This window comes from Ornithodoros turicata, unplaced genomic scaffold (assembly GCF_037126465.1).
Source record: "Ornithodoros turicata isolate Travis unplaced genomic scaffold, ASM3712646v1 ctg00000858.1, whole genome shotgun sequence".
Classification (NCBI taxonomy): Eukaryota; Metazoa; Arthropoda; class Arachnida; order Ixodida; family Argasidae; genus Ornithodoros; species Ornithodoros turicata.
This window is the reverse complement of record NW_026999407.1, coordinates 291,315-352,938: the sequence shown is the minus strand read 5'-3', so window position 1 is coordinate 352,938 and position 61,624 is coordinate 291,315. Positions and strand designations below refer to the sequence as shown.

The 61,624-nt window shown below is 45.6% G+C and overlaps 2 protein-coding genes and 1 long non-coding RNA gene across 5 annotated transcripts in view; 2 read left to right on the top strand and 1 right to left on the bottom strand.

Annotated features, from left to right (window-relative positions):
* The window catches only part of LOC135375400 (zinc finger protein 239-like), a 7,973-nt gene extending 1,843 nt beyond the window's left edge, over positions 1 to 6,130 (bottom strand). Inside the window, exons 1-2 of the mRNA XM_064608121.1 lie at positions 5,922 to 6,130; positions 2,803 to 2,952 (exon numbers count right to left, since the gene is read on the bottom strand). Coding sequence (XP_064464191.1) covers positions 2,803 to 2,952; positions 5,922 to 6,078 — 307 coding nt within the window. The 5' untranslated portion in view covers positions 6,079 to 6,130. The remainder of the gene's footprint in view (positions 1 to 2,802; positions 2,953 to 5,921) is intronic.
* Positions 6,131 to 11,660: 5,530 nt separating this feature from the next.
* On the top strand, positions 11,661 to 43,715 carry LOC135375395 (zinc finger protein 431-like). 3 transcript variants are annotated; one of them, XM_064608115.1, is made up of 3 exons: positions 11,661 to 11,887; positions 15,626 to 15,781; positions 41,884 to 43,715. In XM_064608115.1, the coding sequence occupies exons 1-3, from the start codon at positions 11,731 to 11,733 to the stop codon at positions 42,954 to 42,956; spliced, it is 1,386 nt and encodes a 461-aa protein (XP_064464185.1). In that variant the 5' UTR covers positions 11,661 to 11,730; the 3' UTR covers positions 42,957 to 43,715. The 3 variants fall into 3 exon arrangements, with proteins under 3 accessions (XP_064464185.1, XP_064464187.1, XP_064464186.1); XM_064608117.1 differs by lacking the exon at positions 41,884 to 43,715 and adding an exon at positions 39,838 to 40,731; XM_064608116.1 differs by lacking the exon at positions 41,884 to 43,715 and adding an exon at positions 30,631 to 32,005.
* A 15,056-nt stretch (positions 43,716 to 58,771) lies between these two features.
* The window catches only part of LOC135375385 (uncharacterized), a 15,058-nt gene continuing 12,205 nt past the window's right edge, over positions 58,772 to 61,624 (top strand). The window contains exon 1 of the long non-coding RNA XR_010417234.1: positions 58,772 to 58,882. This is a non-coding gene — a long non-coding RNA (uncharacterized LOC135375385). The remainder of the gene's footprint in view (positions 58,883 to 61,624) is intronic.

The window sequence follows — 61,624 nt, the reverse complement described above, 5'->3', positions numbered from 1 at the left end:
TAGCTTCAGATTTAGATTAAGAACTGAAACCTGAGGGGTTTGAGATACAGCCAGAGTAATTTTCAGACACCTTCCCATTAAGAGCATCAGCATCAGGCTGACAAGAGCATACGGTGTCGCTCGGAGCTTCTCCGTCAGGACACCTGGCTATCCGCTGCAACATCTGCAGGTGCGAACCATGTTTTCAGCAGACTTCTCTTCTTGGGGGTTCCTCAGCAAAAGCATTAATGCCTATCAATGTTGAAGCATGTCGAATAGTAGGGACAGGGGAGGAAGCGAGTGTATAAGTCACCCTTCTATTGCTCTTCTGGGAAAAGAAATTGAATTCCCGAGAACGTCAGCTAGTCCGTGGCCCGCTGATGCGGCCCTGATGAGATGTACATTGATAACAAAATAATTAAGGACCCTGGTTTTCTGCTGTGGCAAATTAAAAATTCTGCAGCACTGACTGTAAAAAATTCCGTGATTTTCCGCGGCAAGCAGTCAACGGCGGCTTGAAATGGGAACACTTTACTTTCGTTGATAATGCGCAAACAAAAATCTTTATAATTTATTTATAATTTAATAATTTATTAATTTATAATTTATTTATAAAAAAATTATAAAATTACAGATTGAAAGCACCGTTTTTTACATTACGTACATAATAGCCTGTGTTCTCCTCTGACAAAGGTCTGTCACCTGCAATCATTTTATACCTGCTGAGAGACTTTTCAGCATCTGCGGAGTTTATAGGAACTTTATAGGGAGATTATAGGAAGGAGCTTACGATACATGCACGTGCAAGTTACGGAACACCCTTTTCTTGTTTCTGGAGCTTTAGGCATTATTTAATAGTCTTTAAATGCAAACTCCCACATACGAAATCAAAATTCCCCATCGCCACCGCTCAACCGTACACAGGAGAGGCACTGCCCCATCCTCAGGCAAAGTATGTGCAGCAAACTTGGGCTAACGTTACCTGAACCCAAACTAGAATCTCCCTGTGCTGGCACTGCACCATGGGCAATTTCGTAAAGCAGGCTTCACCTCATACGGGGAAGCTTCAGGTGAAGTCGACTTTTGGGACCTGTCACTTGTACTTGGCGAATACTAGTAGGATATCTGGAAATCCAAATATTGCGTATATCTAGGGTTCCGGGTTTTCGGGGTTTATAACTTTGGAGACCTTTGGAAATGTGGCAAATATGAACACAAAAACAAGTTACAGTCATATAACATTGAACGGGCTTGTAATATTATGAAATAATGGGTTCTCAGTGGGTAAAAAGTTCTGTTTGTCAGCTACACCTGCCACATTTCGGGAGGTCTCAAAACTTATAAACGAAAAAAAACCCGGAGCCCTGGGTATATCTGACTCGCGAATGAAATACCTCGAGCGATGGATATACTATGATTCGAGTTAGAGAACTTGAATATCTGCATGCCTCTAAAAATAAAGGATTCCATCGAATTCTGTGCCAAACGAAGGACTCCGTGATACACGTTATGCGAAAACCTGGGTGCCCAGAAATAATTAGCCACCTCACTGATAGTGGCCACTGAGAGTGTGCAGTGTTTATGGTGAGCTTACGTTTCTTGTGTGTTAGGCTTGCTGGGTGTGTGCACTTGGAGCAATTAGATTCTTGGAAAGCGTTCTTTACCCTTATTCATTAAAAGTTGCGAGTAGCGCTTGGTTGTCCTGTCTCGTTCTGCTGTCTATGTTCTCGTGGCAATTTGCAGTGATGGCCAGTAGTTAACTACATGTAGTTAAACTACCTGATTGTGGTTAAAAAGTAGTTACCAGCTATTTGCAGAAATGTAGTGTGCAACTACTAGTAAAACTACTATTTCGAACAGTTAACTGCAGTAGTTAGGTCACTGCAGATGCCAACTACTGACGATTTTGTCGCAAGCGTATGCGCCTTCGACTTTTACCTTGAGCTACTTGTTTGATGAGAACGGAGGTGCAGAGCAATTGTGCCGTGCATGTGTACTAAACCTTCACTTTGATCATTGCTTGTGATTCATACTTAGGTGTCCAAGAACACTATGGAATGGGATTGTGTTGACGGACAACGTTAAGTAGCTATAAATGTAGTTAAAATACGTTGCAGTAATTAAAGAAATAGTTTTAACTACCTCCCCTGAAAAGTAGTTGAACTACTAGTTAAACTACTCCATCGCAAACTAGTTAGTAGTTATAGCTAAACTACTGCAGAACTAGTTAGTGGCCATCACTGGCAGTTTGTTACCTTCCATTATGTTCTGTTGCAACCAGGTCCCCCAAACTCACCTCGGAAAAGCGTGGAACGAACAAGGCCGCCACTAGATACCCCACTGTTGCCGTTCCGGATCACTTCAGCGCGCTAAGTTTAGCGGCAAAATGTTTTTGTTGCTTCTGCGAATGAATCTAGTCTTTATATGTCCAAATAAAACGCATATAACAACTTTCTGTGTCGTGTTTCACTTTTTGGTCCCGTTTTTAAACGTGTTGAGCGATCGGAAGGATCTAGTGCACGGCTGCGTGCATCACATAGCGTACCTGTCGTACCAGGCGCCGCAGGCGCTGCAGCCGTCCATTTCTCCTTCAGTGACTTGGCCTAGCTTGGATTGTGCTTCAACTGGATCTTTAGCGCGCTACAATCCCCGCAAGCCAACGTCTGGTAACAATGGGGTATCTAAGGGCGGCCTCCGGTATTGCACGCATCGGGATAGGAACAAATACATGGGAAAATGGCGACCTTGGGGGACCTGGTTGCAACCCTTTCTCTGTGCACACTTTTTTTGTGTGACTTAATGAATGGACCATTTTGTATTTACCTTGAGACGTTGAGTCATGCCTGTGTCCCATTTCGTCCTGTACCACCAAAAGTGCAGTGTTGTACGGTTCCGTTTTCGACTGTATGATCCCACGTTCGTTTGAAGAGTTGTCCAGAGAATCTTTGATGTGGCACGTGCCAACTGTCTCCCCTGAAGTAAAACAAACGAGGGAGCATTATATCATTATTAGGGCCCGGAAATTTGGGCACTAAAAACTATGGAAATAGGCGGACATTTAGGCCCTTAAAAATACAAAATAGCCAATAAAATGCCAAAATAGGCACGTTATTCTGGTGCACTCCTTGGCTCTGTTGGTGTTTCAGAATGCTCCACCAACGAAAACTTGCTCGTTTAAAGGCTGGGGTACCATACAAGCTTTGACGTCTAACACCCCTGTCAGATGGGCGCACTTAAGGCCTTAACGGTTACGGCCTTAAGTACATACTGTCATTATCTTCCTGCCAGACGGCCACCAATACGGCCTTTGCGACAAAACTGAGGTAGAAGGGCAACGGCATTCCATCGAAACTGCCCAAGCCTCGTCACCAAGCACACCGTAAACATCATTTAGCACGTTTGATTCGATTCGAAATAAAATGCTTTTTACGCGACGTAATGTTGCCATCTTTTCTTTCTTCGTGTTTTTCTGGCGTTTCTGCACTTTGCTTTGCTGTTTATCTCATCTGTATCTCGCGGCATCACACCGTGTCGTCTGCATCCAAAAACTTGGACGCCACTCAAAAAAATATCCAAAGAACTTAAAAGCAAATATCGTTTGCTGTTGTATTTTGAAAATACCAAAAAAATAACGTTGTTTTCGTGTACTTTCAGTAAGAAAAAGCGTGATTTCGTTACGTTACATTTGAACTTTCACAGACTTGTTTATCGACGTGGACGTCATTGACAAAATGCCTTCACAGATACCGTCTGGCAGCTCCCCCAGAGCTTAAGGCCGTATGTAACTTACGGCCATTTCTTAGTGACTTAACTTTAAGGGCCGTATATGTGCTTGTCTGACAGAGGTATAATACACGAATGCTGAGGTGGTCTGGAACCATGCCATATTGAATTATACTTTTAGTTCTCCGCCCTTGAAGATCTTGAAAGGCTCAGAGAAATCACACCTTTTGATCAAATGTACATGAACACCTTCTAGCAAACCAGGGTACTGAAGGAAACCAAACGCAAAAGAGGAACGAAAGGTGCAAACACGCAGAAACAGAAAGCAAAGCGCTGCACTCAGCACGAGCCCAAAAGGCGCACTCGCACTTACACCTCTAAAAAAGGCTGTTATGACGTCTAAAAATGCTTAAAAAGACGACAATTCAACAGAGTCGATAAAAAGGCAGGCAACCCAGAAAATGTCGCATTTAGGCATTTATAGGCAAATGCCAAAAAAAATCCGGGCCCTAATCATTATATTTAGACGATACTGTTGGTCATCAGCGTCATCGCGTGAATAAAGATTGGTTTGGATTGGATGGTTCAATAATGGCACAGCATGCCATATATGAACCACATTTAAGACCTTTTGGTGTTTCATTGAGTTGTCCTACTTCCTTGTTTATGGTAACTTAAAAGAAGCTGAGGGACACTATTACATTAACCTCATAAGTGGCAATTTGAATGCTGTGTGGAAAACCTGAACAAGCTTCTAAACAGAAATATTACGCTGCCTAACAAAATCCATCTAAACAGAAAAGTACTACAAGGAGTTGATTCCAAAGGTTCCTGCGTTGCACGCGTCATGTGTCATAATCACCCGGGATGTTCTTATACAGGGTGTTTTTTCTTTTTTTTACACAGATTTTTCATTAAAAAAAAACTATAAGGGCCGTGGACATGCTGTTTTCACTTCTATCATCTCTGGGCCGGCAGACGTTCTTGGCCATAGGTTGCTCAACCATCAAATGACTATTTACCTAAAAATCGTTAATGAACTTTTTAATTATAAAAGCTACGAAGTTCTTCCAATGAGAACATCTGTTCATTTCGATGACCTGATATCGTAGCCGTTGTCAGAACAAAAATTCGTTTTGTAGATTGTCCTAAAAAATTTCGTGAAGGAACACAGTTTTTTTTCTTTATTGTATTCATTGCGCATCTTCGGAGATGCGTATTTCTTTCACCCCTAATGTGAGAGGGTGACGGAGCCTCACACGTCGAAGATGAGCTTTAACTTGCGGAAACAAAACAAAGACACGTGCATCGGGTGACACTATCGGAACTGCTCTTACCTTGGGTTGCATTTTCTGTTTTCTTTTAATCTTTGTCCAGGACGCAAGAGGCGACAGTGTGCTCTTTCACCCTCTCACGTTGGGGGTGAAGGGAAGATGGGTCTCCGAAGATGCGCAATGAACAAAATAAAGTAAAAAAATGGTGTTCCTTCACAAATTTTTTTGCGGACGATCTATCGAACGGATCTTTGTTCCGAAAACGGCTACGATATCGGGTGACCGAAAGCAATAGATGTTCTAATTGGGACAACTTCGTAGCTCTTAAAATTAAAAAGTTAATTAACGATTTTTAGGTAATTAGTCATTTGACGGTTGAGCACCATATGGCCAAGAACGTCCGCCGGCCCAGAGATCATAGAAGTGAAAACAGCATGTCCCTAGCCCTTAATGTTTTTTTTAAATAAAAAATCTGTCAAAAAAACAAAACAAAAACTGTGTTTCAGTTTGTCGCTGCTGTGTGAGGTGTGTCAAGCGAATTACGTCCACACGGCAAAATATGAACAATAGGGCTGTTGAAGAAAAGTTTGCACGGAGCCATTTCAGGCCCAAGACTTCTATCTTCTTCTACTATCACATGTTCCCCAGGAACATTCCCTAAACTGTTCACCGTCTTACTACACAGTTTGCTGAGATGTTATCACGACACATTCCTCTTGAGCAATCTGGAGAACATTTACCATCTTACGACGTCACGTTTCTGAGGAAATTGAAGCATTTGTTGCCTCGAGCACACGGTTTACAGAAATCTTACTAGGACACGTTCCGCAAGATCATCTCCGTCCGCGTAGGACATGGCATACTGAAATCTCGCTACGACACATTCCTTGGGAACGTTCCGTGAAATGTTCGCGACCTGATTACGGTAATTTATAAAAATCTTACCGCAACCATTTCCTCTTGATGGAGATTCAACACGGTACTGTTCCTGTATCTGTCCCTGTTCGTGTAGACAGGCAGCATCAGGGGGTTCCAATTTTATTCTTAAGAGCCGACCCCCGAATTTGGGGGACAGGCACATTTCTTGCAGCTCTGGATCCATATGGATGGGACACGACAACTCCAATGTTCTTTAATGAGAAGTAAACACCCTTTTGTCCCTGAAATAACAAAAAAAAAAAAAAAAGAAGATTCAAGTGGGTGACGGAATAAAAATATAACCACAGGGCGTCTCGCCCAATGCGATAAAAAAATCGCATTAAAAATCTACTTGTCAGAACTCTACGGCGTCAGCGCTTTACTTATCTCGGGGAAGATTTTGCCATTGCTTCTGACCACTTTCATAGAACTTGATTTCAGTGGAATTGAATTTGCCAAGTCAGCATCATGCTTTGTTTCCCCCTTCATAAACGGAGGTCGCGTGCAGGATTTACCCCATTCAATCACAAAATGCATTCACTATTATAATGGTAATAGCAAAAAAAAAAAAAAAAAAGCGTCGCGGCAGAGAGTCACGCATGAGCCAGGCAGTTGCGTGGGCGTCAAGTTTCAGGGACCAGAAGGGTCTCGTCATCAAGCTGAGCGCTGGAGAGAACTTCAGAGGAGAAGTGCATGAGACAGGGTGGATCTAAAGGCAGAGGGGGATGTAGTTAGGGGGAGAGGACAGAAGAAAATCCAACATATAAACTGATGTTTTAAAGGGGGGGTCGGAAGGCCCCCTCAATCGACCACTGGTGCGAGAGCGGTGATGCGCCTTGGGCACCACGACGACATGCAGGCGACAGTAGCGCGTAAAAGTCGATCCAGAGGACTATATGTCATATTTGGCAACCCTCTATGAGGAGCCCTCAGGTTCAGGTTCAGGTTCAGGTTCAGGTTCAGGTTCAGGGGTGCCTAAACCCTTCCGCACAATCCGCTACTCATCGGCACACAAGATCTGCATCACGATTGGCTGATGGAAATTTGAATTCTGAACGCGCAGAAGCGTACGTACGACTACCGTAGCAGACGACAGCAACAGCTCCTACGAAAACGCATTAGAATTATGATGATAATAAACTTTAGAAAGAAGCATCTCTCGTTGAACATCTACAGCGCCAACAAAAATACTAAGGTAAGTTGAAGTGCAGAGTATTGTAGAAGTTGAGGAAGCAATAACTGGGACGATCAGTAGCGCCACCGCTACCTTCCAAAAATGTGGCGCTACGACGGGGTGCCTATGACATGGTCGTGATCCGGGGAGGCTACCGTCGGGTAGGCGACCCGTCTTAGAAACACGGGTTGTAACGTAATCGCGATGATTCTGGAACGAAATGGGTAGACAACCTCAACTCGGGGTGCGTTTTTTGCAAAGCAGCCAATAACTAAGGTGAATTCTGCTGGCTAGTGCTATACGGATGGACGTAACTACGTAACTTACTGATTTCGGATGATGAGTCCTCGTTTTTCTCAATTTACTTGAGCATGGCGTTCCCCTCTTGCTCCTTGTGCTTCTGTTCTGGGACCTTCTCCAGATTGTTTTTCGTTCCGGGCGATCCTGGAGCACTGAGAGAGAGCGCGGAACAAAGGGATATGTCATCGAAATAAAAGCTCCTCCGTTGACGGAGAATCGCATTTACATTTTTAGTACCTCCAAGTGAAAGGTAAGGACAGTAACGGTGCTTCTAAGTAACACTTGCAACTACTTTGCCATTACCAGGAGCTTCACAGTTGTGTGGTTTCTACGCTCTAGTTTGTATCTAGCGAAACTGAAAGTTTGTTACTTGATTACCGCCATGGAGGAAAAAGTGGTGGCGATGTCGTTTGCATGGCGCTAAGTGTAAACAGGGGAATAAGATAATGGGATAAGAACAATAAGATCATGACGTATAATATATAAAACGTATTTTGAATAATTTAATTCTTTATATAACGGAACGACGTTAATTTCCACGTGCGCAACAGATGAAAAAACGTGATGATGGCATAGTTTGCGTCGTCTGCTTTTCAACGCCAATGCAGTCAAAGTTCAACAGATATAATAGTACAATAGGCACTGATTAGGTACAGACGCGGAGACAGAGCAGTAATGACCTGCAATGACCCACGCAACGCCTGAAACGATATTGAGATAGCCGAAGCACCCTGGAGGGGTGGTGGGAGGTACAATATCCGGAAATCAAATAAGAAGTCGGTTGGGTGGAGTTGCTTTAAGCTTTCTATGTACCGTTTAGGTATTTATGTGCAATTCATTACCATTGTGTCTTCAAGCTTGCAATACTACATCTATTGAAACTTGAGGTAGGAAATGAAACTTGAAGTAGCTGGACGCCAGCAGACGCCAGTCCTTGCAGACGACGGTCGCAAATATGGTTAGAATTTTATTAGTCTAACTTGGATACTAAATTTTTGGCTTACATTCTTCACAATACGTTCGAGACGTCGCGATATTATTGTTCTTAGACATGTGATTGTGTTGTACTGTTACATTCTGTTCTTTTTACACTTAGCGCCATGCAGCTGCAACGACATCGGCACCATTTTTTTCATTTCCTGCCTTCCTTGTTTCCTTTCGTCCATGGCCGTAAGTAAACAACAGTAACAATATAGTAACAATAGTGAACATGTTCGGCACACAAACAGCTTCTAGCACGCTCCTAGTAATGACGGTAATGACACAGTAGCTTCAAGTATCCTCACTTAGAAACAGCCTTTACTCTTCACTTCGAGGCAAGATAAATGTGCTCTGCCAATAGACACGATATTGGAATCATCACCGTTTTGATAACGTCGCTACAAACTGACTGACATTACGTGTAAATATACTCGCAGTTGTTATTATTATTGTTGTTATTGATAACAGCCTTTGTTCCGTGCTATCTTAGTGTTCCAAGACTGCCCAGGACGATACGCAATTGGAGAAGCACCCAGAACGATACCTCAAGAAGCACGACACAGTCCTCATGCTCGAGTGGGCATTGTGAAAAAAGAGGCTTCATTTCCAGAAAGCAGTAAGTTCTGTCCAGTCTGCAGGACGCACATTGTGTATAATTAGATGTTGTAATATGTGACACCAAAGGAGGGCTCTGAAGTTTTTGCTCATTTTCAAAAATACAGTGTAGTCTGAATGTACAGGGTGGGTGCAGATAAAGTAGCCCCACATTTTCCCTGCATACCGTACCAACTTCCGGCGGCGCAGGACGGTGCATTTATGCGATACAAATCGAGAAAAAAAAATCGTGGTAACCAACTTCTGCGCAATAAAATCGTTAGCAACGTGAACTTGGCTCCGTGTATTGCCAATGGGACATTGCAGTTTAGCACAGTTGCATCGCCCTACCGCTAGGGGTGCCACCTACACAGAAACAAAACGAGACCTGGTACACCTGGTGGGAGCTAGACGCAACTGTGCCATATGGAAATCGGGATGCACGAAGAGGAACGTTTGCGTGGGTAAATTTTTTGTTACATGGAGTTGGGTTACTACGATTTTTTTTTTGCATTTGTACCGGATAAATACAGTGAACCCTCGTTAATATGACCCCCGATAATCTGACATACGCCCTTTATGATCATACTCTTGGAGGACAATGCTGTGGAACCTCTGCATATCTCCTCCGTTAATATGACATTTCCGCATTATGACCAAAATTTTCGGGAACGACCATGGTCATAATAACGAGGGTTCACTGTACGTCATCTCGTGCTGCCAGAAGTTCATGAGGTAAGCGGGGAACGCCACACGTGCAAAAATGTGGGGCTACTTTATCTTCACACACCCTCTATGAAGCCTCCAAAGGGGAATCATAAGGACTAGTTTTCTTTTGAAGGGGAAAAGCACTTTAAGGTGAAAGGATCACTAATCAGGTACACAAGATGCACTTTTCGTTAATGCATTGTCCTACGTTCCCAGTGGTGAACGTTTTCCAAAAATTGTTGTAAAAGTAAGTAAAACAAAAAAAAAGTAAATAATGGTTCTAAGCCGACACAATATTCGATGCACTCTTTCTAGCTCACTACAAGCTAGACTTTTACAAGCTAGCCCACTACAAATGTTCGCTACAAGCCAAGGAACCACGTGTTTGGATAATGTGAACGACGTTCTTTCATGGAGCGTCGTAATTGGGAAATGGTCGGTGAGCTGTTTGGTGCCCCTTTAAAAAGTCTTCTCCGATGTAAAAGATGTGCCTGGTAATGTTGTTCATTCCATCCCTGGATGGATGCATAGATGTATACATCTAGATAGATGTATACAGGGTGTCCCAGAAAACGTGTCATTGAATTATAATAAAAAAACTACGCCACCTAGAATCATGCGGTCAACAGCATTTGTTCTTATTAGGTTTTTGCCACCTCCTAATGTGAATGTCATGTACTCCAAGTTTAATTATGTAAATATTTGCGAACTGAACTTGGAAATTTGCCAAGTAAAGGTCACGTTTTTAGCCCACCAATATGAAGAGCGTGCCAAATTCACTCAAATTCATGATAATTCACAGTGATATTCACGAGCTATCCCATCGGAAAAAATAGCCGAATATCATGCTTTTCGGAGCACCGGACCATAACGCGCGATGACTTTTTGAGCGCAATCGCTTTCAGTGCGACGAAAGGAGGTTCCGCAGCCAGCCCACAGAGTGATAGTAGAAAAAGTAACACTTTTTAAAATTGGGAGAGGGAAAGCATTATCCCAGCGAAAGTCGGACGTGATAAGCTGTGCCTGTTTTATCTCTTTCTGCGATGCCGGGGAGGGCTGGGTTTCCAACCTCCTTTCGTCGGACTGACAAAGATTGCGCTGAAAAATTCATCGTGCGCTATTCTGCGCGACCTCCGTAGACCATGATGTTCGGCTATTTTTTCCGATGGGATAGCTCCTGAATATCCCTGTCAATTATCATTAATTTGACTAAATTAGACACGCTCTTCACATTGGTGGGGTGAAAAAGTGACCTTTACTAGGCAAATTTCCAACTTCAGCTCGCAAAAATTTACATAATTAAACTTACGCTACACGCCATTCACATGAGGAGGTGGCAAGAACCCAATAAAAACAAATGCCATTGACCGCATGACCCTAGGTGGTGTAGTTTTTTTATTATAATTCAATGACACGTTTTCTGGGACACCCTGTATATCTATATACGTCGTATATATCGAATCGTATCGTATCGTCGTATATATACGTGTATATATCTATATATGTCGTTCTGCATACTCTGCAAAGTCCGCCCAATGCAAAGGGTAAGCCATGATGATGATGGTGGCGATGATGATGATGCACATCATGGATGGAGCCTGAAGTTTTCGGGAAATTTTTTAAATATTAATTTGTAGGTAAAAATCGGGTGAATAAACATGCGCAATAAATTCGTGCAAATTCGGGTGAAAGAAACTGCCAGTGTGCTAAATTTAGGGAGAAGTCTGGCTCAGTTACTCAAACTAACTGTAGTGGTTTGGTGCAAATGGTGATGTGACTGAATTTGCTGCCAAACAAGTAAGTTCGTTCATTCTCGCAGACATCCCAGTGAGAGGAATTTGGCGGGTAAAAATCGGGTTTTACCGTAAAGAGTCAACCTTCGATTCGGGGTGCAAATTCGGGGAAGAATCGATTAAAACGCTAAAACCTTACTCTTTAATTATGGAGTGTTGTACACTATTATTTATTCTGTCACCCACTTGTGTCTTTTTGTTTCATTTCAGGGACAAAGGGTGTTAACTTCTCATCAAAGAAGAGCCAAGAGATACCTGCGCGCTTGAGTTGCCGAGTTCCCTCCATATGGATCCGCAGCTGCAAGAAATGCGCCTGTCCCCACAGTTCAGTGTTCAGCTTTCGAGAGTAAAAGTGGAACCTCCTGATGCTGCGTATCTACACGAACAGGGCCAGATACAGGAACAGTGCTGCAGCGAGTCTTCATCGAGAGCCAGTAGTTGCGGTAATATTCCTAGTACACTATGTAATCAGGAGGGATGTGCAGTATTTAACTACTTGTACTTAAGCTACTGCATTATAGTTAAAAAGTAGTTAGCAACTACTTGCAAAAGTGGTACTTGGAACTACTAGTTAAATTTTCTTTTTAGTTCACTAGAGCAGAATCAACAATAACAAAGACGGTTAAGAGCATCAGCTGTTTACTATACACATTAAAAACAAGACTTTCGTGCAGTAGGCTGCACTTCTTCAGGTTTGAGGACCTGTTACAAGTGGTGAAGCATATATCAAAAAACCAAGTCACATGGTACAAGAGAAAAGGGTAAGGGTGAAGAGAACTACAAACGCGATACAAATATCAACAAAAATGAAAATGAAAAACAAAACGCAATCAGTAGGAGGTGGCTCGACAAGGTCAGACAGATATACAGACGAGTCGGAGTTGTACGTGGAGGAAACCAGTGAACAGCACATGAATAGGCACAGCAGCCAGTTGGCACAAAAGGCTTTAGAATGCGTACGGGGAATTAGGGCTCAAGGGCGAAGGATTGAGGACACACAGCACCTTGATGGCTAAGAGCTTCCAGACTCTGGGAAAGTAACGCGGAGTTGGTGTCTTACTGATTGTGTATCATCGTGTATGATGTGAAAAATGGCAGACAAGTGATAATACAATAAATAGACTCATAGAGTAAAGGACTGTAATAGAGCAGTTAGGTTACAGCGGGCTACAACTACTTTCACTTAGCCTTTCTGTGTGCTCGACGGCCTTCCTTCTTTGTGCTTATTTGCGACAATTCTGATAATTTTTTCACCCTGCGTTATCACGTGCATTCCCAAAATATCAGCACTGAGCATTTGACACAGGCAGCAAAGGCTTATTTAGCGTTGTTATTCAGGGAGAGAATTGCATAACACACTGCAGTGCTCAACGCAGGTGCACAGAGGCGCACGCTTTGCCTGGTGCAAGAGCGAAGAAGCATGTGAGGCAAAAAGGGGTTTCAGTGGGGAGTCGGTACAGTGCTGCAACGGGACTGTCGGATATTGGAGCATTGGTCAAACAGGTTGACTTGTTAGAGTAGTCATAGCACAGAACACACTGGCATCATTTTCTGTTTGAAATGCACATGAGCAGAAAGTACAGTGTTAATCGGGGTACATCGTAACACTGTAACAATTCCGTCCTAGTAGTTGCAAAGTAGTCTTAACTTAGTGCGACGGTGATGTAGTTACACTAGCAGCTAAACTACAATTTGATGCAGTAGAAACTACTAAAGAAGTAGTTACAGCACATCTCTGCGTGCCATCACCAGGCTTCAGTAAGCTATGTTCCACTTGCACAGTAAAGATTTAGGAAATGATCTTGTGGAGCTTGTCATAATGAAGTACATGCAGTAAACAGTTGAAATCTTCACTACGTGTACTTCATGGTGCTTGTGCATCTTCGACACTTACTACCTCTTGGATGTACCTCTGCTGGGAACATGTCATAGTAAGATCTCGGTCCACTGTGTACACAGGCTGACAAATATTTTATGGAATTTCCTCAGAAACATGCCATGGTACATGCTCAGATGTAAGAACTGATGTTCTGAGGCTGGAACAACATAGAAGGGACAAATACATACAAAGCCTCAATTTGCCTAAGAAATTAACGATGAAAGATGAAAGTCACTGCTGGCTAACCTTTTCAGTGACTTTCATCTTACATGCTCAGATGGTAAATGTTCCGCAAAATGCTCTAAAGGAATGAGTCGTAGTAACATTTCAGTAAACTGTGTAGTCAGACAGCAAGTATTCCAGGAAATGTTCCTGAGGAAGACACCACAATAAAGTCACATCAACCATTTACAGGGTGTCCCAGAAAACGTGTCATTGAATTATAATAAAAAAACTACGCCACCTAGAATCATGCGGTCAACGGCATTTGTTCTTATTACGTTTTTGCCGCCTTGTAAAGTTAATGTCATGTACCCCAGGTTTAATTATGCAAATATTTGGGAACTGAACTCAGAAATTTGCCAAGGGAAGGTCACTTTTTTACCCCACCAATATGAAGAGCGTGCCGAATTCACTCAAATTCATGATAATTGGCAGTGATATTCACGAGCTATCCCATCGGAAAAATAGCCGAATATCATGCTTTTCGGAGCACCGGACCATAACGCGCGATGTCTTTCTGAGCGCAATCGCTCGCAGTCCGACGAAAGGAGGTTCCGAAGCCAGCCCACAGAGTGATAGTAGAAAAAGTAACAGTTCCTAAAATTGGGAGAGGGAAAGCATTATCCCAGCGAAAGTCGGACGTGATAAGCCGTGCCTGCGTTATCTCTTTCTGCGATGCCGGGGTGGGCTGGGTTTCCAACCTCCTTTCGTCGGACTGACACAGATTGCGCTGAAAAATTCATCGTGCGCTATTCTGTGCGACCTCCGTAGAGCATGATGTTCGGCTATTTTTTCCGATGGGATAGCTCCTGAATATCCCTGTCAATTATCATTAATTTGAGTAAATTAGACACGCTCTTCACATTGGTGGGGTAAAAAAGTGACCTTTACTAGGCAAATTTCCGACTTAAGCTCGCAAAAAATTACATAATTAAACTTACGTCACACGACATTCACACGAGGAGGTGGCAAAAACCCAGTAAGAACAAATACCGTTGACCACATGACTCTAGGTGGTGTAGTTTTTTTATTATAATTCAATGACACGTTTTCTGGGACACCCTGTATAAGGCGCTTTGTTTTCAGGATTCAAGTTTTCCGAAAATTGGGGTCGGGTAAAAGGGGTGAAACGTTTCAATGTTTTTGTTCACAAAGATTCTTGACCTGATGTTCCTGCATGCAATATGTACAGGTAAGTCGCAATAGCATATAACTGGATTCAAAAAGGGGGTCTAGCTGAAAGTTCAGATGACTGTCACTCAGGGATGGGCAGTATTTAAATACATTGTAATTAAAATACTATTTAAAATGTAGATACATGTATTTATATTTTGTATTTAAATACAGATTCGAAAAATGTATTTATAATTATATTTAAATAACAATTTTCGGGTATTTATTCTTGTAAATACTTTATAAATACTCCTAAATACAGTATATACTGCTTCATATCTTAAAGTCGCTTTGCATTTGACCTTTTGGGAAGAAGGGCGAATTTGGGGCGCAGTTATGCCGTGTTTGAGTCAGCATGCGCATGCGACAAACCATTTTAGATGGCAAGTTCTTCACTGTTGTTGCGGACAACGGTCGCGACTACCCGACTACCTTGTTGTACGGATCATCTTTGTCAAATTTAATTCAAGCATTTGTTCATCGGCCCCTGTAGAGATGCTGTTCGCCTTTACGAATCTGATTGTACGGCCGAACAGAAGATGCCTAAGAGATGCAGTCTTCGAGAAACTTCTAATATTAAAATCGCCATGATAATCTAACAAATAAATGCTATTGTTCGTTGCTGATTTGTTGTTATGATCATCATTATTTCCGTAATTCCAAAGGACATTTTCCTCACAGTATTTATGGTAGTAGTACGGTATTTAAATACTGTATTTATATTTTGTATTTAAATACTCATGTTGAAAAGTATTTATGAAGAGTATTTAAATATCCCTTTCAACAAAGTATTTTGTATTTATATTTAAATACTCAAAAAATGTATTAATGCCCATCCCTGCTGTCACTTCACTTGAAGCTTCACAGTGTGACAAGTTTTACTTCTTCCACGTTTCTTTTACAACAGGTGCGACGGCTGAAATGTGTGACATTAAAGAAGAACCTCGAGAGGACTCTTCAAGCGAACGTCCGATTACACAAGTGAAAACGGAGCCTTACAATGTTGCAATCTCGACAGAACAGGACCAGATGGGACACAACAACTGTGATTCGTCATCAGAAGGTAAATACAAAATGGTCAACTGATTTAGCCACGAAAAGTCTGAGGACAGAAAGGGATGCAGCAGAGATGTTTTTCAGTTTTCCGTTAGGCACGTGTCGGTTTTCGAGCCGTGGTCTCTTCTGTTGGAGAACCTCACGGTAGACAAAATCTTTCTTTCTACAACGTTGCACGATCTCAACTTTCTGCCAGTAACTAATGTTTCTAATTGAGAAGATGTGGAATAGCAGTGATGGCCAGTAGTTAACTACATGTAGTTAAACTACTAGTTAAACTACCTGATTGTAGTTAAAAAGTAGTCACCAACTACTTGCAGAAATGTAGTGACAACTACTAGTTAAACTACTATTTTAAGTAGTTAACTACAGTAGTTAGGTTAGTGAAGGCGCCAACTACGTCCGATTTTGCCGCAAGCTTTACGGGACGATTGTGCTTCCAGCTTTTACCTTGAGCTACTTGTTTGATGAGAACGGAGGTGCGGAGCAATTGTGTCGTGCATGTATACGAAATCTTCACTTGTAATGCTGGTCTAGTAAAGCCTCATTTGCTGTGAAATCTCGCCGCAAGCTTTGTATTTGGCGATCATAGCAATGGCTTGAGCCAAACTTTATCATTGGTTGTGATCCATATTTAGGTGTCCAAGAACACTATAAGGAATTGGTGTTGATGAACATTGAACAACGTTAAGCAGTTATAGATGTAGTTAAACTACATTGCAGTAGTTAAAGAAGTAGTTTTAACTACTCCCCTGAAAAGTAGTTAAACTACTAGTTAAACTACTCAATCTCAAAGTAGTTAGTAGTTATAGTTAAACTACTGTAGAAGTAGTTAGTGGCCATCACTGTGGAATAGAGTCATGGCAGTCTTGTATGGTTCCGGAAAACACGAGTTCAACCCTCTGCCCTTGGAGAAGAAAATTCTTTTAAAGAACTCATTTTGGTATTGAATTGCTGTGTCGCTGGGATACCATGTTACGAAGCACTTCGCAACACCCTGAAGATAACTGTAGTCGTAGAACTGCCTTCGGCGAACGTGAATGGATAAAGCGTCACTTCCTGTCAACGTCTCCCTGCACGGTTCGGTGCCTTCATCAGTGGTGGCTCGAAAGAAAGAAAATGCGTTTTTAAAAGTTCAAGAGCAGTTCAAGAGCTGTCCAAATGAGGAACGTGGAATTTTGCGTACCAAATCTGTGGACTGCACCGTATGAAACGGTCCCATGCGTATAGCGGGTTGCATATGGTGTCTCAGCTCCTTCAACATCAGGACCATGATTGATAAACTGCAACGTATGGATATACGAAGGGAAATGTCTCGGGGTGATATTTTGAACTAGTATTATCCTGGCTGGTTCACTGAATTTTCTACCCTTCTGCGATATATGAATAGGGCCTGACTTTTTCGGGTTTTATTTTTGGCCAAATTCGGGGGGTAAATATCGGGTGATATTTTTCATTGGAAAATTCGGGTGTATTCGGGTTAAATCCCGTAATGGCGTATTCTGTCGTCAGGAATTCGGGTGTATTCGGGTGATTTTTTTTTGTTTAATAAAAACTTGTCTTAACATGGAACTAATGTTTAGCAATGTTATCAAACTTTATTTTAATGCACGCTTACGAGTGCGCCACGCGACCCGGATGTCTTCGGGTGGATTCGGGTTGAACCCGAATTTTCCGGATTTCGTTCGGGGGGTAAATATCGGGCGGATACGGGTTTAACCCTAAAAAGTCAGGCCCTATATATGAATGCTGTTTATTATGTTATGACCCTGACATAGTCTCCACTCCAATGGAAACCTGGGAAGGTATGTTACACATTGGGAAACCGATTCTTGAAAAAGCCTTCCGATCTATTTATTGGTATTTTTATGGCGCCCACGAACAGCAGGAAGGATTGTTTTTCTTTCTTGGGAACGATAGCGGAGAAGTGACTTTCATAACAGCGAATACTTTCATAACAGCGAATATGTTCCAATGGAGACCCCTGACATTGAGGGTGTCGTCTGCAACCTTACTATCTACAGTACTACTGGTTTATTGCAATCCCATTACAGTTTAAACTCTATATAACAAAATTCGAACTGACCGCACTTTAACTCGTCAAATAAAATCGCTCAATAGACGGCACATTATGTTCAGAAAAAATAGCCCAAACACCAACCCACGTGGCCCATTCTTCGCTGCGCTGTCAACAGACTGCCGTAAAACACGGAATGCACGCTTATTATTGAATGTCACCAATTTTCAATGAGTACAAACATCATGAGCTGCTTGCTGTTCAGGAGTGTCCGAAGAAGTGAAGTTTTGGATGGACCGTACTTTCCACCGTGGCGAGTGCAGGATGTTTGTATGTCGTGCATAGGATAGCCATTTTCCTTTTCAGCCATGGACACAACATTGATTATCGTAAGTTCTTCAACGACCGGCAAAACCTTTGCTTTGTGGACTGCACTAGTCATAAATAGACCCTGATGTTTTAGGGTTAAACCCTATTTTTCCCCGAATTTGCACCCCGAATTGAGGTTCATCTATCTAGGGTTAAACCCGATTTCTACCTGCAAAACTGCACCTAGGCTAGGCGCCTCAAGGCATCGACATACTAGTTTCTCACAAGATATGCGACTGCCCCTTACTTCTGGCACTCCGGATAAACGGTAGAGTGAACGTTTATTCCACAATAATGCCCAATTTCTCCCCGAACTTAGTCTGATGGTAATTTTTCTGCCCGAATTTGCGTGAATTTTCGACATCAATTTATTGACCCGATTTCTGCCCCCCGAATTTGGGAAAATATAAAACCCGAAAACTTGAGGGTCTAGTCATAAAGCCTCACTAGGAAATGAATTAGTAACAGGGGAGGGATTTCTCAGTTCCGGCTGCGAAAGCACGTGGCAAAAGTGATGAACGCTTGATTCCCTAATTACGTCATTTCATGTGACATTGTCACATTGTTATTCCTGCCCTCACCTATGGGCTGGACTCATCATACCCCTCTCTCACCTCTCCCCCGGACATAGGGAGAGGCGCGTGCGACGGTGCAAATCGAGAGTTCCTTGTGTTTGCTGCCTACAGGCTTCGTTCAAGAGAATGTGTCTAACAAAACCACTTCGTTTAATCGAGTGCTGAAGTGCATTGTCGTCTGTGGGGGAATGTACGTGCAACACAAATAATACGTCCAATACGGCTGATACAGATGATTTCTCTAAGCCGGCGTTCACACGGGGCAACTTTTCCCAGCAACTCGAAGCAACTCAAACCAACGTCTTTTGAGCAATTTCGAGTCCGCGTTCACACGCAGCAACTCTGTAGCTCCACCCACAAGCAACCTTATGGCGACCGGACAATGTGGGTTCGAATCGAACTGGTGGAATCTTTTCTTTAGCTGCTGTTTATCAACTTTCAGTCAGTTTTATTGCTCCAATAGATCATTATTGCCGTCCAGAAGTGGCAACTGATATGTTTCCGTGAAGTTCGTAAAAAAGAAAAAGTTATTTTTTAGCTGCACCTCCAGGATTTGAACCTATGAACCCACGAACGAAGTCCACAACGCCATCGGGAGTCACGTGGCAATGCTTCCCTCTCTGATTGGCCGATGCACGAGCAACTTCTCAAGTTTTCGGTCCGGGAGCGATTCGCAGCAACTCAGAGCAACTCGAGTTGCTGGAGGTTGCCGGCTGACAGCAACTCCAAAGTTGCTCATAGTTGCTGCAAAAAGTTGCCTCGTGTGAACGCTGCCTAAATCGACGTTTGTTTGTTAACTCAACTGCATTACACTCTCAGATCCAACCTTCATCGTGGATGATATATCGTTCTCTTTTATGATTCGCTTCACAGATCTGCAGTTTGAGAGTAAGAAATAGAACTCTACTCGAGCAACGTCATCATCACGTTGGTATACAGACTGAAACTGAAACTGAAACAAGTCAAAAGGGGAGGCCTGGTTTCCACGAACGAGCACTTGTTCGCTGCCTCCCATTGAAAGAAGAGTAGGACAAAATGTCGCGTCCATTTCAGGGACCATTATAATTAGAGCCTGAAGTTTTCGGGTAATATTTTTTTCAAAATTCGGGTTGTAAAAATCGGGTAAATAAACACGTGCACTAAATTCGTGGGAATTCGGGCGAAAAAACTTCCAGTATGCTAAACTCAGGGAGAAATCGGGCTCAGTTACTCAAACTGACCGTACAGGTTTGGTACAAACGGTGATGTAACTGAATTTTTCTGTCAAACAAGTAAGTTAGCGCATTCCTACAGACATCCCAGTGAGGGCAATTTGCCGGGTAAAAATCGGGTTTCACCCTAAAGAGGCAACCTTCCATTCGGGGCGCAAATTCGGGGAACAATCGGGTAAAACCCTAAAACTTCAGGCTCTAATTGTAATCCCCTCAAGGTCGTGGCATTCGCGTGCGACCTTGTTCGCCCCCTAGCTTCCGCCGTAGTTCAACTCTACCGCATCGGTGGCACCGTTGAACGCTGTGACTTCATTTGTTTACAAACCGGGAGAGTTCTATACAGTGGCGTTGCGAGCAAAGATGCGGGTGTTCCTGCACTGGCGTCTGCGGCAGAGCCATTTATAGGGAGAGTTTGGCCATTCTCTGATCTTTTGCCGCCTCGTGGGTGGAGCCTATTTTGACGTCAGAGTCATCGTTGCACCGCCCAAAAAGACTGAATCCAAGCAGAATCCGCTTATCAGCCATCTGATGCGCGCCACATTGATGCTGTCCGTCAGCGTTGTTGTCGCAATGAATGCAATGTACAGGAATAACCGGCTTATGACCCACAGCCGCCTCTGACAAGGGGGGTTTTGTTACCAAACTGAAAGAGTTCAAGGACGAAGCGCTTTCGAAGGACAATGTACGCACGTGCCTTCCCTCCTTGCGTCGTAAACAACGATCAGCATCAATATGGCGTCGGCGACCGGCTGACAACAATAGAGCACGACGAGGGAGGTGGCTTAGCCGTGACGTCGCATGACGCGCTTCAAGTTAGGCTCCTCCTAATGGCCAAACTCTCCCTATAAACGGCTCTGGTCTGCGGTTGGTGCAAGCGCACCCGCATCCCGCGTCTCGGGTGTAATTGCGGGTGCAGTTACGAATTTACTTACCCGGACTCGGCTGTATTTACGGGCAGGCGAGCACTTCGGGGGGTAGGACGTAATGTGCCAGACGGGTCTTCATCCGTTTCTTCGGTCATGACCTGGTTGTCTGCGATGATGAGTTTGGCAGCATCGCAAGCGCCAGTATCGCCATCCCAAGTGGAGAATATATCTGCTCTCCATCGTGCCTCTTTGTTGGCCGTGCTGTCTCAATCCTCGTAAGACAGTGAGCCTCGCCTACCTTGCAGACCATGAGGAAGCAGAGCGTTCTACACGTTCGCGCACACCGTTGTAGTGACGCGTTTCTTGTTCCTGTGGCGCAAGTACATCTTTTAGAAGTAACGGTTGTATAGCAATGTTATGTAAGCTGAACGCTTAAGGGGGTACGCTGGGATCAGCTCGCAAAAAAAAAAGAAGATAGAAAGCGAAAAACGAAAAAGAAACGAAAAAACGAAACTGGTTTTCTGGAAATAACGGTTTTGGTGAGAAAAATCTATCTTGAATGTGATCCCAAAGTATTTTTCTTCAAATCCGCCCCAAAGTCCCTCAAAATTCGCTTTTTTCTGAGGCACGGTGGCGGGCAATATCGCGAAAATGCCGAAAAATCGTCGTTTTTCGAACTGCCGTATCCCAGGAATTATGCGACCGAGCGACACGCCATCTGTGAACCAATCGAAAGTATTTTTACTCCTATTGAAAGTTCCCGTGCACCCAACTTTTGAGAAACTGAGAAGCACTCTGACGGAGAGGGAAAGTTCCAGGGTCCCCAAGCGAGAATCCGTGCCGTGTGATCTCCGCGTGCATTAAGAGGGGATACCACCTCCGGCGGCCCCATGTATTTTCTATGGGACAAACTTTGCAGTCTCTTTCGGTAAATATTGAACCGATTTTCACGAGACTGGTCTTGTTTGATAGTATTCGGAAATGCGCTTTGTCGCTTCAGGAAAAAATATTGCTTTTCTCAAGACATTTTTCTAAACGCGTTATTGAAGTACAAAAAATTACCAAAATTGGATACACAAGCTTTGACACGCTCTGATAAAAAAACTAAGAGACCTATGCGGAAATTTTCCTGGAGCGGCAAAGCAAAAATCTTTCTAGAGCATTTTAACACGGGGATCATCCACATCCGATTATCTGTTCTCTCGATATATGATAAAATGTGAAGGTTGGTAACGCGCTGCATTTTGCGCCTTCCTGTGGCGCCATATCGCGGGCTAAAGGGGTACAAAGAATCCCTCCGCCACACAGCAGCGTAAATCCAACACCCTATCCTAGATTCCCTTTCCTGAAAGGTTCCATTCCCTCTTATGAAGTCTTTGAAACAGCTCTTTATGGGAGATTAGGTAAGGGAATGACAAAAGCGTCTGCTGTTTGGGATTGTTGGAGATAGTATGTGTGTCGCAATCTCCCAGTCTGTTCCCTGCCTAGGGTTTTTCCGACCTGATCGGTATGGCAATGCAAGTTTTCCGGCAGGCAAGTCTGCAGCTATGTCGATCACCCTTGTTTGTTTTCTGTGCACAGTGGCCGCCAATTTTTCGGTGAAAGGACCATGTATCCTACTTTTATATGGTGCTGTCTTTGAAAGCATACAGGTTTTTAATTGCACTGAGTATGAAAATCGGCACTGCTTTTGTTATTAGTTGCTCCGGTGCAGGGTTTTAGGAAAAAATGCCCCCACCCCCCAAATAATCAAAATGCCACTGAAAAAATTATCAGCTGGAAGAAATGTGCACACAAAAAATGTCCCCTGAGGGACATCCAATATTGATGCGCCTGGGATTGTTCACTTTGGACGTCGGCTTTTTGCTACAGTGTGAATAAACACGGGGGAGGGGGGGGATATGAAGATGAATTAAAGAAAAACGGAAAAAAGGAAAGGTCAACCGAAGCGAGTAGTCGTATATTCTGTTTGAATTCCGAATCAAACATGCAATTCAACGTTCGAATTCCTAATCGCATCGATGTTTCTTCCAAACACATTTCAATAATTGATTGATTGATTATTTAAAAGAAAACCAGGGAGAAACATTTCAATAATGTCGAAGCTGCACACGTTAGACTAGAGGGCACCAGCGGCATGGCCGAGTGGGCTAAGGCGTCCGCTCGTTGGTGGTAACCAAGGTCGTGCTGAAGACTGGGAGGTGGTGGGTTCGAATCCTACCGCCGGCTGTGCTGTCTGAGGTTTTCCCTGGGTTTTCCGAAGACTTTCCAGACGAATGTCGGCACAGTTCCCCCTGAAGTCGGCCCAGGACGCATACTAACCCCCCTGTCCCCCACTCCTTCCTGCTATCCTCTCTCCGTCTGTCCACATCTGTACGTCGCTCATAGCCACAGTTGCTTCGCGGCGCTAACACCCAATAAAAAAAAAAAGACTAGAGGGCATAAAATAATGTGAGCGCTGCTCCAGCATGGAAAGCAACGGAGGACACGAAACGTCTAGGTAAATTGCAGCAAGATAAGCTAAGTTGATAAGGAAATTTAAAGATTACGTCCGTTTCATGCTGAATAATGATTTCGCATGTGGTGGATACCATGCGTACGGGTGTAGAAAAAAATGGTCGACAAAAAATGGCCCCTCAAGCAGTCTTGTGCCCGTTACTCGACAAAAGTAATTGATTACCGTTACCGTTACTTCTACGCAAAAGCTAATTGATTACCGTTACCAATTACTCGACTCCAAATGTGATTGAGTAACGAGTAGAAAAGTAATGCGTTACTCCGGTCGTTACTCTACATTCACGCAAATTATACCCGTCCTTGTGTGCCTCAAGAAAAAAAAAAGAAGAAGAAGAAAAGAAAGAAAAGAAAAAGCTGTTGAACAGCGGAACAGCTGAAGAACAGCAAAAAACGCAAACGCGTGGAAGAGGTAGATCTGTACGGCTACTGTATTTATGGCCCCGGAAGCCATTGACCCGATTGTGGGAGAACATTGCGTGGAACTTCCCCATGACTCACTAAACCCCAAAAGCTTCATGTACCACACCTCTGGTGTAGGAAGGGATTTGGGAGAGCGACCATGAGATTCCAGAACGTTATTACAATGACCTCCGCTTGCTAGTAGAACTAGAGTCACTAAAAAAGAAGAACGGCCCAACTAAGGCTGAATGAACGTCGAATGAACGTCGAATGAACGTTTCATCAAACGCAGATTCACCGAAACCGAAAATCGAAAAAGTCATTATTTTTCGTTGTACCATGGCGAAATTATCTTCGTAGCACCCGCAGATTTCGGGTAGCTTACGCGCACATATCGCTATCCCATTTCAGATCTTTCCCTACCAATGAAAAAGGTGCCCAGAAAATGTAGAGGTTGCTCCCAGCTTGGGGTCTTTTTTTTTTTTTTTCAATATGTGCCCTACTGGTATGCGTGATTGTTCCGCACTGTTCTATTCCGCTGTGCTGTTCGTGAATGACAAAGATATGAAAATAACCAGTGGTCTCCCCTCTTCAGCTGAAAAACCAAACAAACAAACAAAAAAAAAGAAGAAAAATTTCGCATATTCGTTTCGAATACAGCTATTTACAATTCGTTTCGCATGTAGTGCCCCTGCGAATTAACTTCTATCGGAATGAAGTTCACCAGGGCGCCGACAATCGCTCATCGGACAAGAGCTCACCCAACGATATCGCTCACATATTTACCGACTGCGACTCTTTTACTGCCATGGCCTTTTCTTTTTCTTCTGTGGGTTCAAATGTCCCCGGACAAAATGTCCCCGGACGAAACGTCCCTGGACAAAATGTCCCCGGACGAAACGTCCCTGGACAAAATGTCCCCGGACGAAACGTCCCTGGACAAAATGTCCCCGGACAAAATGTCCCCAGCTGCCGTCACTCAGCCGTCTGCCAGTCCTCAACTGCATTCTTGTTCGGCGGATTAAAAAATCAAATTATTCAGATTTTTTTCATTTAAATATGATGAATATTGATTAAATCACTGAGTTGATTTTTGTCTTCTAAGACAGAGCTTCACCTCATGGCTTCCGTGTGCCACCTCGTAGTAGCGAAATCACTTTTTGAGCACATACAAAGAAGGGCGTCTAGACTTCTAACAGTGCGGCTAACAGTTACTAGCTAATGCAAATGGAGATCTATTTGAAAACTATATATTATGAATTACACCGAATAGTAATAGGAAAAAGAAATAACTGGAAAAGTTCTACGCTCGTAGAATGACCACCCGCCATGTGTAACCAAATTGATTGCCAGTGTGCCAGAGAGCCACTGAAGGGGTCACGTGACGCTGTTTGTGCTAAAAGTCACTGAAGTATAATATATTTCAGGCTGTGGTTCATTTCCAGGCTCAGTCTCATCTTCCCCAGCGTCTCCAGTTTTATGTTACTATTCGAATTCAAACATAACATAAGGGAGGTGATTTAAATCTTGATTAATATTCATGACTTAAATCGCGATTAAAATCGGTGGTTTAAATCAATCAACCCTGCACATGGTAGCATGAAAAACATTGGTCACATTTGAGGTACCAACGGCTGTGCAACCGGACGGCATCTGGGGACCATTTCGTCCGGGGACGTTTTGTCCGGATCCCGAGACTCGTAAACATCAAGCATAGACATGAAAGAACTAAGATGTGGGTTCGAGTCCTACAGCTGGCTAACCTTTTCAGTGACTTTCTCCTTTCATCGTTAATCAAGCATAGGTTCGCTTGCGTGTGTGTTTTGCAGATTGGAGAAATTCTATATGGTAATGTAATCAATCAATCAATCAATGTACCACATTTTTTTCTGTGAATACACAGCACTTGGCTTTACGAAAGCCTAGCTTCTATCTGCGAAATGTTTTGCAACTCCCAGCCAAAGAAACATCAGCAGGTCAATATAATTTTAAAGAAATAAGCGCGGCGAACGAAACATAACACTTCGACTTTGCGTGCTGGTGTCGAAGAACTCAGACATGGAAAGCTTAGGAAAGCTAAGATAACATCAACCCCAGAAGTCAGGAGATGCTGTCCACAAAGAGACAATGAAGAAGAATTCGCCTTGGTCGGACCTGTCTTTTTTCCTTTAGCTCAGTTGACCTTGGCAACCCACACAAGACGGGAGATCCCTGCACCTCAATAGTCAAGGAGGTCACACGTGTTTATGGAACTACACAATCCCGCGGAGGAGAAACTCGTAACAGGGGTATTCATTAGAGCTTTCACCTTGATGAGACCCGGATGTTTCTGTGGCGCCATCTACATGCGACAAAGTCGTGAATCGGAGATGGCTCCTCGGTGATATCCCCTCTTAAGATTGGCTGCTTCTCGGTTGCCAAGGGCAACCGGCTCCTCTGGCCTCTGGCGGCTCTTTCTCAGGAAGGGATTGCGATCTCAACTCTTCCTTTCTGTTTCTCGCAATGTTTTTCGGACTTGGACGATTCTTACGATGGCCAAACAAGATTTGAAATGAAACTATGGCACTGCCCGGAAGTATTTTGGTAGCTGCAATTCAGCACACCCAGAGCGAATAGGTGGGGGGCCAATAGGAGGACGTGAAGGGCCTGCATTTCCCGAACCTCTGCGCTAGCCTAAGAGACTGCAGCGTTACCCTTGTTTCGCGTGTTGCAAGGCTTCTGCCATAGTCGTTAAGTCATTGATTTGGCGGTCTTGGGCTCAAGTTGCCCTTGTGCTATGAAAATCAATTACACACACATGCACACACCTTAAAGTAGCACAGAAGTCATTTTCAACACCCAGTTTTCTTCCTATAAAACTGTTAAGTAGACCAGTAAGATGCACCATGCGAAGTAATTTACACCACAGAGTCATAATTATCGCAGAAATTGAATTTAAAATACGACGCTAAAAGCGACCGTGCGCAACGGTGGTGAAGAGCAGTACCAGCCTGTGATCTGCCTAGAACCTCGCGCTGACGCTATAAGGATGACGCTCGCTGATTGGTCTAGAGAAATGTTGTCTGCTACTCCGCTGTCGTCTGCTACTCGGCTGTTCGGGATTCTGATAAAGCCTTTCTCCTTGCTCGGCAATGCTTCGGCCGCTTCTTCTATCCCCAATTCTCCGGGAAAACTGGCAAAACAGGTTTACGGCGGCAAAGGGACAAGGCGCTGACCCCCACTGATCGGCAAACCAGAACGAGTCTCCTCATGCCGTCATCGGTGACGTGCCATCATACCTCCTCATCCTCGTTATAGCTGGAGTGGCGAGTTAAGGGTGAAGGCGCGGAGCTATGTTTATGCGAGTTTTTTTCTGGGAAACAAATTGCACACATCAAAACCTTTCGCGCTATTCGGTATAATGATACACACACTTTCATCAGATGTCTATATCTGAATTTTTTTTGGATGGCCCTCTGTACTCCTTTAATGTCTAAACATCCCCCTGACACACCAGCAGCTCGCTGGCCGGCGTCCAGTCAGGCACCTCCAGGCCGATGCACACTCTGAAGTCTGGTGCAACGGACGAATCTCGATTGAGCAAACTGTTGCACGTGTTCATGTGTTTCAATTACCGGGCATCCTCTCCCACTGAAATTACACAACTTTGATAGAACATAGATGGGTAGAAATCCAGCGAACCGGTAGAATGTAGGAAGGAGTTGCCTCAGAACAGAAGCCGCCGATATTTCGAACAGAGACCGTTCTTCTTCTGGGCACCGTCCTCATCATTGGCATGGTATTTAAAGGGTTAGGTGTGACGTGTTTAAAGGTTCAAGGCGAATTGTGGGTCAACAGCCCGGAGGGAAGAAAGGTTCCGTACGGGGTTTTACGGCCGGAGTGAATGGCTGCTTTGTTAGGGTGTGGAGGGGATTATGTGAACGTAGTGATCTAGGCTACAGACCGGTTACAGAAAAATGGAAGGTTCACGAACACGTGGACGAAACGGGACAACAGGCAAGAATTGGCAAGCATAGTGAAAGATAAGGAGGTTAGTGATTACGTGGGGAAAATTCCAGAACCAGCAACGTCTTTTTTTTAAAAATATATTTCTAATGCAAAGTTGTGGCATGCAATAAAGGAAGTAGAAAGCAGTGGCCATGCAGAACATAACAGATGATAATGGAGGTAGAAGGGAAAAGCATATTTTATTTGTGAAGTGTTTCTAGGGTGCCTTGTGATTTGTTGATACCGGACGGGTGAAGAACGTTGAACTTGTACATGAGATAAGACTCCCTATCACGTCTGTCACGTGTGGATCTAAACCCGGTTTCTAGAATGTATAGTTTAATGTTGTCAAAATTGTGACCAGGAACGTTAAAGTGTTCGGCGACTGCTTTGGGGAGTTTGTTGTTTGATAGAACATGTGCATCAGCTGGTGCATTACGTAGACTGCCATACGTAGATTGCGGAGACAAGGACATGTACAAAAAAGACGCGGACGCAGCGCTGAACTGCCAACCAAAGCGGCAGTTCAATTCAGACCAGCTACGTATGCCTAGAAATGGAAGATTTCCGGAAATTTTGAGTCGCTCGAAAAAATATCGGTTTCGTTCGGGTTTTTTCCGAAAAATCGGAAAAATGGCGGAATTGGTGGTGGTTGGCGGATTAGAGGCACCCAAGGCACTGTTGGCAGGTTGGAACGCATCGAAGGCACGAAAATTTACATTTTTGAATTTTGTCGCCTGGAAGTTTTGGGGCAGTTGTTCTGGAGACGAGGAAAAAAACAAAAAAAAAACGTTTTTTCCCCAAAAATTTTCATTTTTTTTCTGGGGCTTCGCATCTCTATGTATACCCTCAAAAAAAGGAAAAATGACGGTGTTAACCCCGCTCTGCGCTGTTCCTGCAGCGAGGCCTGATTTTTTTTTTACCTCTGCGCACGTTCATATGTCCCAATAACTGGGCGTTTTCACCCATTGAAACGCGTGACTTCGATGGGAGCTGAGCGTCAGTTGGTGCGGTACGTAGACCGCCACATTTCATTTCTGGAGTCACAGTTACGTAATTTCAAATATCAAGAAAAATGATGCAGGTTGTTAGGTGACTCTAACATTGCAAATATGAGCTCCGATATTTTTTGTTTTGGTACAGGCAATGCTCAAAATGCAAATGCCTCATTGAAAATTGCCTTTCTTTTCCCTTTCAAACAATCTGACCAATGGGAGCTAACTTTTAGGCTTGTGTGATGATAGGTGGAAGATTCTGGGGTAAGGGGCAAATATACCGGGGACATTCAAAAACTTCTATGCCCAACATATACCTACGCGACAACTCCAGATTCATGACTGCCAAAGTCCCAGCTCGCTCGTGACCAGCTCACTGTTGGCACAAGAATGAATACCGGAAACAGGTATATAAAAAGAATCGCGGAAAAAAGGATAAAATTCCTAGGGTTTTCAATCGTAATGCGCTTGTTTATCAAATCACGTTGTTGCTTGTGCCAAAATTTTATCACGTGGGGTGTTGCATTGATGGATGGCTTGTGGATAACTGAGTAAGGACGCCCAAATTTGTTGTCTTACGATAACTGTAGGAGAATGACGCGGCAGTGCCGTGTATGCCAAAGGGAGTCTGGCCATTAGGAGGAGCCTAAAAAAGGGGCTCGACCTGTCAATCAAATTGAGCGTTTTTCATTGGCTGCTGTTTTCTATGTGGGCCGCCATGACACCAAAATTTTCCCGAAAATGGCGGCGTAGCTTGGAACGGCGAAGCGAGGATTTCATGACGATTTTTTTTCACAAATTACGTCAATTTTATTCCGTAAGTGTACATTCTGTTGCAATTATCTTGCAAATCACCTTTAAATTACGCTCCAGTGCCGATGTTTACCCTAAAATAATATGTTTCGTCGTCCTTGTTAGGCCTAGTAACGACAGCGATCACAGGCAAATAGCGAGAAAAACGCTACAAATGGCCAAAAATTTTCATTTTATGACATACTTTTATCCATAAACACACCTTTGCCCGTTCTTGGTTCAGTCTTGTTATGTTTCATAGTTAAAATACGTATAATACCGGCAGTCTGTTCCAACTAGCGGTTCTGCCGGCCAATCAGTTCTGCTAGCAAGCACTTCTGCTTCTGCTACTTCTGCTATTCTGCGTCTTCCCGGCGTGCCCCTCACCATCCAGATGGCGCCGTTAAAAGTGGACGCAAAATCCATTATGTTGCTAGGTCGTCAGGGAATATCCTATGCAATCTAATCCAATCCAGTTTCCCGAAAATGTCGGCACCCAGTTAATACAGGTAATATATAGCTTGGATAGCCTGGGGTTAATAGCGAACTGTATTTTGGCTCGTGATTGGCCAGAGCGCTCAAAAAGTGGGTGGAGCTCCAGGTATAGGCATGTTCCATTAATGGCCAGACTCCCTTTGGCATACACGGCTCTGTGACGCGGTGCACGTCAGCCCACTCTGGTGCCCACATCTTCGTACTCTCTCTCCTTCCGCTCGTAGTGCGCACACTAGGGTCCAGACCTTCGGCACGCATACAACGAGCGGCATTGCTGTGTTGCAAGTCGGTTCGCTCCACGTGTCACGCAGCAGCACGTGAATGTCGTGAATCTCGATTGCTCAAGATCGCCCGCGTGTGTCATTTCTGTCGGCAAATGTGACAGTCAATCAATCATCGTTCATCGCTCATACCTGTAGATAGGTTTTAACTACCACACTCTCTCTCACATCATCTTTCCCATAATCGTCTCCGACACACTCAGCATAGTTTTGGCGCTCTATGGCCTTTGTTGCCTTTGTGCCATTAAACACATAATCAATCAATCAATCAATCAATCAATCAAATGTGACAGCTGTGCCAGTATAGTACGAACCCGTCTGCACTCTCACTGTTCCATTTATGAAATTTCAGATGCAACAGCGAGCAGTCGCGTGCTTAGTGTTAAAGGTGAGCCCACAGACACTTGCGACACGTCGTCGTCGTCGTCATCCAGCCCGAGCCACCCTGTCATGGCGGACGACCCGAAGGGAGGCAAGGGGCCCGAGTGCGACCTCCGCCCAGCTACGTCCTGCCGGTCCGAGAGTGCCCAGGACGACACGCAGAAGCACACTGAGAAGGTGCTCCACAGCTGCAACATCTGTCCTGCGAAGTTCAGCCACAAGACGAGCTTGCAGCGTCACAACAGGATACACACGGGTGTGAAGCCGTACAAGTGCGATCTCTGTCCTGCGGCGTTCGGCCACAGCTCAAGCCTGCAGTACCACAAGAAGGTGCACGCGGGCGGCAACGCGAGGCAACACAAGTGCGACCTCTGTCCCTCCGAGTTCACCCGACCGCAGCACCTGAAGGACCACATGCGGATTCATACGGGCGAGAAGCCGTACAAGTGCGACCTCTGTCCCGCCGAGTTCGTCCGGAGCACGTACCTGCGGTCTCACAGGAGGGCGCACACGGGCGTGAAGCCACACAAGTGCAGTGTCTGCGCCGCAGAGTTCAGCCACGGAGCGCACCTGCGGCGCCACACGCGGACACACGCGGGCGAGAGGCCGTACAAGTGCAGTCTCTGTCCCGCTGAGCTCGCGCGGCTCCAGGACATGGAGAATCACATGCGTACTCATGCTGATGAGAAGCCGTACAAGTGCGATCTCTGCACTGCAACATTCAGTTACGTGACAGACTTGCGGCGTCATGAAAAGACACACACTAGTGTAAAGGAATACAAGTGCGATCTCTGTCCTACTCAGTTCACCCTGCTGCGCAGCTTGAAGGAACACACATGGATTCATACTGGTGTGAAGTCGTTCAAGTGCGATTTCTGTCCTGCAGAGTTCATCCTGAGCGCGCACCTCCAGCGTCACAAAAAGACACACACTGGGCTAGAAGCTGTAGAAGTGCAGTCTTCGTCCCACTGTGTTCACCCGGCTCCAACACGTGAAAAATAACATACATACCCATACTTGTGAAAACCCGTACAAGTGCGATCTCCGTCCTGCAGAGTTCAGCTACAGCACGAACTTGAGGCGTCACAAGACATACGCTGGTGTAAGGAAATACAAGTGCGGTCTCTGTCCCTCTGAGTCCACCCTGCTGCACTGCCTGAAGGAACACACATGGATTCATACTGGTGAGAAGCCATTCAAGTGCGATTTCTGTCCTGCAGAGTTTGCCCTAAGCAGGCACCCCCAGCGTCACAAGAAGACACACATGGGTGAGAAGCCATACAAGTGCTGTCTCTGCCCTACAGAGCTCATCCGGAGCAATAACCTGCAGTGTCACATGAACTGACAAACTGGCAAGAAGCCATGCAAGTGCAGCCCCTGTCCTTCAGCGTTCTGCCAGTGCTTGCCCCTGCAGCCTCACAACAAGACACACGTGCACAAGAAGCCATATACAGGGTGTCCCAGAAAACGTGTCATTGAATTATAATAGAAAAACTACACCACCTAGAGTCATGCGGTCAATGGTATTTGTTCTTACTGGGTTTTTGCCACCTCCTCGTGTGAATGTCGTGTAACGTAAGTTTAATTATGTAAATTTTTGCGAGCTTAAGTCGGAAATTTGCCTAGTAAAGGTCACTTTTTTACCTCACCAATGTGAAGAGCGTGTCTAATTTAGTCAAATTAATGATAACTGACAGGGATATTCAGGAGCTATCCCATCGGAAAAAATAGCCGAACATCATGCCTTACGGAGGTCGCACAGAATAGCGCACGATGAATTTTTCAGCGCGATCTTTGTCAGTCCGACGAAAGGAGGTTGGAAACCCAGCCCTCCCCGACATCGCAGAAAGATATAAAACAGGAACGGCTTATCACGTCCGACTTTCGCTGGGATAATGCTTCCCCTCTCCCAATTTTAGGAACTGTTACTTTTTCTACTATCACTCTGTGGGCTGGCTTCGGAACCTCCTTTCGTCGCACTGAGAGCAATTGCGCTCAAAAGTCGTCGCGCGTTATGGTCCGGTGCTCCGAAAAGCATTTTTTTTCCGGCTATTTTTTCCGATGTGATAGCTCGTGAATATCACTGTGAATTATCATGAATTTGAGTGAATTCGGCACACTCTTTATATTGGTGGGGTAAAAAAGTCACCTTTACTTGGCAAATTTCCGAGCTCAGTTCGCAAATATTTACGTAATTAAACTTAGAGTACATGACATTCACATTAGGAGGCGGCAAAAGCTAATAAGAACAAATGCTGTTGACCGCATGATTCTAGGTGGCGTAGTTCTTTTATTATAATTCAATGACACGTTTTCTGCGACACCCTGTATGTGATCTCTGTCCTGCTGACATACGGGTGAGAAGCTGTCCAGGTGTAACCTCTGTCCTGCCACGTGTCCTCTACCCCGGAACCCCAAGAAGAGGAAAGATTGTGCAGGTGCGAACTGTACCCCTCCACGTTTTATTCCTGCGTGACGTTTAAAACTCACCTCACGTGCACGAACAGACTGTGGTTCAAGAGAGTTATGATCTGGCAGGGTTAGTGACACATCTAAAACATCGAAAAAAAGAAAAATGTGGTGGGAAGACGAAGACAAGCACGCACAAAAAGACACCCCCTACGCACTCTGAACTGCTGGATTTCCAGATTTCCAAAGCTGTATTTCCATCAGTCATGGCCTGATCCATAGTGCAAGACATATCAGCACCCCCTTTCCAGGCACACGCTTTCCGGACAAAACGGCACACTCGTCGTCACGCAACGACGCAGAAACTGCAAAAGTGCCGCGACAGCTCAGACGTATACAGCCAGACCCACGCCTCATGATTTCTATAGCCGACGCGTGCTTAATCCACTAATAAACGAGGAGATGTAATGGGATCTGTTTTGTTTCTGTTACTGCCACTGTTGCTAGCCCATTTGTTTCTGTGTCAGTTTTCATTACTAGAGCTGAGCGCGGGTATACCCGCGGTACTCGCACATCGTCACGATTTGAGGGTAGGAATTGGAGATCGCTGCGGGTAGTGGGCAAAACGCGGGTGTACCCGCAATGCGAGCGCGGGTAATGCGGGTACACCCGCATTGCCCTCAACTAAGTGAGCATGGCCAACTAAGTGATCCCTCTCTGTCACACGCGAGCTCAGCAGTGCCCTGTCATTGGCTGTCTAAATCCATGTGCAAGACTGCAGCAGGCAAGTGCTCTCTGTTGAATTGCAGTTTTATTGGCATACGATTGAAGCCTCTGAGACACACGTACCCAACACTCAGAATTTCCGTCGTTTTAAAATTGGAACAGCGGTGAAATGGACGAGGAACACTTCCCCCTGCGGGTCCCAATGCGGGTATACAGACAGCACTCTGGGTGCGGGTCGCCCGGATAAAATGTCAAGCGGGTGCGGGTCACATACGCGCGGGTCCAAGTTTGCTTACCCGCGCTCACCTCTGTCCATTACCACCATTGTTGTTTTCGTTTCTGCTTCATTTCGGTGCTGCCCCACTTCACTCGGTGTTTTCCTTTTTGGTTGGTAAGCTTTGAAGCCGTGACGAAACGCAATACTTTTACGTGTACAGTCAACCCTCGATTTATGAACACCCTTGGATCCCCGAAAAATCGTTCATAAATCGAGGGATTCATAAATCGAAAATTCAGTTAACTGAGTACTATCGAGCAAATGGAACAGTATATCCGAGTTGGGATTGTGTTTATAATGCCATATATTTAGGGCCTGACTTTTTCGGGTTTTATTTTTGGCCAAATTCGGGGGGTAAATATCGGGTGATATTTTTCATTTGAAAATTCGGGTGTATTCAGGTTAAATCCCGTTACGGCATATTCTGTCGTCAGGAATTCTGGTGTATTCGGGTGAGTTTTTTTTTGTTTAATAAAAATTTGTCTTAACATGGAACTAATGTTTAGCAATGTTATCAAACTTTATTTTAATGCACGCTTATGAGTGTGCCACGCGACCCGGATATTTTCGGGTAGATTCGGGTTAAACCCGAATTTTACAGATTTCGTTCGGGGGGTAAATATCGGGCGGATACGGGTTTAACCCTAAAAAGTCAGGCCCTACATATATTGTGTAATTTGGCTTTTGACCATGCCTTCTGCTGTATCATTCTCAGGAAGAACAGACGTTAGCGCACTCACACTCTGTTTATTATGCAATACTAAATTGTTTAATTTTGCTTTAGACCATGCCTTCCGCTGTGTCAATCTTGGAAAGAAGAGATGTCACCACATTCGCACTGGACTGGTCTCGGATTTCCTCCGGGATTTTTAACCTCCGTTTATTAATCTCCGGGTGACAGCGACCACCTTATTCATCAACTGAGGTCAGGATTCACTGAGTCGCACATTGTGCGAGCCCGGAAAACCCGTTTGTTGTTTGGATTTCGAGGGGTTAAGAACCGAGGGTGCAATACCTGGAAAACGTTTTGTCCGTTCAGGCGTCATTCATCAGACCACGGAATTATCCCTTTGAAGGTTTCTGTTGACCTCGGAACGATCCGTTCATAAATTGAGGGCAAAAACGCTGGGCAACTCCTAGTTGGTTCCCAGAAATTCCGTTCATTATTCGAATATAGAGGTTCATAAAACGAGGAAAAAATGAATGGACAAAGTTTGGTTCCCCGTGCTCGTGTTCATAAAACGAGGGAATCCATAAATCGAAGGTTCATAAATCGAGGGTTGACTGCATACGTATTCTGAAATCTATTTGAAATACTTATTGTGATTTTCTTCTGGTGAGCACTGCTTAGCTTATTCCGGTTATTTTAATTTCGATGTCTCATCAGCTGATGAAGTAACTATACAGGGACGGGCAAATAGAAAAACGAAAAGTGGAAACGAAATAGATGAGCTTATCGGTTAGATAATACAAATTGAATAAAACAAAGTGAAGTGAAGTGAAGAGAATAAGCATCTGTCACAAGAGGAAAGGAGGAGAAAATGGGGGAGGGGACCACATATAGATGATGCATGTTGTTCGTCCCTCATTCAAAGGACTGTCACATCCAGAAACATACATCACTGTTTGGTTTTGCCCGACTTTGTACTTGTCCTTGAATTTTAAAGATCTGTGGCACCCTGCATTTGTCACGGTCATCCCGGCGCGCTGCATGAGATTGTATGGGCGGCTGGTTATTGCAACGACAGGTTGGTGACAGAGGCCAAGATCATCTGCACATCAGGCGGAAGCCTTTGCAGAAAGAGCTCCTCGAGAAGGGCCGCCGAGGAGGTTCTGCATATGTGCCGGAGGAGCTGGCTGGGTTGCTTCCGCTGGGTTCCGTGTGCCATGCCGTGTGAGAACTGTTTGTTTTGTCTGCCATGACCCACTGTCCACTTGGACTCCTTGGGAATGAGTATCGTTCGGTTTAAACCTTGTGCTGCAACATGAATGAACAGTGCACGTAACGCGTAGGAGACACGGTAACATATCCTTGGCCTACCATGTGGATCACGGCGGCTCACATGTTGAGGTGCCTCTCTTCGCTGGCTTGGTTTCTAGTTACTGTGAGAGTTTTATGGTAGGGAATTACATTTTGGCCTCTTTCCAGAGTCTCTGATCATCTTGGTGTCTGCTCTTGTCATGTATTCATCCAAATAGCAGTCAAAGCACGGAATTCTTTCACGTAGGGTTTTCAGTGCCGTGGTCGGTGGTCAGTGAGGAATAAAATGATGCCATAGTTTTGACATCGACGATAAAGGATGCAGCCGCCCCTTTAATGCGATGCATTATTGTGGTCGGTTCCAATATTTTCTGTGTGATATGAACAAACGGTATCTACTAGGTTCAGGTCCAGCTTGTCCCTTTCTTTTATCAGGGCGGGTATCTCGAGGACATCACATGCGGAATCTAGACAAACTATCCAGATTAAAAGATTAGAAGGGGGAGGTGACACAGCAAATGGTTATTGGTCCGGGGTTGCTGCTCTGTGGTTGGTGCTTGTGCCCTCGGGCCATGCCGCCTTTGATACGGAAGGTCTCCTTAATGCCTCCTCTCAAGCCTTCACACGTACACATATCACGTCCACCAATCGCAGCAGGTTTCCTCTAGCTACCACTGGCTGGTCACGCGGCTGTTTTCCATAGCAATGGCCGCTGAGAGCAACGTCGTCATTGGCAGACTCTTAATTGTTACGTCACTTCGCTCAAGCGGTCAATCAAGTTTTGTGCGCATTAAGTGGCTGCTCCTCAGAGCAAGTGTTTGACACTCCAGACTCAGAAAACAGCGTTTATTTTAGTTAGTCCATGAAAAGAATGTGCTTCAAGCATTCTATGCCCGAAATTTCAATCCTGTTTACGAACGCTGTGCATTTCCGTTGATTTTTGAAGATCTGCTGAGCCTCCACCAGTTTCGATGATGCGACGAGCTAGTGACGTAATCATAAACCCACAAATGACAATGACGTCATGTTCTGGAGAGGGCACTCTTCTCCTAGCCACGACGCCGGCGTTCCGGGAGGGTCACGTGAGGCGGATCGAAAGAGAGGGAAACGCGAGAGATGTCTTCTCCCTCCTTTGTGTCTTCTTGATGATATGTCACGTGGGGCTCCGCTCACGGAGTGCAAAGGTGAGCCCCCCCGGTAGACGCGAAGGGCGACAATGTTGCCAGATGAGAGCCAGTCGCTCCGTCGGAGCCTGACATGACGTCACAGTTCTCAAAAATAAAAATTATTTTTCTCCAGCTTTCACGTCACGTAGAGCCAAAATAGTTTGCAGAATTGCAAAGTGAGGCAAGAAGATTTCAGCAACATTGGTGGGATTCTGAAGACACGAGATTTAGTCCGTAGTGACACTTTTAAGTGGTTACGCACACACTCCGCATTTGGTACGCGAGTGTGCTCTTTACACCCCTGCAGCGTTTGCAGGTATCATGCACAGAAGGGGTATCATGCTGCATCACGTGACCTCTTCCCACGAAGGCATAGAAAGAGAATGCAGGACATGTGCCGGTAGCACAGCAGTATCGAGAAGAGAAAGGCAGAAACGGCAGCGCAGCGAGCATGTTCCAGTGTCCAAGCGGCTTTTAAAGGGACTGTAACGCAACAGGGATACAATTTTGTACTCTTGGCTCATTTGACAGCCTGGGTGGTGAACATTCAAACGCCAGAAATTTCCTTCAAATCCACGTTGTAGCTCTTTTTTTAGAAAGTTCAGAATTAATATTATGGCCAACCCTGTGTCTGAGACCCGATCCAGGCATGCCACTACCATCCGTCCCTCCTTCAGCACTTTTTTTAGCTCACATTTGCGAAACACTAACAGACCTATACGTACCTATACGTATAACTTACTGCACAGTATTGACTATGAGGCTAGTTTCTTTCATACCCACGGAAAAACAAAAGTGAGCGTGTGACAGCAGATAAACAAAGCGTTGTGTCTTTTGGAACAGGAACACGAGAATATATCGGAGACACAAGGGGACATCGGTATATTATTGTCGGTAAATTATTATTATTGCACTGCAGGTGTAGGTGCCCCAGAGTGAAGTATTTGTGTCGATATAGAATTACCTAAGCTTACACAGATGGATCGGTAAGGAAATGTGAAGGGAATTGCCAAAAGGACAGCGTGGCTCTTGTCCTGAGTCCACTCTCTTCACACCGAGCTTACGCAGGTTGTCAATCGCGACCTAGTTATTTTCTCGCGTTACTGTAGGTACATATATGAGCCATACAAAATGCAGATATAATTTCATTCCGGAGTCAGTGTCAGTGCTTATTAGCACACTTGCTTGGTGGAGCTATACAGCAGCTTTGTTTGATGGTTCAACCTTCCAAGCTTTCTTCGACTGTCTCGACTCCGTCTGAGGTGCTAACGTCTGACTCCTGGTAGAAGAATTTGGCTTCAGCCTGAACTGTAGCCGTCGGTATACTTGAAGTTCTCCTGTTGCTTCGCGTCTATAGCCTCCACTGACAACAAAGGCTCCAGCACAGCGCCCACTTTCTCCAAGCTGTCGGTCTCTTTCTTGATCCGTGCAACAAGTACCTTGATGTCTTCTGTAAGGTTGACGTCGTCCTGCTTCTCTGTAGTTTCCCTGATGGTTCGAGTCAACAGACTTCTCCGACCTTGGTGAGGCCACTTTAGGCCTTCCATCTGTTTCATCTTCAAGCGGTAGGCCTAGCTGTTGACACGCTGATACCCCGAAGATGGTTAAGGGTCCTTTGTCTCGCGTTCTCCCGGGTTTCGGAACCACCTTCTTCCTTGTACATTTAGGCCTTAACCATAACCGAAGTACTGCGGTCTTTAAGAACTTATTCTATGAGTAAGACTACAGTGTCCTACCGCTTGAGCCCACGAGGAAAAAAAAAATCGTCCTCTTCCAGTCATTGCCTTCTTCCTCTTCGTCGTATGTTCATTTCTTCACAGTGCAAATTTCCTTTAGATGCCATCAGGTGAAGTGGTGTAGCCAAGGAACGATGAAACTCCAAACTCGCACTTCACGGCATTGATGTCGACGGCGTACTCATGTAGGCGAGAAAAGAGTAGGCGAAAGTGGTTGAGGTGCTCTTTCGATGAAAAACGGGCCAGGAGTACGCCGTGAAGGCACGCAAGGGCAAACTACGTACACTTCTTTTCTCTTACTTGGACGGTCTGGGCGGGGACGCGTAGCCCGAAAGGCATCGTGACGTACACTGGAGGGCCAAGGTAGTTGCCCTCTTCGAAATGTTGGGTGGGTGCGCTGTGACAAAATCAGTTTGGAAGAGGAGTGTAACGCCATACAAATGCGTGGGCATACAAAGTCGTAGAGGGTATCGATCGTACAGTGTGGTGGGTGGAGGTCAAGGGTCAGGGTGCGGTAGTCCCCGCAAAGGCACTACCGCATCTGCATTTTAGTCAGTCATACGAGAATACGTGCAAGGTCACTGGTCAAAGAGGTGCAGCTCCGCATCAGCCTTTCAGTAACGTTGAGAAGAACGGACAAAATTCAAAACTTGCAAAGCATAGCTGGTGGTGGTCAGTGGTTGATAATCTCCCTTTTCCATAGTAGTTAGCACCCTCTTAAGGACGCACATAACAAGCAGTATTACTGTGCTTCACGTTGGCTGTGGCACAACCTCGTTGCCCAAGATTGCCCATGTTTGTCAATTGTGTGAACAAATGTGACAGGTGTGCCGGCATAATACGAACCCGTCTGCACCCTCACTGTCCTATTCTGCAATTTCAGATGCAACAGCAAGCACTCACGTTCTTCACGGGCCCTCACACGCTTGCGACTCACCATCGCCATCTAGCGTGAAGCATCCCTTTGTGACGAAAGATCAGAAGGAAGAGAAGAGACCCGAGTGCGACCTCAATCCAACTACGTTCTCCAGGTGTGAGTGTGCCAAGAACCACATGTACAGGCACACTGACAATCTTTGCCCTGCGGAGCTCATCTGGGGCACAGACCTGCAGCGTCACAATAAGACACACACGGCCGAGAAGCCATACAAGTGCAATCTCTGTCCTGCAGAGTTCATGCGTAGCAAATACCTGCAGGTTCACAAGAAGACGCACACGGGCGAGAGGCCGTACAAGTGTGATCGCTGTCCGTCTGAGTTCATCCGGCTCCACCATCTGAAGGAACATATACTGGTTCATACCGGTGAGAAGCTATACAAGTGTGACCTCTGTCCTGCAGAGTTCATCCGTAACACGTACCTGCAGAGTCACAAAAAGTCACACACAGGTGAGAGGCCGTTCAAGTGCAGTCGCTGTCCCTCGGAGTTCATCAGGCTCCACCACCTGAAGGAGCACTTAAGGATTCATTCTGATGAGAGGCCATACAAGTGCGATCTTTGTCCCTCTAAGTTCATTCGGCTGCAGCACCTGAAGGATCACATACGGAATCATACTGGTGAGAAGCCGTACAAGTGTGATCTTTGTCCTGCAGCATTCACCCAGAGGTCGAAGCTGCAGTGCCACAAGCGGAAACACTCGGGCGAGAAGCCACACAAGTGCGATATCTGTCCTGCAGCGTTTACCCGGAGTACGTGTCTGCAACGTCACAAGTTGACACACACGGGCAAGAAGCCAGTAGGGGTACAGGTACAAAACGCTGATATGATTCAATAAAATTGATGGAAGTTAGCCCTGTGTCGTCCCATCTCCTCTTTGTCCTTGTTAAGTTGCGCTTGTAACATGATGATCACGAACGGGGGCGGATTTCCAGACCCCCTCAGTTTCAGTCGTTACATAAAGTTTCAATTGACCATGGCGGTGTAATAGCACACTGTCCAAGGCAGGACCCCTCTCAGAAAAATCCAGCTCTGATCACGTACAAACAAGCCAAAATTGCTGCATTATTTTACACTTGCTACCAGTGATTTCCGCAGAAATTTACTGTTGGGGGCTGCCGAGCTTTCAAGGTGGGGGTATATGCTTGGTGAAGGTTCCACTTACGGAATTTTTCTTAGACACGGAAAGAATCGTGGCACAGTGGTGGCATACCCGCGCAGCTTTCCCGTTTTATTTGTACGTGTTATTGCGTTAGAACACAGTACATTAGAATACAGATTCATTATGAACGGCATTTCAACATTAAGATGCGTAATCGCACGACTGACAAAGAAAAAAGACTAGCACCTTGTCTCACGAAGCTCAATGAATACCTAGCAACCAATGGTGAATACATTACACGAAAAAAGCAGAATACCTCGCTCGATTGAGTTGGGCGCAAATGGTTCTTGATGATCCATATTGAGTCTGTGTGGCCGCACGCATTTTTGTTCGTATGTGCGCGCAATATATGCATTGAACATTTACTTTCAAATGATTTTGGACAAACGAATGGTACGACCATCTCCATGACTGTGGTCCTACAGCCCAAGTTTGACAGTACAGGATGTAATTCGCTGCACTGGACTCATTACCAGAACGTGTTGGTGGCCGAGCTGGGTGGGGTCACCTGAGAAATTTCAGGGGTAGTGTCGCAAAAATGCAGGGAGGGTGTACACCCCCCCTGGGGGGTGTAGGGGAATCCCTGCTTGCTACAGTATGTCAACAAGTGGACGATCTGGGCCAAGGAGGGACCACAGAGCTGACCATGGTAGTGTTTGACAGATGTGTCGGAACAAAATGGTAGATGAGTGTTGAGCTTCAAACTGTCGTAAAGTAGTTTGCTATATTTTCTCGTAAGAAAGGACCGCTTATTTTGAGAGGGAATGTGGCAGTTATGTTAATGTACTGCCAACCTTTCTATACTCTCACTGTTCCATTTTTGTAATTTCAGATGCAACAGCAACCAAAAGTGTGCTCCATGTAGAGGATGAGCCCACAGACATTTGTGATCGAATTTCATCTGCTGGCACCTCTTCAGACGCACGCTTCAATGTCAGTGCAACGACTGTACAACCTCCATTCGACAACAGTGTCACAGTCACTCTGAAGGGTCATCAAACAGATTCTAAGCCCAAAGACATTGCCCCATATGCGCACGCTGGCGAGAAGCCATACAAGTGCGATGTGTGTCCTGAAAAGCTCAGCCATACCTCAAACCTGCAGCGACACAAGCCTACACACACAGCCGAGAAGCGACACAAGTGCGATCTCTGCCCCGCAATGTTCAGCCGCAGTACGCACCTGCGAGAACATAAGCTGACACACACGGGTGAGAAGCCGTACAAGTGCGACCTTTGTCCTGCAGAGTTCCGCCAGAGCAGGCACCTGACGTGTCACAGGAAGACACACACGGGTGATAGGCCATACAAGTGTGATCTCTGTCCTGCAGAGTTCCGACAGAGTAATAACCTTCGGTGTCACGAGCGGACACACTCCGGCGAGAAGCCGTACAAGTGCGATCTCTGTCCTGCAGAGTTCACCCGTAGCTCGAACCTGCAGCGTCATAGCCAGGCACACACGGGTGAGAAGCGGTACAAGTGCAATCTCTGTCCTGCGGAATTCACCCGCAAAATGCGCTTGCGGGATCACAAGCACACACACACAGGCGAGAAGCCGTACAAGTGCAATCTTTGTCCTGCAGAGTTCCGCCGGAATACGCACCTGCAGCAACACCAGCGGACACACACGGGCGAGAAGCCGTACAAGTGCGACCTTTGCCCTGCAGAGTTCAGCCGGAATATGTACCTGCAGCAACACAAGCAGACACACACGGGCAAGAAGCCGTACAAGTGCGATCTTTGTTCTGCAGAGTTCAGCAGGAATACCAGCCTCCGGCAACACAAGCGGACACACACGTGTGAAAAGACGTACAAGGGTGACCTCTGTTCTGCAGACTTACGACAGGACAAGCACCTGCAGTGTCTACAAGTGGACACACACGGGCAAGAAGCCGTACAAGTGTGATCTCTATCTTGCAGAGTTCACCCATAGCATCTCTGTCCTGCAGTGCTTAGTGAGAGCACACCCCTGCGACATCACAAACATGCAAGTACAGGCACACACGGGCGAGAAGCCATGCAGGTGCCGTATTTGCCCCGCATAATTCAACAAGAGCATCCACCTGCGGCATCAGAAGGAGCTTCACATAGGCGAGAAGCCGCAGAGGAGCAATCTCTCTTTTGCATGGTTCAGCCGGAGCATGCGTCCGCGCCTCCACGAGCAGACTCATGCAGGCGAGAAGCCGTAGAAGGCTGGCTACCATGATGCAGAGTTCAGCTAGGGCAATAACATGTGGCATTCCAAGCAGAGAGACATGGGCAAGAAGCAATACAAGTGCTATGTTTTTCATGCAGAGTTCAGCAAGATCATGCACCTGTGGCATTTTGCTAGCAGATAGACATGGGTGAGGCGCCACACAAGTACTATCTCTGTCCTGCAAAGTTCAGCCTGCGGCATCACATGCAGATGCATACAAGCGAGAAGCCATGAAAGGGCGTCCACCATGCTACACAGTTCAGCTAGGGCAAGAACCTGCGGCACTTCAAGCAGACACACATGAACGAGAACTCGTACGCGTGGAGACTCTGCAGTTCTGCTTTCCTCCTCCGCAAACACGTGATGCGCTCCATGTACACACATGGGCGAGAAGCTGTACAAATCTGACTATCTTGTTTTGTTCAGTTTAAATTCTCTCCGTATCATTAATAACATTGAGGAGATACAGATCACTTTGTTGACTCATCACTGACATGGAATGGTGGTATCTGAAACTTAGGTGGTGTCCGCAAGGAATCCGGAATTATAAAGGTAACGTGATATCCACTTGGTGATGCCTGAATGATGCCAAGAAGAAAACAGCAAAAAAGACTCGCAAAATTTGTTCGTTTTTTCCCCTAAAACATCAGAAAGGTCGAATTCAGTGCCAACCCAGGCGAAAAAAAAAAAAAAAAAACTGGTACCAGTAGAACTGTGTTATCGAACAGGGACCAGTTCAAGTGGAACAATTTCAACCGGTCCCAGATGAACTGGTCCCTGTTCAATAACACAGATCACCTAGTCGCAGTTGAGACTAGGACCGGTTAGAAACCAAATGGGCCAACTGGTACCAGTTGATCGAACTGGTCCCTGTTCGACAGCACAGTTCACCTACTCCCAGTTGAACTGGATCCAGTTGCGACTGGGACTGGGTGAACTGTGTTATCGAACAGGGACCAGTTTGATCAACTGGTACCAGTTGGCCCAACTGGTTTCTGGCTAGTCCCGGTCTCAACTGGTACCAGTTGGCCCAACTGGTTTCTAACCAGACCGTTGTTGAGGTGGGACTGGTTGAAATGGCTCCACTTAGAGTGATCCCTGTGAACAGAGTCTAGCTGGTAGAGTTTAGCCCAACTGGTATGTAACCGGAGCCCCTTTGCAGGATAGCTGTTCCCACCAAAGGCACACCCAAGGAATTGCAATCCAAAAATACATTTTATTTCTAGTCAAACATTGCACATGTAATGTACATGTAGCGTAACTACAGTCAAACTCCTTTATACCGAACACCTTTTTAACGAAAATACCACTAGAGCAAATGTTTTTGTGGTCACGCTGGAGCCCTATAGGTCCAATAATGGACATCCTTTTTAACGAAAATACCTTTACTGCAAATTTTTTTTGCTGTCCCCTGAGTTTCGTTGTAAAGGAGTTTGACTGTATAACGTAATTAAAGCATAGCGGTTGAGGAACTACAGAGTTACATGGAATAGATCATATGTCATGTTTGATTCGTTCCTTGCTTGACTGGCTTGTGGTCATTTGGAATCATCCAACAAAGTATGTATTTGAGATGTTCTTAATGGAACACGATGGATCGATACTTCCCTTTGAACCGCAGCAGCTTAAGGTTTGTGGAAAGTTGAGAAGGCACAAGTAAATATACATTCAATTGCAACGTGTAGTGTGTGCCTGGACAATTACCCAATTTGAGCAGTCGTGGTCATAGAAAGCACGCGAATCTCTCAACATTTCCGTTGTGTAGCAGCTGTACATTTCAACAAAAAGATTCGCCGGCTTTCGAGGGCAATGAGTACTGGCGTGCTACGCTGGTTCGAGAACATCCGTGGTGTTACGAGAATGGAAAAAAAAAAAAAAAAACACCACCACGAGAATGAAAAATATTGCTGGTAACGTTAGCATAAACTGGATGTTACTCATAAAACGGCATGAACCTGCATGTACAGCTTGGGACAAAAGTTTACGGAACACTGGGGTGTCGCTTTTTTCCCTTGGAGTGATACCCTAGCAGCAACCAAGAGTGGACACACATACTGAGAGATTGATAGCACAGCCGGTCATCCGTTTCTTATTCGACCTCTTCCCGATATCTAGCACGGGACCTCTCCGATGAAGAAATACGCATGTGCCGTGTTCCGTAAACTTTTGTCCCAAGCCGTACCACCCCAATGGAAAAGACAACGTCGGCACAAAGTCTGCCCAATGTACGACTAAAAGTTGTCGGCCCGACCTACGTAAAAGTGACCAAGCAAAGGTCGGGGATTGACATTGGCCTAATGCGGTCCGACTTCATTCGCTGGAGGTCGGGCCAACGTACATGGCCGACTTAAACGACATAGGGCCAAGGTAGTGCCAACATAAGACCGAGATTGGTTGCAGCTCGGGGTCTCCCTGGCCTCATTTCCAGCCAGCAATCTATTTCTATTGATGGGCCGACCATGGGCCCTACATAGAGCCCATAGCCAGTAGGCCCGGAGTTGGATGGACGTTATTCATGCTCAGTTATCTCGCGGCATAGGATAACTATTTATCATTCTTTATTTGTTGTTCGTATTTCCCACAACGGACAGTGAGCGCGCAGTTTTAAAGCACAGAAATTTCCCACAATGGACACCACGTTTTAAAATGCAAAAAAAAAAAAAAAGAAAAAGAAAATAGAGGGAGAATCATAAAAGCTAGCAATATGCCCGAGACCACTAGAATCAAATAGCTGACAAAGAAAAGCAATTACATTTCTCATATTGCTAACTCTAGGATGGGACAAGTGTAAGCATTTCTTTCCTGAGGAAGAACAGATACAATACATAGGTTATCTCGCGAGCTTCCACAAATTTCAGAGTCCTGTTCGCGTGTGAGTCAAAATGGAGGGTGAGGTGTCTAAGTTTAATTCGACGCGTACACAAACAACATTGGAATGAGGAATTGCTGGTCGTATTAGCTCACCATGAAGATAACGTCTCTGTTTCTTACTTGGGGGTGGGGGGGGGGGATATATTTAATAGACGAAAAGGGAAAAAAAAAAACGGGAGAAAGGTCAGCCAAACGAGACGTCGGCTTGCTATTCCAGAAATAAATAAATAAATAAAATTAAGAAATAATAAATAAATAAAAAGAAGAAGCGCTAAACTAAAAAAAAGAAAAACTAAAAAAAAGAAGTGCTACACCATTCTGAGTTTCCCTCTCTCCAAGGAAACATACCGAGATTGGACCAAGCTTTGCAAGAGTTTGGTTGGCCAACCTAGCCGAGCTTGGCAAGTGTTTTGCCAACCAGCTCGCTCTTGGTATAGATCTGCCCTATGGCCGGCAGCTTGCAAAACCTTACTCTGCCTATCACTATGCAACAATGCGCCAACCTTGGCTTGCCGAAAGAATCGTTGGCCAACTGTCATCCGACTTTGTGCCAACCGTAAAAGCATCTTTTCGTTTTTTTCGAGTAGCAGCTGCATTGTTTTCAGGTTTGTTTGCAGTGCAGGGCCGACGTTGGCCCGCCTATATTATGCAAAACTCTCAATAGCCCGCCAGCAAATCGCCGCACAACTCTGAGCGACATCATACCAACGTTGGTCCAAGGTGCAGTGGCCGACCGACTGAGTCGCATGCCGACCAAAAACCGACCACTAGCCGATTTTTGGCAGTCGGCGCTTTCGACTTGGGTAGAGAACACTACGGTTTAAGTCTCGGGATATGTATTGCTACTACCGAAAAAAGAGCGGCTGTGCGTTCTTTTCGATGAATCTATTCGCGATGACCACCCGATCGATGTTGGCCATGCGATGCATGCAAAGTCTTTAACTACATATCAGCAAGGTGTCAGGGCGTGCTGTGGGGCAGCGTCCGTTGATTAACGTACTGTGTTAATGACATTGGCCCATGCTTGTTTCAATCATTCTTGGCCGGTGAAGTCGTTTGCCGACCGACTGCCGATGCCCGACCGATCATCGGTAGTCGGCAAATTCCCATTGGGACGAATGTGACGCGCAACAAAGAGGGGAGGTTCTAGTGGAAGTAATATTTCCAAATGGTGCACGAGGAAACGCACTTCAGCATAGTACTCACGATAAAGCGGTCTCTACAGTTATAGTCGAGCTGTAATCCAATGACACCCGTCCGGCCATACTGAAGCCGCTGGCGCTCATTATACTGTCGCACTGTCATAACTTAGACAAATCCTTTACATTATACGACCAACGTCTATGTCACACATCACGCTAAGAACATAAGGAGCAAAAATCTTCGTTCAGGCGTGCTGCTAAGCAAGCGTTGGATAGTAAACACATCATTCATCATGGGAGCAGGAACGCGCAAAATACAAATATAACAATTCCAAATTAGCTTTCGTTTATACTAACGAACCTTACGAAAAATTGAAATATGATTTTTGTACTAAAGTTACTTTCTGACTCTTCCTATAATTTGGTCTTGCAGTCTTCATATAAACTGGTCCCAGTACTGAAACCGCAACTTCCCCTAAACATGTAAACTGGTTCAGTTCGAACTGGCACCACTTCACTTCCAGTTGCCACAAGTCCAGCTTTAACTGGTACCAGATCACTTTCCAGTTGCCACCAGACCAGCTTGAACTGGCTCCACACAGTGTCTACTTGCCACCAGCCCAGCTTGAACTTGTACCAGTTCACTTCCCAGTTGCCACCAGTTTCGTACCAGTTTATTTCCAGTTGACCACTAGTTGGTGCAAACTAGGAATGAACTGGTACCAGTTGACTTCCCAGCTCATTTTTTCGCTTGAGAACTGCCACCTTGGTACTATGGGAAACACTACCTGGGAACAATCTCTGATGGTAAAGATAACATCTCCACTATCTGGGAGCATCGCTGACGTCACATTTCCAGTGAAGAACGAGTGACAGATACCGTAACAAGAACAATGTAGCTGCTTTCAATGGCGTGACTCCATAGCCTGGCTGCTTACAGGGTATTGTTCGACTGAGAGAATGTACAGCACCTGGACACATTTGAAGTGTCATCTCTCGTTCGTTGCATAAGCAGCATATTTGAACGCACATGTGATCATGAAAAGTATGTGTCCTGGTCCTACCTTTCAGACATTCGTGCAGCTGTCTTGTTCAGTTGCATACGTGAGTGTAACGACAACAGGCTTTGACTTCCCATTATGGTTTCCGGCTCGAATGGCAAGGATCAACGAGTTAGTAGGGCACACGTGTGCATAAACATGATGCTCTAGTTATGTCTCTTGACTACAGGTGCCTTGCTGTTCGAAAATTATGATAATAATAAAAAATATATGAAAGACAATGGAAAACAGATGGCATGTCTGTTCCAATCTGATTACTTCGGATGACGTGAGAATACACTGTGAAGCAGAAACACTTTATTTGAAATCAGTCATCGTTGCAGGTAGACCTAGTGCTTCAAAAAAGTCAGCGACCAGGAGTGTTATGAGTTTTGCTGTTCAACAATGGCATTTCTGTGCGGCAGCCTCGATGTAAGGAATACTATTTGTAGCAAATGTCACGGAGCTCATCATTTGCGAGTGTTCTATATCTGCTAGTGCATTTCAATCGACCATAGTTGGTTGAAGATTGGGAACACACTGGCTTCCCAAATGTTGGCAAATTGTTGGCCAAGGAACAGATCCGTACCAAGAAACGACGTCGTTGGCCAACCACAAGCCAAGCGTGGCCAGGTTGGCTGGCCAAGCCAGTGCCAAGGTTGGCCCAAGGTTTTCCTGTTGCTTGGGCAGTCACTCAACAGACTGAAAAGCGTCTGCAGAGGAGGTAAGCACTCCATAGTGATTTGAGCCAATATATCGCTTTTGCCATTCCCTAAGTGATCGGAGGGTTTTCAGGCAGTTTTCTGGAAAACCACAATGACGATGTTGAAGGCTTCCACTAGTGGCGTTTGCGTTACTTCTTCCATTCCACATTCCGCCAGTTCATTTCAGCAACTGTGCTTCAAGTGCCATAGAGGTCGCAGCTGAAAGAGGCTTATCATGTCTCTCGTTCCCGCTATCAGAATCACGACCTACTAGCTAATAACGACCATGTTATAGGCACCCCTTCCCAGCGCCGCATTTTTGGAAGGTAGCGGTGGCGCTACTGATCGTCCCAGTTATTGCTTCCTCAACTTCTACAATAATTTGTACTTCAGCTTGCCTTAGTATTTTTGTACAAGCGGTGGATATTCCACGGAAGATGTTTCATTCTAAGGTTGATTACCATAATCATTCTACCGTTTTCATAAGAGCTATTACTGTCGTCTGCTACTGTAGTCGTACGAACGCTTCTGCGCGTTCAGAATTCAAATTTCGATCGTCCAATCGTGACGCAGATCTCGCGTGCCGATGCGTAGCGCCCCTAGCGGATTGTGCGGACGGGCTCCTCGAAGGGGTTGCCGATTATGACATGGTCGTCGTAATCAAGTAGGTCATGATCTGAATACAACTCACCGGGTCGACTCCCACCATCAGACCGTATGTTCTGCATTTCTCTCGCGTAATCGTGATCACTCACGCAAAGTAGTCTTCTGCAATCCAGTTTTTGTCTGTACTCCCACTGAAGCGTACAAGGTACTACAGCTTTTCATCTCGGATTGGTCTTTTTATAATTCTCTCTAGTGCTGCCACCTCTATCACTCTTAGTGTCTCACTCTCATAGATGTCGCCGAGTATAATTGCATTTTTTAGATGATGAAGGAAGTAAGTATTTGGATGACGAAGTCTGATTGCTCTTATAACAAAAAGAGCCTTTGTAAAGGAACCCAAGTATTTTTCCTTAGCCGATGCCCGTAGTTGGCAATTCGTACAGTGTCTCAAACTTTGTAACTTGGCCTTCTTGGAGGCACTGTCACAGTGCGGAAGAGTCGTTTAGAAAAAAAAAAAAGTGTTCATTGCCTTTATTCCAGGGATCGGAACCATTATTGTTTGGGGTTCGGTTCAACTTCCGGTTCACCGTTATCGGTTGGGTGCGGGTTCAGGTTGAGAGCAATAAAAATAACGGTTTGCTGATAGCTACAGCTGCTTCGCGGCGCTAACACGGAATAAACAAATATTTCCCTTTGATATTTCCCTCCCTCTCTACTTGTATGTATATGTCTTGTTGTATAGGCCGCTCTTTAACCTGATGAACGGTGCAGGCCCTGCACGAAAGTCGCGTTTATGTTAATTGTTAACTCTTTCATAGGTATTTTCACGTTATACCTAGGGTTCCGGGGTTTCGGATTTATCCGAAAATATCCGGTAAAATTTTAAGCAATTCGGATTAATTCGAAAAAACTCCCCTCGGCAGATGTTTTCCCTCATAACCGGGTTATTGTTCTTGGCCTCCTTTTGTGTCCTGGGCTTCTTGTGACCTTGGGTACTGACCCCACCGCAACGTAATAATAGTTTTCTGTGACCTAGCGTTTTCTTGGACGGTTATCTCGACCACTTGAGGATTCACAGGCCGGGTTTTTCCCTAGCCTGTTTTCCGATTTCCTTGTCCTAAATGTGACATAAGCACTAAAATAAGCACCGGACAGTGGTCATACAGAGTGGTCTTTTTGAAATTGCAACTAGTTGCAGTGCTGACGACAATATGGGACGCGAGCGAAAGCTGCCCCGCGACTACGTCAAGTAGTACCCTGATATCGAGGAGTTCACATCGTCCCTCGATCGCGATGCAGAGGTTGCCCTACACTGTAAACCTTTTCACACCTTTAAAGGTGTGCGCTATGCACATTCAATCTGGTTGCGTAACATTGCATCTCTAGGATGATATTTAAGAAAATTCGGAAAGCATAACTAAAGATCAAGTGTGAGTGCAAATCTTGCTTTCATGATGTCTTGGATATCGTATGTACAAGCTAATGCATATATGCATCGCTATCGATAATCGAGCACGCGCAAGTGTCTACAATACTGTTGAACAATGTTGAGATGTTGCAAGACTGAATTTTTGGAGGACAGACAACACTCGAGTAAAGAAACTTTGTGCGAAACTGTACTCCATTACGATGTTACCAAAATTACACCTAAAAAGGCGTGCGCCATGCACGCTATTACACCTTTAAAGGTGTGAAAAGATTTAGAGTGTATGTAAGTATTGCCGTGTAACCGTGAGCACTGAACAAGGAAAGGGTGCTTTCGGAATTGCGAAACACCGCAGTGTGCGTCGCACGAAGCGTATTGTTAAGCTTATGTCTCTTTAGTGTTGAAGCAATAAATGTAACGAGCGCGTTTTCGCTGCACAACTATGTGTGCGTCGTCAAGTGCTCTCCGAATTCCGGATATTAACTGAGCTGTAAATGATACACTCCGAAAAAAAAACCCGTTTAAAAAAAAAGAATAAACTCCGAAAATCATCCTCTGGTAACACAAAGAAATAAACTCCGAAATCCCGGAACCCTAGAACTTATACCAAGGTATATCTAAACAGGTAGCGAAAACAAGCGAAAATACTAAATCAGACCCATCGGCAAGGCTACCATCATGAGGCGCGAGCGATCCTGGATGTGTACAGTAGAGGTACGATCGTAAAGATAAAAACTTTAGAACGTGGGCATGGCTTGTGTGCGTACTAATAGGTTATTCATAATTTCAATGTAGAAAAAATTTTTTGTTGCCCCACTCGTGCACACATACGAAATCATCTACCACCCGAGTACGTTTCCGTATCCTGCTCCTTTACGTCACAGTGGCCGGGCGTGTTTATCCGTGCATCTGTGTATCCGTGCCGTGTGTTCGTGCATTGTAATGCGGGGTTCGTACACCCTTTGGGTTAAACAGGTAGCGACGTCACATCTCGGAGTTGTAGGCCAAGATTAACACGTGTGAACTCATGAATACAATGCATCCCCTGTTGCTGGCCCCCTTTAAAAAAAAAAAAAATTCACGGGACGAGCGGTCATGATAGCGTGAGTGTTAGCAGGAATCAGCTGTGCACCAACGATGTCATGTTTTGTTGCAATGGGCACTCATTGAATAAATGCAAACGTCTAATCACTGTGTGTGCGTATTGCTCTAGGTGAGAAATGGGGCTTAAGTGAACCTTCCTCGTTTTTGTGCGATATCACGGTGCCCTTCAGTTTGGAGTTGTCAAGATATGTGATAACTATATATATTTCGTATTGATATGTTTCATTAAACCTAATACGATATATTTTTTCTGTGTTCTCGTCTGGTACTGTTGCACGGGTGAGGAAAAGGGAATACAACGCAAACGAAGTGCGCGAACGAAAACGTGCCATGGCCAATTATGCACTACTTATTATTCATACTGCTGACGTCACCTCTGACGCCATTTATTTACAATCGTAGTAGTCCGCGCAACGGATGGATGGCGCTGACCGTCTCAATCATGGCGTCATTCTGAAGACACAGGGGCCTATGGGAGTTGCGCTACCTGTTTAGATATACCTTGCTTATACCTCATCACATATCCCCAATTTCTCGCTCTCCGCTAAACTTTCCCCGTCGTGATAATCAGTAGAAAGTCATCCGCTACGACTGCAAGACCCGACGCATTTTCTAAATCCTTCTTCCGCAGAACAGCCATTGATTGGAACGACCTCCCCTCACAAATAGCATTTATCGAGGACCACCACTCACTCCTTAGCCACATCAATCAGCATTCACCAATTTATAACTAGCATAACCGGATTAGGCTTTCCTGTACACTGTTGCCTTATATTCCCTGATGTTCTGTTTTGGCTTATGTTTTACTACCTAGTGGTTCATGTGTAACAAGCATTGTTCATCCTTCTCTTTTTTTTTCTCTCTCTCTGTTCACTGTCGCCCTATATCCCTTGACGTTCTGTCTTCGCTTCTGTTTTACTGCCTAGTGCAGAGGTCGGGAACCAGCGGGCCGGATGCGCTACAGTTGGGGGGCAGACCGAGCAGAGGAGGAGGAGGAGGAGGAGTGTCGTTGGGAGGAACCGAGAGGTCTGCCTGCCTGATTAGGCGCCATGTTTCTCGGGAAGGGAAATGTGGTGGAGAGGAGGAGAGGAAAGGGTGAAGTGGAAGACCGGGCGGAATCAGGGGAGGATAGCTGCGTCCATGGGCCGACTTCAGGGGAACTGTGCCGGCATACGCCTATTACACATCTGAGGTAGAGCCCTGCGCGGATGAGATTTTTGGCATCCGCATCCGACCCGCATCCGCGCACACGTTACCGCGTCCGATCCGCATCCGCAGCATACACAAGAGTTCACATCCGCATCCGATCCGCTGAGAAAAACGCACCATCCGCATCCGATCCGCAAAATCCGCACGTTTCGAAGGACGCGTAAACACCGCAGGAAGCACTTGTTGGTATAATTTCGGATGCCTCCATGCTGTCACGGAAGGACTCACAAGGACAAGCAAAGGTAAACATTTCAACAAACGCGATATGGGGAGACTTCTGGAACGCGTGGAACGCTACCTCGTCGGTGCTCGCATGGTTCAAGACGACAGAATGCCTTCTCTTCCATCTTGGCCGTGCATGGTCGAAGGCGAACCCAAGCATGCGCTCGCTGTCGGCGCGCAATACATATAAATTGCTCGTGGAAAAATCACAGCGCGCCGTATATCCGCATCCGATCCGCTACCGATCCGCCGCCTTCGTATCCGCATCCGATCCGCATCCGACCTCGCGCCGTCCGCATCCGATCCGCACACCGCAGAAAGCTCTAAATTTTCATCCGAATCCGCAAGTATCTTGCGGATATCCGCTTCCATCCGCGGATGGTGCAGGGCTCTAATCTGAGGGAAACCCAGGAAAAACCCCAGACGGCACAGCCGGCCCGCGGATTCGAACCGCGGACCTCCCAGTCTCCAAGCGCACGCGTTACCGCCGGAGCTGGTGGCAGACCGAGCACACGACGAACATCCCGGTATTTAGTTGGGCGAATTCCTAAAGCAAAAGTGGGCTCTCTGTGTTGCCTTTCCCGCGCTTAATATTAACAAAACGTGTTTGGCGTATTCTCTAGACCATAACTTTGTGAGCGCAACAAGCAAGCTTACAGTATATTAGTTGCACTTGTGGAAGGGTCAGCTTGTCACTCAACAGCGATTAATCATTTCGGCAGGCTAATTTAGGCTTATTTTAGAATGGGTTCGAATCTCACCTGCGGCCCCTGGAAAGAAGTCGACGAGGGGGGAGGTGAAATATGGCTCTTGGAACTGTAGAGGTTCCCGACCAATGATATGTGGTTCATGTGTATCAAGCATCGTACATACTTTTCTTTATTTTATTTTCTCTCGTCTGCGTTATGTCCGTCCTTATCCCACCCCCCCATGTCATGCCCCAAGGGGCCTTTTGGGGTACATCGAATAAATAAATAATAAATAATTGTAATAAAGCGCTCCAACCCGTTTTACCTTCCCTCATTGCAAATAGGGTATACATAGAGCCTGACTTTTTAGGGTTAAACTCGTATCTGCCCGATATTTACCCCCGAACGAAATCTGTAAAATTCGGGTTTAACCCGAACCTACCCGAAAACATCCGGGTCGCGTGGCACACTCATAAGCGTGCATTAAAATAAAGTTTGATAACATCGCTAAACATTAGTTCCATGTTAAGACAAATTTTTATTAAACAAAAAAAAAATCAACCGAATACGCCCGAATTCCTGACGACAGAATATGCCGTAACGGGATTTAACCCGAATACACCCGAATTTTCGAATGAAAAATATCACACGATATTTACCCCCCTAATTTGGCCAAAAAGAAAACCCGAAAAAGTCAGGCCCTAGGTATACATCGTTTCTCAGAAACATCGTTCCAGTAATATCGCTAGCAGAAATATCGTTTTCCCTGGAAGGGACAGCACTCGGATAAGTAGAATTCGACGCTCGTGTCCTTGGTTATGATTACCAGTATGAGGACATGCTCACGTCTCCTGACATTTGTTGAAACCCATCCCAAGCAGCACAATGTACTGAAAGTCGAGTGCAATAGGGGTGGACGGTATGCGTCTTATCAATGTTCTGTTGATTCACGAGTCTGTTCAAGGCCTTTCACCTACCCGTCCACCCCTATTGCACTCGACTTTCAGTACATTGTGCTGCCTGGGATTACGTGAAAATAGATTGACTATTGTATGTTGGTATTAGCATCTTCTAGGAATCCGCTCTTTCTCATCCTTACCAAGAAAAAAAAAAGATGACTCAGTGTCGACCACGTGTTTCGTTATTAGCATCTATCAACTATTCCAACGTACGCTCACACGCAGAAAGGCCGACAGTGAAGGTGAAGCTGAATGCAACCATGCAACGCAATCATCTGACGCACTTTGGAAAATAATTAAGAGGGTGATGCACTGTCAGAACTGGTCCCCACGATTAACAAATGTTCTTGTAGACGGCACTATTTTGTCTGGTATTCCCCTTGCGAATGCTTTAAACCGGCACTTTGTCAACATCGCCGTACGTGAAGAGGCACAGCCATATCTTGCACAAGATATTGATCGCACGAGCGAATCCTTGCTCCCTTTAGTAAAAATGATCTCTATTCAGCAATGCTTTCTCTACGTAATAGCAGAAGTTGTGACATTTTTGGTGTGCAGTTGAGACCACTTAAATTTGTTGCCGGTTTAATTACTCCTGTACTTATATATATATATATATATATATATATATATATATATATATATATAGGGGGAAAAGCCATGAAAAAAAATAAGTAAATGATGCTAGACGTGTTTGAAATTCAAACTTACAGATTAAAATGGCTTCTATCTGTAAGTTTGAATTTCAAACACGTCTAGCATCATTTACTTTTTTTTTTCATGGCTTTTCCCCCCTCTTTATAATTCACTGGCTTGCACTGTGGCATTGGGGAGTGCTCAGTCACCCTCCCAGGTGTATATCGCTCGCTGAGTGACCCCTGGTTTGCCAATCCCGAACGATGCACAGCTACCCAGGGCCGACGAGCCGCAAACACGGCGAAACACGTGTCCTCTGGTGCTGTCGCATCGTTCAATGAGTATATATATATATATATATATATATATATATATATATATATAGGGTCTGTAAAGTGGATTTCAACTCAGGGTAACCTTATGATTTTATGAAAGCCTAAAAAGAGTACATTTCGTACAGTACAAGAGTACAGTTACGACGTATTTTTTAAAATCCCTTTTTTCTTTGAATAACCGAATTTCAAAGATTGCATTAGAGCGCAAGGCTGAGTACCCACTAAGCAACAACACTGGGTTGTCTCGTGTCGGCTATGGCTAGTCTCGCCTTTCTCATCCGCGTCCCAGTCTGTGGCGACACCGTAATGGCCGAAATATTTTGGGGTGCACGCCGTGTGATGTCGAATTTACCAAACCTGAATGCACTGGAGCTTCGGATATATCCGGATATTGTAGAGCGGAAGAGCGCAGGTAGGCGTGACCGTAGGAATAGGTTTATTCAGACAGCCGCGCGGGAGTGGCGCGAGTCATCGTCGTCATCTGACGTGTCGTTATCTTCACTACATTGCCCCCCCTCGGAAGACGGAAGCCCGGTGATGTCGGGAGCGGTGGACTGTGAAGCCGTGGTCTCGGGTGTGTGGCCAGGGAGAGTGACGAAAGGCTTCATCCGCATGACATGGACGACTTCGGTGCCACGGGATCGACGATCAGGTGGTGGGGTAAGGGGCGTCACTTCATAGTTGAGGGGTGAAAGCTTTCGAGTGACACGGTATGGGCCAACATAGCGCTTCATAAGCTTCGATGAGCGGCCGGGTACACGAAGCGGAGTCCATAGAAGGACTTCGTCGCCGACTTCGTAGCGGACTTGCCGATGGCGTTCGTCGTACCGAAAGCGCAGGTAGGCGTGACCGTAGGAATAGGTTTATTCAGACAGCCGCGCGGGAGTGGCGCGAGTCATCGTCGTCATCTGACGTGTCGTTATCTTCACTACAATATATCCGAAGCCCTAGGGCGTGCTGTTTTGGCTTTGCCGGCGTGACTGTTGGATTATAGTCCAGCAGTCACGCTTGCAAAAACTTTTGCTCCTTACGAGGGCACGCCGAAGGCACAGCACGACACGATGCCGTCCGCAGAATTGTCGACGGAGGGTGAATTGCCGTCGTCGCCGTCACCTGGCCGCGTGGGAAACAGGCTTCGTGTGTAATGAAAATGTTGAGAGCCTCACAGCGGAAATGTGGTACTGCGGAAAGGTGTCCTTGCAGCAAATAAGTGCCAATGCCGACAGGAGAGGAATGCCTTTGTTGCTGCGAAATGAGACGTTACTGAAGCAGCGCAGCGGTTGCATTTCAAGAAATCGGTACTTTGAAATACTGTGGTTGGGCACTCAGGTGCACCAGGTGTCCTGCTGCTAGGTGAGAGAAAGCGACGACTACGCCCTTATCAGGAACATCGAAGTGAACGAGTCAGTTTATTCGCATGTGCCTTCAGTTTGTTAGCATTAAAGTTACATATCATAATTTTCCGCTGCCCATGGTACATGCAGGAACTTTGGGCACGTTGCCTACAAAGATTTTGCCAGGTGGCTCTGGGGACCATTAGGAAAGAAAAGTCCTCCAAGCATGTGCTGTACGTACATGCCATAAGGGAAAACTTTCCTTCTCATGCACACAAATGTTTTTGCCTTTTTGATGTGGAATGCAGTAGGTGCTGCCTGACCACGTGTATGTTTATTCGCTTTCACTGAGGTGAAGATCTCACTTTTCTCTCAGGTGCTTGTGGGCAGCATCGAATGCCTGCTATCTTGACAGAGGTACACTCAATGGTTTGGTGGTGAACACTGCAAGATCACAACAGCATCCCTTTCATGCACAATAAAGGTCTGCCATATACCCTTCTGGAGTAACCAGACAGTCACTGCACAGTAAAATACATTCTACAGACAGCAAAGCTTGTAGATTGCTTTATTGATCACTGTTTTATGAACGAACATACGAGTGGTAGCAGTAAACAAACAAACAAACAAGGAAGGAAGACATCCCCATGCTGTGTCCATATCAATTTGCAGGTACTTTATCTTCTGCCTACCAGTAACGCAATGTATGCATACTTTTTTTTCCCTTTTCAGTGCACAGGTGTTTGCTACAAACACGTTCAAGTCCATAAGCTCTAAGAGAACATAGAGAACATTTTCGGTGATGATTCCAAGTTGTCAACCATCAAGCAATTCTCCGGACCCTGGCCTCATTGACTTGTTGCTGTTTCCACATTTGACGAATCACCTTCGATGACAAGGATTTCTCGATGAACGAAGGGTCAGTGGAACAATATTTCCTGCACGCCAAATGTCTGGGTACTAGAGCTTTCGTTTTTTTTTTAAATTACTCTTAGACGTTATTGAACGCCCCGTGTGGAGTGTTACAAAACATATATATATATTTTTTTTCCGAAGGGACGTTTATCTGGAATCAATCATCCGAGAAATGTCGAAGCCATGACACGTTGACCTTTCTAAGTTGAAAGATATTTCATGTTGTCATGTCTTGACAGTTCTGCGGTATTGGATTCGATCAGGTGAAACCACTTGCGTTCCAGCTGCCGCTTTGCTGAGGATAGATTATATTTAAAGCGTGTCTCAGACGAGCCCAGTACCTGGCCTACGCGAAGGAGAGGCAAGAATTGCACTAAACCTAATTCGAAGATGAAGTTGGTTCTCGTCGCCATGATTGTCCTGACTCTGATCGGCACCGCACGGTAAGAATGCAATTTCTACTCTTTAAAGGGGCACTAAACAGCTCGACGAACATTCTCCAGTTATTATGCTCCCTGAAAAAACGTGTCTCACGATGTCAAAATGTGAAATTCATTTACTTCTAGCGAACGTCTTTACCACGAAACAATGCCATTCAAAGAGCATAATCCCATAATCCCCGTGAGCCTCTCCATCATCCTTGGAACGAGGACACGTCACCAGGTTCCAGCGTATATCGACACCGCATTCCAGGCGCTGGAGGTAGGGGAGATTTCGATCTCCCATCCAATGACGGGCTCCACCGGTTGTGGGAGCATCTTGGTGAAGTCGCGGAGCAATACAACACTGAAAACATAGTGCGCACATGAAATGTAACATTGCGGGCTCTTGGTACCGTTTCATCTGGCTACCTTGGGATTGATAAGCGGCAAGACGTTTAGAATTCACCTAACTTCCCGATGTTACAACAAAATCAATGTACAAGCGTCCGGCATTTTGAATGGTCGATCGTACGCGACGTCAAAATGACGTGTCGCTATTGTCGCCTGGGCATCGCAAGGCGGGGCATGGGCGCGAAAGACTGCAGCGAATATTCGGTCGGTTTCGAGCCATTATTTAGTTTTTCGCGACAACAATTTTTGGAAGACATTCACCGTCAGCAACGTATCACAACCCATTAAAAAAACGTGCACCTTGTATACCTGTTTATTGCCCCTTTAACTCGAAAATAGCCACGCAATTGCTAGTGTTATTCCCCGAGCAACAATCCGATGGCAGCCGCGCGGACTGCCTCCCGACAACGTTCACGTTTGGCAACACTGGGAAGACCCGATCAGGATTCCCGGTACCTGCTCCAGACTCCCTACCGTCTATACCCCTCCCCCCTTCCACGCTTTCCGCTGTAGATATTTAGTTTTTTTCTTTTCGTTTACGTAAAGAAATTGATAAACTACAGCCAAGGAATTATTTTTGTTCCCTCGTGACTTTTGAGTTCACCAGCACGTCGCGTAATAAGTTTCACGGTCGTCTATAAACAATATCGGGAGCTATTTTTTCCCTTGTGTACTTCACTGGCTTTGCACTGGGCTTTCAGTGGTGAGTTGGCTCACTCTGACGGGAGGAATCACGTGTTACGTGACCTTCTGACGCCATCCGCTCAAACGTTGCCTGCCTGCGTGCTGCTGATGAGACCCAAGAAGGTCGAAACAGCTGTCCAGTACTGGCATGGCGACGTTTGACTTACAAACATATGCTATACGGGCAGCCAAAGGCCTCCGGCTATTTTTTTACCTTGTATACTTCACTGGCTTTGCACTGGGCTTTCAGTGGTGAGTTGGCTCACTCTGACGGGAGGAATCACGTGTTACGTGACCTTCTGACGCCATCCGCTCAAACGTTGCCTGCCTGCGTGCTGCTGATGAGACCCAAGAAGGTCGAAACAGCTGTCCAGTACTGGCATGGCGACGTTTGACTTACAAACATATGCTATACGGGCAGCCAAAGGCCTCCGGCTATTTTTTTACCTTGTATACTTCACTGGCTTTGCACTGGGCTTTCAGTGGTGAGTTGGCTCACTCTGACGGGAGGAATCACGTGTTACGTGACCTTCTGACGCCATCCGCTCAAACGTTGCCTGCCTGCGTGCTGCTGATGAGACCCAAGAAGGTCGAAACAGCTGTCCAGTACTGGCATGGCGACGTTTGACTTACAAACATATGCTATACGGGCAGCCAAAGGCCTCCGGCTATTTTTTTACCTTGTATACTTCACTGGCTTTGCACTGGGCTTTCAGTGGTGAGTTGGCTCACTCTGACGGGAGGAATCACGTGTTACGTGACCTTCTGACGCCATCCGCTCAAACGTTGCCTGCCTGCGTGCTGCTGATGAGACCCAAGAAGGTCGAAACAGCTGTCCAGTACTGGCATGGCGACGTTTGACTTACAAACATATGCTATACGGGCAGCCAAAGGCCTCCGGCTATTTTTTTACCTTGTATACTTCACTGGCTTTGCACTGGGCTTTCAGTGGTGAGTTGGCTCACTCTGACGGGAGGAATCACGTGTTACGTGACCTTCTGACGCCATCCGCTCAAACGTTGCCTGCCTGCGTGCTGCTGATGAGACCCAAGAAGGTCGAAACAGCTGTCCAGTACTGGCATGGCGACGTTTGACTTACAAACATATGCTATACGGGCAGCCAAAGGCCTCCGGCTATTTTTTTACCTTGTATACTTCACTGGCTTTGCACTGGGCTTTCAGTGGTGAGTTGGCTCACTCTGACGGGAGGAATCACGTGTTACGTGACCTTCTGACGCCATCCGCTCAAACGTTGCCTGCCTGCGTGCTGCTGATGAGACCCAAGAAGGTCGAAACAGCTGTCCAGTACTGGCATGGCGACGTTTGACTTACAAACATATGCTATACGGGCAGCCAAAGGCCTCCGGCTATTTTTTTACCTTGTATACTTCACTGGCTTTGCACTGGGCTTTCAGTGGTGAGTTGGCTCACTCTGACGGGAGGAATCACGTGTTACGTGACCTTCTGACGCCATCCGCTCAAACGTTGCCTGCCTGCGTGCTGCTGATGAGACCCAAGAAGGTCGAAACAGCTGTCCAGTACTGGCATGGCGACGTTTGACTTACAAACATATGCTATACGGGCAGCCAAAGGCCTCCGGCTATTTTTTTACCTTGTATACTTCACTGGCTTTGCACTGGGCTTTCAGTGGTGAGTTGGCTCACTCTG

Coding starts and splice junctions, on each gene's coding strand:
- LOC135375395 (XM_064608115.1), top strand. CDS start 11,731: ATGGATCCGCAGCTGCAAGAAATGCGCCTGTCCCCACAGTTCAGTGTT. Junction 11,888..15,625: donor ATCGAGAGCCAGTAGTTGCG/GTAATATTCCTA, acceptor CTTTTACAACAG/GTGCGACGGCTGAAATGTGT. Junction 15,782..41,883: donor CTGTGATTCGTCATCAGAAG/GTAAATACAAAA, acceptor TTGTAATTTCAG/ATGCAACAGCAACCAAAAGT.